Genomic DNA, 72,089 nt, shown 5'->3' with positions numbered 1-72,089 from the left:
TGTCATGAGCAACAGAGGGCGCTCAAAGAAATGGGGACTGTGCTCGGCGGGTCCCGTGCTCATATATTGAACAATTCGATGGAACTGGAATTCTTCCATGGATAGGTGAGAGGCCCATGTGGTTCCAAGACTTAACAAAGGAATTGTGAGAACCGGGAAATTAAAGGCTCATTAGTTTCACTTCAGTTAAATGCATCGTCAGTGAGACACTGAACGGTCACCTTGACAGAGAACAGGTTATTAAAGAATCTTAGCAAGGTTCCAGACAATTGTTTGGTTTCACTAACTTGGTTGAACTTTTGACGAAGTTATTAGGCTGTTGCATGCAGGTTTCTCGGTTACCCTTCTGGATGTTGAGTTCCAAAATGCCCTTAACAAGGTGACACATGGTAGGTTACTGAATGACGTTGAGATCTGTGGATTTAGCAGGTTGATTTTGGTTTTACAAAGGATCGGGTTGCATTGTCGTATAGGGAGTTAACTACTAAGGTACTGGTTGTGCCTGTGGAACTGTAACTGATTGAGTTACGAAAGCAGCAGTGATGGGACGGTGGCTCCTCATCATATTTATCAATGATCTGCAAGAATGCAGCGCGTAACTTCCCACAAACACAGAGATGATATAAGGAATCGTGTGAGTGTTAGGACCTTAGATGAGATAAATTTATTACAGGCAGATCTAGATGCGGCAGGGGGATGGCCCAACATCTGGCAGACATAATAAATATCGATATATGTGGCGTGAATCACGTGAGTAGCGCCAATGCAAGTCACGTGTACACCAGGCATGGTTGTGTCCTGAAGGATAAGGTCCTGTGTATTACAGGGCCAGGGCTATTCACATGTACACTAGATAGGGTTGCGTACTGAAGGATGAGTTCCTGGGTATTATCGAGCCAGGGCTAATCAGATGTGTGCTGAAGGAGAAGGCCCTGGGTATTATACAACCAGGGCTATTCACATGTACACTAGAATGGGTTGTGCACTCGGGGATAAGGCCCTGATATTATAGGGCCACGGCTATTCCCATTTACACTAGAAAGGGTTGTGTACTGAAGATTAAGGCTCTGATTATTACAGGGTCAGGGCTATTCACATGTACACTAGAACGCGTTCTGTGCTGAAGGATAAGGCCCTGGGTATGATAGGGCCAGGGCTATTCACATGTGCTCTAGAAAGTGTCATGTGCTGAATGATAGAGCACTGGGTATTATAGGGCCAGAGCTATTCACATGTACATTAGAAAGTGTTGTGTGCTGAAGGATACAGCCGTGTGTATTTTAGGGCCAGGGCCTTCACATGTGCACTAGAAAGTGTCGTGTGCTGAAGGATAAGGCCCTGGGTATTATAGAGCAAGGGCTATTCACATGTACACTAGAAAGGTTTGTGTGCCGAAGCATAAGTTCCTGGGTATTATAGGGCCCGAGCTATTAATATGTACACTAGAAAGGGTTGTGTATCTGAATGATAAGGCCCTGGGTATTATAGGGCCAGGGCTATTCGCAATTACACTAGTTTGATTGCATACTGATGGATAGGACCCTGGGTATTTTAGAGTCAGTGCTATTCACATGTACACTAGAAAGGGTTGTCTGCTGAATAATAAGGCCCTGGGCATTATAAGGCCCTGGCTATTCCCATGTACACTAGGAAGTTCAGTGTACTGAAGGAGAATGCCCTGGGTATTACAGGGCCAGGGCTATTCACATGTACACTAGGGAGGCTTTGTGCACTGAAGGATAAGGCCCTGGGTATTATATGGCCAGTACTATTCCCATGTACACTAGGAAGTGCAGTGTACTGAAGGGTAAGGACCTTGGAATTATAGGGTCAGGAATATTCGCATGTACTCTAGAAAGAGATGTGTACTGAATGACAAGGGCCTGGGTATTATAGGGCCTGTGCTATTTCAATGTACACTAGAAAGTCTTTTGTTCTGGATGATAAGGCTCTGGGTATTATAGGGTCAGGGCTATTCACATGTACACTAGAAATCGTTGTGCACTGAAGGATAAGATCCTGGGTATTATAGAGCCAGTGCTATTCCCATGTACACTAGGAAGTGTAGTGTACTGAAAGATAAGGCTATGGGTATTATAGGATCAGGGCTTTTCACATTGTCACTCGGAAGGGAAATGTACTGAAGGAGAAGGCCCTGGGTATTACAGGGCCAGGGCTATTCACATGTACACTAGGAAGGCTTTGTGCACTGAAGGATAAGGGCGTGAGTATTACAGGGCCAGGGCTATTCGCATGTATAGCAGGAAGTGCAGTGTACTGAAGGATAAGGACCTTATTATTATAGGGACAGGACTATTCACATGTACACTAGAAAGACATGTGTACTGAATGATAAGGCCTTGGGTATTTTAGGGCCTGGGCTATTTCAATGGACACTAGAAAGTGTTGTGTGCTGAAGGATAAGGCTCTGGTTATTATAGGGTCAGGGCTACTCAAATGCACACTAGAAATCGTTGTGTACTGAAGGATAATTCCTGGGTATTATAGAGCCAGTGCTATTCCCATGTACACTAGGAAGTGTAGTGCACTGAAGGATAAGGCTATCGATATTATAGGATCAGGGCTATTCACATTGTCACTAGGAAGGGTTGTGTACTGAAGGAAAAGGACCTGGGTATTATTGGGCCAGAGCTATTCACATGTACACTAGAAATCGTTGTGTACTGAAGGATAGGCCCTGGGTATTACAGGGCTAGGGCTATTCACATAGGGCTCCAGAGCGGGCCTACAAAGGGCTCCAGAGACCAGGTAAGGTTTACTTTACTGGTGGTATTGAATTAATTTAATTTAAATTGATTAAAGGGGTAGGTCATGCCAGGAGAGCCCAGCCCCGTGATAATCTCCTCTTGCTCTATGTGGGAATTCAGAGACGCTGCCAGTGTCCCTGACCAACACGTGTGCCAGAAATGCATCCAGCTGCAGCTACTAACGGGCCGTCTTGGGGCGCTGGAGCTGAGGGTGGATGGGTTGTGGAGCATTCACGATGCTGAGAGGGTCGCGAATTACTCGTACTGTGAGTTGGTCACACCGCAGGGTAGGGCTGCACAGACAGAAGGGAAATGGGTGACCACCAGGCAGAACAATAGAAGCAGGCAGGTAGTGCAGGGGACCCCTGTGGCCATCCCCTTTTCAACCAGGTATACCACTTTGGATACTGTTGGGGGGGATGACTTATCAGGGGAAGGCAGCAGCAGCCAACTTCCTGGCACTGGGTGTGCTCCTGCTGCCCAGGAAGGGAGGAAAAAGAGTGGGAGAGCAATAGTGGTAGGGGATTCTATAGTAAGGGGAACAGATAGGCATTTCTGTGGCCGTAGACATGAATCCAGGATGGTTTGTTGCCTCCCTGGTGCCAGGGTCAAGAATGTCACTGAGCGGCTGCAGGGCATTCTGGAGGGGGAGGGCGAACAGCCAGAGGTCGTGGTCCACATTGGTACCAACGACATAGGTAAAAAGAGGGATGAGGTCCTGCAGCAAGAATTTAGGAAGCTAGGTAGAAGATTAAAGAGCAGGACCTCAAAGGTTGTAATCTCTGGATTACTCCCGGTGCCACGTGCTAGTGAGTATAGGAATAGGAAGATAGAACAGATGAATGCGTGGCTAAAGGGATGGTGCAGGAGGGAGGGCTTTAGTTTCCTGGATCACTGGGTCTGCTTCTGGGAAAGGTGGGACTTGTACAAGTCGAACGGTTTAAACCTGAACCAGAGGGGGGCCAATATCTTTGCTGGGAGGTTTGCTAGCACTGTTGGGGGGGGGGGGTTTAAACTAATTTGGCAGGGGGATGGGCTACAGAGTGGATCTATAGTAGGGGGTGATTTACAGCCAAATACGGAGGAAAAAGCAAGTCACCTGGGAAGGCAGAGCAAATATGTGAAGGCAAAAGGGAATATGGCAAGGCTGGAAGGAATTTATTTTAATGCAAGGAGTCTTGCAAATAAGGTGGATGAACTGAAGTTGTTGCTGAGCACATGGGAGTACGATATTGTTGCTATCACGAAGACATGGTTGAGGGAGGGTCGGGATAGGCAGCTCAATATTCCGGGGTATAGAATCTTCAGGCGAGACAGATGGGGGTGTAAAAGGGGAGGGGGTGTTGCAATATTAATTAAGGAGTCAATTACTGCTGTAAGGAGGGATGATATATTAGCAGGTTCCTCTAATGAGGCCATATGGGTAGAACTTAAAAACAAAAAGTGGGCAAGCACTTCACTGGGAGTGTACGATAGGCCCCCAAACAGCCAGGGGGAGATAGAGGAACAGATATGTAGGCTAATCTCAGAGAAGTGCGAAAATAATATGGTAATAATAGTGGGGGGTTTCAATTTCCCCAATATTAATTGGAATAGTCAGAGTGTGAAAGGCTTAGAGGGTGCAGAATTCTTAAAGTGCATCCAGGAGAGCTTTTTGAGCCAACATGTAGAAAGTCCTACAAGAGAGGGGGCGGTACTGGACCTAATTCTAGGGAATGTAGCCGGGCAAGTGGTGGAAGTGTCAGTAGGAGAGCATTTTGGCGACAGTGACCATAATTCGGTGAGGGTTAAGGTGGTAATGGAAAAAGACAAAGACGGCCCGGAAATAAGGGTTCTAAATTGGGGGAAGGCCGATTTTAATATGATAAGGCAGGATCAGGCCAAAGGGGACTGGGAGCAGCTACTTATAGGAAAATCCACATCAAAGCAGTGGGAGACGTTCAGAAGGGAAATAGAGGGAGTACAACGCCAACATGTTGCCGTAAAGGTCAAGGGTGGGACCAACAAGCAAAGGGAACCTTGGATGACAAGGGATATACAAAAATGCATTTGGAAATAAAGGGGGGCTTTTGGCAGTTACAAAAGACTAAAGACGGAGGAAGCCCTAGAGGAGTATAAAAAGTGCAGGGGCATACTTAAAAAAAAATTAGGAGAGCGAGGAGGGGCCATGAAATAACACTGGCGAGCAAAATAAAGGAAAATCGTAAGATGTATAATAAGTATATTAAGGGCAAGAGGATAACCAGGGAAAGGGTAGGGTCCATTAGGGACCAAAGTGGCAATCTGTGTGTAGAGCCAGATGATGTAGGCGGGGTATTAAATGAATGTTTTGCATCTGTGTTCACTATGGAGAAAGACGATGTAGACATACAAATCGGGCAAGTGGACTGTGATATACTTGAACATATTAGCATCGAGAGGGAGGAGGTACTAGCGGTTTTAGCAGGCCAAAAAGTGGATAAATCCCCAGGCCCGGACGAGATGTATCCCAGGCTGCTGAGTGAGGCAAAGGAATAGATTGCAGGGGCTCTGACACAAATTTTCAGAACCTCTCTGGCCACAGGGGATGTACCAGAGGACTGGAGAACAGATAACGTAGTACCATTATTCAAGAAGGGTAGCAGGGATAAACCAGGGAATTACAGGCCAGTGAGCCTAACATCTGTGGTAGGGAAATTCTTGGAAAAAATTCTGAGGGACAAAATTTGTCTCCACTTGGAGAGGCAAGGATTAATCGGGGATAGTCAGCATGGCTTTGTCAAGTGTAAATCATGTCTGACCAATCTGATTGAATTTTTCGAGGGGGTGACCAGGGGGGTGGATGAGGGAAATGCTGTGGATGTGGTTTACATGGACGTCAGTAAGGCTTTTGACAAAGTCCCGCATAGGAGACTCATCAAGAAGGTAAGAGCCCATGGGATCCAGGGTGCCTTGGCACGTTGGATCCTAAACTGGCTGAGTGGCAGGAGGCAGAGGGTGAAGGTCGAAGGTTGCTTTTGTGACTGAAAGCCTGTGTCCAGTGGGGTACCTCAGGGATCAGTGCTGGGTCCCTTGCTGTTTGTGATCTACATAAATGATTTGGATGAGAATGTAAAAGGTACGATCAGTAAGTTCGCAGATGACACGAAAATTGGTGGGGTGGTAAATTGGGAGGAGGAAAGCCTCAGGCTACAGGACGATATAAACGGGTTGGTCAGATGGGCGGAAAAGTGGCAAATGGAATTTAACCCTGAAAAGTGCGAGGTGATGCATTTTGGACGGACAAATAAGGCAAGGGAATACACAGTGAGTGGTAGGACCCTAGGAAGTACAGAGGGTCAGAGGGACCTTGGTGTACATGTACATAGATCCCTGAAGGCAGCGGAATATGTAGATAAGGTGGTTAAAAAGGCATATGGGATACTTGCCTTCATTAGCTGAGGCATAGAATATAAGAGCAGGGAGGTTATGATGGAGCTGTACAAAACGCTGGTAAGGCCACAGCTGGAGTTCTGTGTGCAGTTCTGGTCGCCTCACTATAGGAAGGATGTGATTGCTTTGGAGAGGGTGCAGAGAAGATTCACCAGGATGTTACCTGGGATGGAGCGCCTCAGCTATGAAGAAAGACTAAACAGGCTGGTGTTGTTTTCCTTGGAGCAAAGAAGGCTGAGGGGGGACCGGATTGAGGTGTACAAAATGATGAGGGGCCTAGATAGGGTAGATAAATAGGAACTTTTCCCCTTAGTAGGTGGGTCAATAACAAGGGGGCATAGATTCAAGCTAAGTGGCAGGAGGTTTAGAGGGGATTTGAGGAGGAACTTTTTCACCCAGAGAGTGCTTGGAGTCTGGAACTCACTGCCTGAAAGGGTGGTAGAGGCAGGAACCCTCACAACATTCAAGAAGCATTTGGATGAGCACTTGAAATGCCATTGCATACAAGGCTATGGACCAAATGCTGGAAAATGGGATTAGATTGGACATGGCTTGATGGACGGCACAGACACGATGAGCCGAAGGGCCTCTTTCAGTGCTGTAAAACTCTACGACTCTATGAGTCTATGACATGTGCACGAGAAATGGTTGTATACTGAAGGATAAGGCCCTGGGTATTATAGGGCCAGGACTATTCACATGTACACTAGAAACCGTTGTGTACTGCAGAATAAGGCCCTGGGTATTATAGGGCCAGGGCTACTCACATATACACTAGAAAGGCTTGTATGCTGAAGGATAAAGCCCTTTGTATAATAATGCCAGGCTATTCACATGTACACTAGAAAGGGTTGTGTGCTGAAGTAAAAGGCCCTGTGTATTATAGGGCCATGACTATTCACATGTACACTAGAAAAGGTTGTGTACTGAACGATAGGTCCCTTGGTATTATAGGGCCAGGGCTATTCACATGTACAGTAGCAAGTGTTGTGTATTGAAGGATAAGATGCTGGGTATTATAGGGTCAGGGCTATGTACATGTACAGTAGAAAGGGTTGAGTGCTGAAGGATAACGCCCTGGGTATTATAGGGCCATGGCTATTCACATGTACACTAGAAAGGTTTGAAGGCTGAAGGTTAAGGTCCTAGATATTATAGGACCAGAGCTATTCACATGTACACTAGAAAGGGTTGAGTGCTGAAGGATAAGGCCCCTGGTATTACAGGGTCAGGGCTATTCACATGTACACTAGAAAGGGTTGTGTGCAATGGAGAAGGCCCCGGGTATAAGAGTAGTTCTCATCAGGTGTACACCAGGCTGGGTTGGATGTCAAGCTGCTCAACGGGACTTGGTCCTGTGTATTATAGTGCCAGTGCTCTTCACTTGTACACCAGGCTGGGAGTCTGCTCAATGCTGCTTAGTGTGCGGGGGCCCTGGGTAATATAAAGGCAGTTCCAGTCTTGTCTGTTGGATTATTCATTCTTCATCCTTAAATATGTTCCTATACTAGACACAGTGCCTGATTTTAAAATTCACTTAGTTCACTAGCAATAAAGGTTCATCTTAAAGCACTGTAACCAACCAAAGAGAAAAGAGATCGTCAGGCCTGCGTCCAAAACTTACTGTGCGTTAATTTAATAAGACATAGTGAAAACGACTTCTCCAACCTTCCTCAGTCCAAGAGCCCGAATGCCGCTGTCTTTCCTTATTTCCTTCTTTCTAACAAATAAATTCATGGCATATGTCTTATACCCTTTCCTTTTATGGTTCTCTTCCTGCTGTTTCAAACAGATTGCCCAAGAGAGTTGAGAGTGGGCATAAACGGTGTGCATCTTAAACAGAGTGTAAAGTTGGGAATTCGGTAAGATGGAACTCTGGTGAGTCGTGGGTGAGTAGGTCGCAATCTAAAATTTAGTTTAACATTTGGAATTTAACTTAGAACATTTAAAGCTGTAAAAATAAGCTGCAAGTTCGTCACGAGTTAACAGAGACTGCCTGTCAGTGGCGGATAACAGTTGACAGCTTTAAGTGATTACCTGAATAGGGGGTAATTACTGTGAGCAGGAAGCTCAGTGAGCACGTGTAGCCTGGGTGTGGTTCGATAAGTTGTATAAAAGTAAACAGTAATCTGCTGACGCAAAGAATGGTCGTACATAGTTGTCATAAACGGAATGCTACATAAACAGAGTGTAAACATGGGAATATGGTGAGAGTGGGAGTTCGGTGCAGAGACAGAAGGAGGGGCTTCAATACTTGTCGTGGTTCGTGTAACCGGTGACTATTCAATTTAATCTACCTATAAATTAATCCAGATCAAGTAATTAGTTCAAAACTGAAAACTATAAGTTACGTTGATTAAATACATAAATATAAATTAATTAAATAAATAAAACAAGGTTTGATAGGGATGGCAGTGCAGAAGGTGTGCCACAACTGCAGCATGTGGGAGTTTGAGGGAGCATCGCGATCCCGGACAACCACATCTGCAGTAAGTGTCTGCATCTCAAGGAACTTCAGCTCAGAGTTGTTCAGCTGGACTCCGAGGTGCAGGCATTGCGGGGCATCAGGGAGGGGGAGAGTTAGCTGGACACATTGATCCGGGAGGCCGTCACACCTCTTAGATTACGAAGTGGTGAAGGTCTGGTTAGTGGTCATGGACAGGAGGGTGTGACTTCAAGTCAGACAAGTGAGGCGACCTCCAGGTGACGTGATGGTGGAGCCTCGGCCTTTGCCTTTATACAAAAGGTCCGTGGTTCTTGCAAGAGGGGAAATTGGAGTGGGATGGGAAGGATAAAGTTGTCGTGGGCACGAAGGAACAAACGACACAGGTAGAGATATGAATAAGGCTCTGCTGAGAGCGTTTGTGGAGCTGGCGTCCAAATTAATAAGCAGAACCTCAAAGGGAATAACTATTGGATTCCTACCTGAGCCACACGCACATTGGCATATGGTGAAACAGAGCAGAGAGTTAACTGCGTGATTCAAAGGTTGGCATGGGAGACAGTCGTTTCTATTCAGGGGCACTGGCAGCAATACTGGGGAAAGAGGGAGCTGCTCCGTTGTGACAGGCTGCACTTCAACCGGGCTGTGACCAATGTTCTGGTGAATCAATTAACTAAAGCTGTAGATATAAGAACATACGAACATAAGAAATAGGAGCAGGATTAGGCCGTTTGGCGCTTCAAGAATGCTCCACCATTCAATAAGATCGTGGCTGAACTTCTACCACATCTCCACTTGCATGCACTATCGCCATACCCCTTCATTCCATTAATAGGACTTTAACCTGAAAGGGGGAGGAGTCAACTGACGGGCAAAATATAACTCTAAAGAGAAAATTCAAGGCTGTAAATCGATTTGTGTAAAGATACATGGAGTGTGACAGGAAGGAACCGGGAAACTAATGGTGGGGAACATGGAGATTGCAAAGACGCTGAACAAATATTTTGTATCAGTATTTACAGTAGAGGGCACTAAAAATATCCCAACACTGGACAAACAGGGGGCAATGGGGGGGGGGAGGAGCTCAACACGATTAAAATCACTAAGGAGATGGTACTCAGTAAAATAATGGGGCTTAAGGCGAATTAATCCCCCGGAGCTGATGGCCTACATCCAAGGGACTTGAGAGAAGTGGCGGTAGGGATTGTGGATGCATTGGTGATTATTTTCCAGAACACCCTGGACTCAGGAAAGGCCCCGGCAGATTAGAAAACTGCTAATGTAACACCCTTATTTAAGAAGGGAAGTAGACAAAAAGCTGGAAACTATAGACCAGTTAGCCTAACATCTGTGGTTGGCAAAATGTAGGAGTCCATTATTAAGGAAACAGTAACAGAGCATTTCGATCAACATAATTTAATAGGACAGAGTCAGCATGGTTTTATGAAGGGGAAGTCTTGTTTGACAAATTTGCTCGAATTCTTTGAGGAAGTAACATACAGGGTGGATAAAGGGGAACCAGTGGATATAGTGTATTTGGACTTCCAAAAGGCATTTGACAAGGTTCCACACAAAAGATTACTGATCAAGATAAGAAATCACGGGATTGGGGGTAATATACTGGCATGGATAGAAGATTGGCTATCTAACAGAAAACAAAGAGCTGGGATAAATGGTTCATTCTCGGGCTGGCAATCAGTAACTAGTGGTTTTCCGCAGGGGTCAGTGCTGGGACCCCAACACTTTACAATCTATATTACCGATTTGGAGGAAGGGAACGAGTGCAACATATCCAAGTTTGCCGACAATACAAAGATGGGAGGGAAAGCAGTGAGTGAGAGGGACATAAAAAACCTGCAAAAGGACATAGACAGGCTAAGTGAGTGGGCAGAGATTTGGCAGATGCAATATAATGTTGGAAAGTGTGAGGTTATGCACTTTGGCAGAAAAAATCAAAGAGCAAGTTATTATCGACATGGAGAGAAACTGCAAAGTGCGACAGTACAAAGGGATCTGGGGGTCCTGCTGCATGAAACACAAAAAGATAGTATGCAGGTGCAGCAGGTGATCAGGAAGGCCAATGGAATCTTGGCTTTTATTGCAAGGGGGTGGAGTATAAAACCAGGGAAGTCTTGCTGCAGTTATATAGGGTATTGGTGAGGCCACACCTGGAATATTGCGTGCAGTTTTGGGTTCCATATTTAAGAAAAGATATACTTGCTCTCGAGGCGGTTCAGAGAAGGTTCATTCGGTTGATTCCGGAGATGAGGGGGTTGACGTATGAAGAAAGGTTGAGAAGGTTGGGACTCTACTCATTGGAGTTCAGAAGAATGAGAGGCGATCTTATCGAAACATGTAAGGTTGTGAGGGGGCTTGATCGGGTTGATGCAGTGAGGATGTTTCCACTGATGGGTGAGACTAGAACTAGGGGGCATAATCTAAGAATAAGGGGCTGCCTTTCAAAACTGAGATGAGGAGAAACTTCTTCACTCAGAGGGTAGTAAATCTATGGAATTTGCTACCCCAGAGAGCTGCGGAAGCTGCAACATTAAATAAATTTAAAATGGAGATAGACAGTTTCCTAGCAGATAAGGGAATTAGGGGTTACGGGGAGAGGGCAGGGAAGTGGACGTGAGTCTAGATTTGGATCAGCCATGATCCTATTGAATGGCGGAGCAAGCCCGAGGGGCCGTATGGCCTACTCCTGCTCCTACTTATTATGTTATTATGTTCTTATGTTAAGGGACGGGGGGGGAGAAATTCAGTATCACAATGTTTCGGGCGTAATGCTCGAGCAGGCGCGAAATTTAGCGGCCGGCGCAAAATATCACCACCTACTGCTAAATTGACCTGCTTCGCCCCAAGACGTTACTGGAGCACTAAAACGGTCGCTACACGACTCTGTTAAGGCGCTAAGCCGGAGAAGCGATATGCTACCACCGATGGCGGGCGCAGCGCAGGTGCGGCCAGTTAGCGATTGCATGCAGACACGATGGCGCCGGTCAGCTCTTAAAGGAAGGTTCGATCTTGGATTGCAGCCACACCCTGCGCATCAGAGCCCTGATTCTCAGCCTGGATAGACCTGCTGCCACATTCTAATGCCTAGGACCATGGAGAGGGCCAGGGATCGAGCACAGCAGTTCAGTGAGGGGGCCTTGCAGGTTCTGGTTGGTGCGGTGGAGTACAGGCGATATATCCTGTTCTGGGACAGTGGCAGGAGGCCACTACCCAAGGACTATTGCAAAGCTTGGAGGGAGGAGGCTCACAGAGTGACCTCCAGCAGCATGGTGCCTAGGACCCCTGTGCAATGCAGGAAGAAGTTCAACGACCCCACTCGGGTCGTCAGGGTGAGTACCATTTTCAGTATCCTCTTCATCCCTGCATGTCCAGCTCACTTTATGGCCAAAGGCTCCTGAAAGCCCCAATGCCCAGCCCTCATCCAACACCTATGGGCCTTTCATGAAACTCACACGCACATTCAGCACTTTACAAATTGTAAGGGCTATTCCACAATGGGAGGCAGTGCAACCAAAATCAGTGCTTCACACTGTAAGGGCTGTTCGACCATGGGAGGCAGTGCAGCCAAGATCAGGGCTTCACACTGTAAGGGCTATTTATTCGATCGTTGGAGGCATTGCAGCCAACATCAGGGCTTCACACTGTAAGGTCTATTCCACCATGGGAGGCAGTGCAGCCAAGATCAGGGCTTCACACTGTGCTCAGAGCCCATCCTTTCTCTTGCAGGGCAAGCTGGCCCATAACAGCAGGCAGCAGCAATGGACCGGGGGAGGCCGGCCTCACCTTCAAGCTCTCACGGATCTGGAGCAGCAAGCCCAGCGGATTATGGCAAGCCAGATGATTGGCCCCGTCGCCACTGGAGATGCCGTCCCCTCTCTGGACAGCAATGGTAAGGTGATCACCTTTTTGAGCTCTTTCCTTCCACTTGTGCCTCACACCAGCATCCGTTGCCACTATAGAACCAATGCAGTGCATTGCAGCACTCATGCCTCCCTCGCTGCTGCCATGTCCTCATGCTAAAGATACTCTTGTACCTCCATGCTTTCAGATGCTGATTCGCCAGGTGAGCAGGCGGGCCCTCAAGTTGCCACTGTGAGTGAATCTGAAGCCGATGACGAGGAGGAAGCTGGAGCATCAGTGCCACCCTCTGCCAAGGCTGCCCATGGCCATAATCTGGACACGTCTTCCCTGGAGGGGAGAAGGAGGGAATGGCCTGCGGAGAGTGAAGCTCCTGGGCCCAGCGGGCTGCAGCAACGCGGGGGTGTAGAGAAGCTCGGTGGCCTTCTCCCCAGAGAGAGAGCCAGGCCTCGAGTCCTGCTACAGTGAGCGCAGAAGAGTTGTGGCTCCCCGCTGAAATGAGCACCCAGGCGAAGCACAGGCACACTGAGCTTATGGCTGCAATGGCAAAGATGCTCGAATCCATTGAGTCACTGGCAAGGAGTGTCCAGGACTTCAGCGCAGCACTGGCAAGAAGCCTGCAGGACTTTGGCACAGCACAAGCAGCACAGGCGATTTCCACGCAAGTGCTTAGTAGTGTAATGCAGTCAGTGGCTGGTCTGATGCAGATGCAGATTGAGGCCACACGAGCAGTAACTGCTTCCACCCTCGCTGGATCAGGCACGTATTGCCGAGGCCCTTGCCACGCTGCAGCAGGCCAGCAGTCTGTGCTTCAGCAGATTGCTCCCCATGCTGCAGTGCTGCCGCGTGGGAGTGCCAGTGTGTCGTCCGACCAGGGATTTGCTGTCCTCTGTCAGGATGGCAGCATTCCTGCTGCCAACACTATCACTTCACCACTGCAGCTGCCACCACCTGTAGGACAGACTACTGCCACCCATGCAGAGTTGGAGCAGTCAGCAGCCAGGCCCTCCACGCCCAGAGCTGGTCCATGCTGTCCTTCAAGGGCATCTGCCGACTCAGTTTCTGACACTCAGCAGCCTTCCCCCAGCCTACTGCAGCCACTGGGTCCCATTGTGGAGGAGCTGCAGGGTGGGAAGGGGCGAATCTCGCAAGCGAAGCAGATCACCCTCGAAGACCAAAAAGTAGGAGTTGTGGCAAAATGCTGTTAAATGTTTTATTGAAGGCCGTGGATCATGGTCATTTTTTGGTTACTGTTTTGTTCATTGCCTCCAGGTTGTGAGAGCCAGTTATCTGTCTGACTGCTATTTCTGGGGTTTCTCTCTGTTACTTTGTCATGCGGGAAGGGCACACTGTTTGTTAAATGAAGAATTGTCTTTATTCAGCATGTGCATGTTTGCTCTTTGAACTATTTGTTGCCTTGACCAGATTAGGGGTTGCAGAACAGTTCCATTCATGTTATTTCAATGGCAGAAGCCATTCCCTCAGAGGGGGCCTAGAACCGACTTGCAATTAGCCACTGACGGACGGCCGTTGCACTTTGTGCCTCCCTCCCGTCTTGGTGCTCCTCCTCCTCCTCCTCCTCCTCCTCTGCTGGTGCTCCAATGTCTGGTGGCAGTGGCTGTGTCCTGAGGATTGCCAGGATTTGCAGCATGCAGCACACTACAATGAAATGGGAGACTCGCTCAGGTGAGTACTGATTGGATCCCCCAGAATGGTCCAGACAGCAGAAACGTTGCTTGAGCACGCCGATTGTGCGCTCAATGATTTTCCTGTTCGCTTGATGGCTCTCATTGTATCGTTCTTCAGCAGGGGTGCTGGGCGCATGGAGCGAGGTCATCAGCTTGGTGCACAGAGGATAGTCCTTGTCCCCGAGAAGCCAGCCTCCTGGGTGAGCTGGGGCTTCGAAAAGGTCTGCAACAGAAGTTGGTCACAGGATGAAGGCGTCGTGGCTGCTGCCTGGAAAGCGGGTATTTACAGCGAGTATCAGCTGTCTGTGGTCACACACCAACTGGACGTTCAACGAATGGGAACCCTTCTGGTTGCAGTAATCCTCAGCATTCTCTTGTGGCGCAAAGCCATGTGCATGCAGTCAATAGCTCCCTGGACCATGTGGAAGTACACTGTTCTTGCAAATCCCGATCTAATGATGTCTCCTTTTATGAGGGCATTCGTGACTTGACAGATGCCGCAATGCACTGTAAACTGGGAGATATTTGCAATGTCCCCAGTAGCCGATTGGAAGGAGCCAGTTGCACAGAAGTTGAGAGCCACTGTGACCTTCACTGCCACCGACAGGGACGTCCTGCTCCTCAGTTGAGGCTGCAGATCTGGCTGAAGCAGGTGGCAGAGCTCAGTGACCACCCCCCTGCTGAATCACAGCCTCCAAAAACACTGCTCCTCAGATATGATGAGTTATGAGAACAGTTGGCGGAAAACCCTGGGATGGTAAGGTCTCGTGTTTTGACACCTGTTGGCCCTCCTCCATCTGGTCATGACTGGCACTCTCTCTCGGCGTCTCTGAGCCCTCTCATTGTAATGGAGAAGCCCAAAGTTTCCACCCATTGCAGCCCACATAGTATGTGGCCACTCAAGCTTATGCCTCTGAAAAAGCAAACAAACTACAAAGTTCTGGGCCCAAGCCAAAAGTACCTCTGCGAGCACTGACTCAATGCAGAAACCTCTCTCCCTTTTTCTCTCTGCAAATCCCTCTCTCTCTCTCACAGAAGGAGTGGTCCAAATATGGCTACCACAAAGAAGCCAGGAAGAGCCCTCTTTAATTAGAGCCCCCCCCACCCCTCCAGCCCACAGTGACTGGGAACCATTCCAGTCAACCAGTCGCTGGGAGCACCAGGCGGAAAGGAGGGGGGTGCCACTGAATTTCGGGCTCGGGGCGCCCCAAGGGCATTGCACCATGAAATGACATCAGGAGCTGCGTACGCAGCTGAGCGGGCGTTGCGGTTTTGCACTGCCGCCAAAGGTCCGCTCAATTTCACGAGAGGTGCTGGTATCTCTGCACCCGGGCTCTAGCCGCCTCACAGCCCACTTATCGCCCTCTTAATGTGCTAACGGGTGGCACAAACAACTAAATTTCTCCCCCAGTTTAATAGTAATAGTGCATCAGTGAATAAGGCCAAAGCAGGGAAAAATGGAAAAATTTAAAATTAAATACGCTTTATCTGAATGCAGGAAGCATACTAACAAGATCGAGAAATTAATGGCACAAATAATGAAAAATGTGTTTTATCGATAGCCATTACAAAGAAGTGGTTGCATGGTGACCAAGGTAGGGAACTAAATATTCCAGTGTACTTGACGTTTCGAAAAGACAGATGAAATGGAAAAGGAGTGGGTGTAGCCTTGATAATAACGGGCGATATAAGAACAGTAGCATGGAAGGATCTTGGCTGAGAAGAGCAGGAAGTGGAATCATTATGCGTGGAAGTAAGAAATAGCAAATGACAGAAAACACTGGTGGGAGCATTTTGTCAGCCCCTGAACAGTACCTATACTGTTGGACAGAATATTATTCAAGAAATAAAAGGAGGTTGTAACAAAGGTAATGCAATAATCGTGGGGGACTTTAATCTTCACATAGACGGAACAAATCAAATTGGCAAAAGCACTTTCGAGGACGAGTTTATGGAATGCGTTCAGGACACTTTCCTACAACAATACATCGTGGAATCTACCAGGGAAGAGGCAATTTTAGATCTTGTCTTGTGTAATGAGACAGGGTTATTTCATAATCTCATAGTAAGGAATCCTCTGTGGAACAGTGATCATAATATTTAAAAAAATCACGTTGAGTTCAATGGTGATGCAGTTAAGTATGAAACTAGAGTGTTATTTTAAAAAAAAGCCAATTACAAAGGTATGAGGGCGAGTTAACTAGGGTAGATGGGAAAAATTGTTTAAAGTTATGATGGTAGATAATCAATGGCGAGAATTTAAAGAAATATCCATAATTCTCAACGAATGTACATTTCATTGAGAAATAAAATCATCACGGCAAAAGTGATCCATCCGTGGGTAACTAATGAGGTTATGGATATTATTAGATCAAATGAAGATGGTTATAACGTTGCCAAGAAGAGTAGCAAGTCTGAAGTTTTGGGAGAGTTTTAAAAACCAGCAAAGGATGACCAAAAGTTGATAACGAGGGAGAAAATAGAATTAGAATAAACTAGCAAATGATATTAAAACAGATTGTTAGAGCTTCTATCTATATATATAAAAGGATCGGTCTGTCTGTCTGTCTGTCTGTCTGTCTATCTGTCTGTCTGTCTGTCTGTCCTTCGGTGTGTCTGTCCGGCTATACACTCTAAAGTTATAGAGCGTACCTACACGTGCGTTACATCAAAAGAAAGCTTATGATTCCGGAAAGGTCATAAGCATATTTACGTTTCGGCGAGAAAAAAATTGCGCCCACGGTATACAAAAAACGTTCAAAATTCCGCTCATTATCCACTCATTAGCATAGAGTGACAGCATAGAGTGACATTAAGGTCGACCAATCGTACGGTCGAGCGACCCGGCGGTCGACCAATCGCTGCCTGGCGGGGGCGGGTTCGTTGCGTGTGTGGGCGGGCCTAATCGTTTCGAACCGAGGCGAGTGTCAGCCATCTTGATTCGTAAGTTTATTTTTTCCCCCCACTTTCTGTACGTGTACAGGGGATTTTAGGCTGCACAAATTCAGTACTTAGGAGCCCAACTAGCTCATTTTATTATTTGCGTGTAATAAATCAGTCCAGTATGTCAATTTTTTCTCGAGGTCTGATGCCTGCAGGCCTCAGGCCTCAAGCCTTGAAGCCTGGCCATCTGTTTGCCAGCATAACTTCTAAATTTATATCTTCTTTCCTTAAAAATAATTCGCCTCTTGTAGTTAGGAGGATTCTTTCAAAAAAAGATACATATTTCCGATGTACTTTGTAGCTGCTTTTTTAGAAAATAAACAAATTTGGCAGTATTTATTTAAAAAAAAAAATTTTTGCCTGCTTCCAACCGACATGAAAAAATGACATCCGGCTTCTTCACCCGCCCTGAAGTCTGGCCGACAGCTTTTTTTTCTTTACTCCACCCCCCCCCCCACCACCATACCCATTGCTCACGCGTCTACTGACTCAGGCCGGGAGCACGGGGTGTCCTGGGTGGTTGCACCCGCAGCGCAATATCACGAGCAGCGCCGGAGGGAGAGGGGGGAGGGTACCCATTGCCAGGAGCATGGAGTCTCCTGGGCGGTTGCGTCCGCAGCGCGATATCACGAGCGGCGCCGGAAGGAGAGGGAGGGGGAGGGCCGGAAAGACAGAGGGGTGTGTGGGAGAGGGAGGGAGGGAAGGAGTGAGGGGTGGGAGAGGGATGGCGGGAGAAAGAGAAAGGGAGTGAGTGAGAGGAGGGGTGGGAGAGGGAGGGTGGGAGCGGGAGGGTGGGAGTGAGAAGGAGGGAGAAAGTCAAAGGGAGTGAGTGAGAGGAGGGGAGAGGGGGAGGGAAGGAGAGATAATGAAAGGGATGCAGTGAGAGGAGGGAGGAGAGGAGGGGGGAGGAGGGGAGGGGAAGAGAGGAGGGGGAGAGAGAGGAGGGGGGGAGAGAGTGGGAGAGGGGGGAGAGCGAGGAGGGGAGAGAGGGGGGAGAGAGGGGGGAGAGTGGGGGAGGGAGAAGAGAGGAGGAGGGAGAAGAGAGGAGGAGGGAGGACATCAATGCCCGAGCTCAGATATTTAGCTAAGCGCAGAGAGACAGAAACTCACCTCAGATGGTGTCCACCTGGGCTGCGCAGAGTCTCCGTCTCCTCACATAACACACACCCTCTCTCCCCTCCCCCTCCTCTCTCCCCTCCTCCCCTCCCCCTCTCCCCCCTCCTCCCCTCCCCCTCTCCCCCCCTTCCCCCTCTCTCCCCTCTCCCTGCCCCCTCCCCCCTCCCCTCCCACCCTCCCTCACTCCCACCCCCTCCCCCTCCACTCCCCCTCCCCTCCCCCCGCTCCCCCCTCCCCTCCTCCCCCCTCCCCCTCCCCACCCTCTCACCCCCTTCCCCTCCCCCTCCCCCCACTCGCCCCTCCACCCCTCCCCCTCCCCGCTCCCCTCCCCCCTCCCCCTCTGCCCCCTCCCCCTCCCCCTCTCCCCCCTCCCACTCTCCCCCCTCCTCCCCATCCCCCCCTGTCACTCTCTCTCTCCCCCAGTCGTTCACTTTCTTCCCTTCTGTCGCTCTCTCTTCCCCCCAGTCGCTCTCTCTCTTCCCCCCCCAGTCACACTCTCTCTTCCCCCCCAGTCGCTCTCTCTCTTCCCGCCCAGTCGCTCTGTCTCTTCCCCCCCAGTCGCTCTCTCTCTCCCCCCCCCCCTCAGTCGCTCTCTCTCTTCCCCCCCAGTCACTGGACAAACAGGGGGCTCTAGGGGGGGAGGAACTAAATACAATTAAAATCACTAAGGAAGTGGTACTTGGTAAAATAATGGGACTCAAGGCGGATAAATCCCCTGGACCTGATGGCTTGCATCCCAGGGTCTTGAGGAAGTAGCGGTAGGATTGTGGATGCATTGGTAATAATTTTCAAAACTCACTGGACTCAGCAAAGGTCCGGCAGATTGGAAAACTGCTAATGTAACACCATTATTTAAAAAGGGTAGTAGGCAGAAGGCTGGAAACTATAGACCTGTTAGCCTAACATCTGTGGTTGGTAAAATGTTAGAGTCCATTATTAAGGAGACAGTAACGGACATTTGGATAAACACAATTTAATAGGGCAAACTCAGCATGGTTTCATGAAGGGGAAGTCATGTTTAACAAATTTGCTTGAGTTTTTTGAGGAAGTAACATACAGGGTGGATAAAGGGGAACCAGTGGACGTAGTGTATTTAGACTTCCAAAAGGCATTTGATAAGGTGCCACACAAAAGATTATTGCTCAAGATAAAAAATCACGGGATTGGGGGTAATATTCTGGCGTGGGTGGAGGATTGGCTCTCTAACAGAAAGCAGAGAGTTGGGATAAATGGTTCGTTCTCTGATTGGCAACCAGTAACTAGTGGTGTTCCGCAGGGGTCAGTGCTGGGTCCCCAACTCTTTATAATCTATATTAACGATTTGGAGGAAGGGACCGAGTGTAACATATCAAAGTTTGCAGATGATACAAAGATGGGACGGAAAGTAGTGAGTGAGGAGGACATAAAAAACCTGCAAAGGGACATAGACAGGCTAAGTAAGTGGGCAGAGATTTGGCAGATGGAATACAATACTGGAAAGTGTGAAGTTATGCACTTTGGCAGGAAAAATCAGAGAGCAAGTTATTATCTTAATGGCAAGAAACTGGAAAGTACTGTAGTACAAAGGGATCTGGGGGTCCTGGTGCACGAAACTCAAAAAGTTAGTATGCAGGTGCAGCAAGTGATCAAGAAGGCCAATGGAATGTTGGCTTTTATTGCTAGGGGGTTGGAATATAAAAACAGGGAGGTATTGCTGCAGTTGTACAAGGTATTGGTGAGGCCGCACCTGGAATACTGCATACAGTTTTGGTGTCCATACTTAAGAAAAGACATACTTGCTCTCGAGTCAGTACAAAGAAGGTTCACTCGGTTAATCCCGGGGATGAGGGGGTGGTCATATGAGGAGAGGTTGAGTAGATTGGGACTCTACTCATTGGAGTTCAGAAGAATGAGAGGCGATCTTATTGAAACATATAAGATTGTGAAGGGGCTTGATCGGGTGGATGCGGTGAGGATGTTCCCAATGATGGGTGAAACTAGAACTAGGGGGCATAATCTTAAAATAAGGGGCTGCTCATTCAAAACTGAGATGAGGAGAAACTTCTTCACTCAGAGGGTGGTAGGTTTGTGGAATTTGCTGCCCCAGAAAGCTGTGGAAGCTACATCATTAAATAAATTTAAAACAGAAATAGATAGTTTCCTAGAAGTAAAGGGAATAAAGGGTTACGGGGAGCGGGCAGGAAATTGGACATGAGTCTGGGTTTGGAATGGTCATGGCCCTGTGGGTAGTGGAGCGGGCCCAGGGGCCGTGTAGCCTTGTTCTGCTCCTACCGTGTTCTAATTCTGTTAGATTTCAGGAGATGGTTTTATTCCTGTTCCTGGCTGGGGTGGAGATCGTCTTTACAGAAGGTAAGTACTGTAGAAAATATAGGGACAGAGTGATCTCCTGGGAGAATTTCGATCGCCTAGATGGGTCGGAGAGGAATTTCCCAGATTTTTTTCTCCCAAATTGGCCATTGGGTCTTTATCTGGTTTTTCGCCTCTCCCGGGAGATCACATGGGTTCGGGTGGATGCAGAGTGATAGAAGATTTGAGGTTAGGATCAGATCAGCCATGATCTTATTGAATGGTGGAGCAGGCTCGAGGGGCCGATTGGCCTACTCCTGCTCCTATTTCTTATGTTCTTATGTTCTTATGTCACTCTCTTTCTCTCTTGCAACAACAACATGCCCTCGAAAAAGCCTCGGCACCGCCTGGCACTCCAGCTAGTAAGTATATAAAAAGGAAGAGAGTCACGAAAATAAACGTGGGTCCCTTAGAGTCTAAGACAGTAGAAATTATAATGTAGAATCAGGAAATGGCAGAGACGTTAAACAAATATGTTGTAACAGTCTTCACAGATACAGAAACATGCCAGAAATAGTGGGGAGCCTATGGTGTAATCAGAGTGAGAAACTTAAAGTAGTTAATATCAGGAAAGAGAAAGTACTGGATAAATTAATGAAACTAAAATTTGACAAATTCCGTGGACCTGATGTTTAAATCATAGGGTCCTCAAAGACGTCGCTGCAGAGATAGTGGGTGCATTTGTATTGAACTTCCAAAATTCCCTAGATTCTGGAACGGTCCCAGTGGATTGGACAGTAGAAAATGTAACACCGCTACTCATTAAAGGAGGGAGAGAGAAAATAGAGAACTACAGGCCAGTTAGCCTGACATCAGTCATCGGGAAGTTGCTGGAATCCATGATAAAGGAAGTGGTAATAGAGCACTTAGAAAATCATAATAAGATTAGGCAGAGTTAACATGGTTTATGAAAGGGAAATCGTGTTTGACAAAACTAATAGATATTTTGAGGACATAACTAGCAGGGTAGATAAACCCTTCTTCTAAATCATTAATATAGCTTGTACATAGCTGAGGGGCCAGCACTGAAAATTGTGACACTCCAGTAATAATAGGCTGCCAACCTGAAAACAACCCATTTATGCCAACGCTTTCATAGGGTCATAGATTCATTGAGTTTTACAGCACAGAAAGAGGCCCTTTGGCCCATCGTGTCTGCACCGCCCATCCATCCCTGTCCAGTCTAATCCCATTTTCCAGTATTTGGTCCATAGCCTTGTATGCAATTGCATTTCAAGTGCTCATCCAAATGCTTCTTGAATGTTGTGAGGGTTCCTGCCACTACCACCCTTTCAGGCATTGAGTTCCACATTCCAACCACCCTCTGGGTGAAGAAGTTCCTCCTCAAATCCCCTCTAAATCTCCTGCCCCTTACCCTGAATCTATGCCCCCTTGTTATTGAACCCCCTACTAAGGGGAAAAGTTCCTCTTTATCTACCCTATCTATGCCCCTCATCATTTTGTACACCTCAATCAGGTCCCCCCTCAGCCTTCTTTGCTCCAAGGAAAACAACCACAGCCTGTCCAGCCTCTCTTCATAGCTGAGGCACTCCATCCCAGGTAACATCCTGGTGAATCTTCTCTGCACCCTCTCCAAAGCAATCACATCCTTCCTATAGTGAGGCGACCAGAACTGCACACAGCACTCCAGCTGTGGCATCACCAGCGTTTTGTACAGCTCCATCATAACCTCCCTGCTCTTATATTCTATGCCTAGGCTAATGAAGGCAAGTATCCCATATGCCTTTTTAACCACCTTATCTACCTGTTCCGCTGCCTTCAGGGATCTATGTACATGTACACCAAGGTCCCTCTGACCCTCTGTACTTCCTAGGGTCCTACCACTCATTGTGTATTCCCTTGCCTTATTTGTCCGTCCAAAATGCATCACCTCGCACTTTTCAGGGTTAAATTCCATTTGTCACTTTTCCACCCATCTGACCAACCCATTTATATCGTCCTGTAGCCTGAGGCTTTCCTCCTCGCAATTTACCACCCCACCAATTTTCGTGTCATCTGCGAACTTACTGATCATACCTTTTACATTCTCATCCAAATCATTTATGTAGATCACAAACAACAAGGGACCCAGCACCGATCCCTGAGGTACCCCACTGGACACAGGCTTCCAGTCACAAAAGCAACCTTCGACCATCACCCTCTGCCTCCTGCCACTCAGCCAGTTTAGGATCCAACGCGCCAAGGCACCCTGGATCCCATGGGCTCTTACCTTCTTGACCAGTCTCCTATGCGGGACTTTGTCAAAAGCTTTACTGAAGTCCATGTAAACCACATCCACAGCATTTCCCTCATCCACCCCCCTAGTCACCCCCTCGAAAAATTCAATCAGATTTGTCAGACATGATTTACCCTTGACAAAGCCATGCCGACTATCCCCGATTAATCCTTGCCTCTCCAAGTGGAGACTAATTTTGTCCCTCAGAATTTTTTCCAATAATTTCCCTACCACAGATGTTAGGCTCACTGGCCTGTAATTCCCTGGTTTATCCCTGCTACCCTTCTTGAATAATGGTACTATGTTAGCTGTTCTCCAGTCCTCTGGTACAACCCTGTGGCCAGAGAGGTTCTAAAAATTTGTGTCAGAGCCCCTGCAATCTCCTCCTTTGCCTCCCACAGCAGCCTGGGATACATCTCGTCCGGGCCTGGGGATTTATCCACTTTTTGGCCTGCTAAAACCGCTAGCACCTCCTCCCTCTCGATGCTAATATGTTCAAGTATGTCACAGTCCCCTTGCCCGATTTCTATGTCTGCATCGTCTTTCTCCATGGTGAACACAGATGCAAAAAATTCATTTAAAACCCCGCCTACCTCATCTGGCTCTACACATAGATTGCCACTTTGGTCCCTAATGGGCCCTGCCCTTTCCCTGGTTATCCTCTTGCCCTTAATATACTTATAAAACATCTTAGGATTGTCCTTTATTTTGCTCACCAGTGTTATTTCATGGCCCCTCCTCGCCCTCCTAATTTCTTTTTTAAGTACGCTCCTGCACTTTTTATACTCCTCTAGGGCTTCTTCCGTCTTCAGTCTTTTGTAACTGCCAAAACCCCCCTTTTATTCCTAATGCATTTTTGTATATCTCTTGTCATCCAAGGTTTCCTTTGCTTGTTGGTCCCACCCTTGACCTTTACAGGAACATGTTGGCGTTGTACTCTCTCTATTTCCCTTCTGAAAGTCTCCCACTGTTTTGATGTGGATTTTCCTATAAGTAGCTGCTCCCAGTCCACTTTGGCCAGATCCTGCCTCATCATTTGTTTTCTGACCTTTAACCAATCCTCTATCCAGGCTAATATATTACCCACAAAAGTGAAGTTATTCGCTCTAGTAGGAAGAATAGAACCACAGAATATTTTTAAATGGTGACAAATTATTAAATGTTGGTATTCAGAGGTATTTGGCTGTCTTTGTACAAGAAGCAGAGAAAGTTAACTTCCAGGTGCAACAAGCATTTCGGAAGGCACATGGCATGTTGTCCTTTATTGCAAGGGGGATTACAGTTCAACAGTAAGGAAGTCTGCTGCAATTGTACAGGGCCTTGGTGAGACCACACCAGGAGTACTCTGTATAGTTCTGGGCCCCGTATCAAAGGAAGGATATACATGCCTTAAACGGAATGCAACATAACTTCACTAGGTTGATTCTTTGAATGAGAGGATTGTCATATGAGGAGAGATTGAGTGGATCGGGCCTATACTTTCTTGAGTTCAGAAGAATGAGAGGTGATCTCATTGAAACATATAAGATTCTGAAGGGGATTGACAGGGTAGATGCTGAGCGGTGCTTCATCTGGTTGGAGTGTCTCGAACTAGGGGGCATAGTTTCAGGATAAGGGGTCGGCCATTTAAGACTGAGATGAGGAGAAATTTCTTTAATCAGCGGGTTGGCAATCTTTGGAATTATCTAGCCGAGAGGGCTGTGGACGCTCAGTCATTTTGTATATTCAAAGCTGAGACCGAAATACTTTTACACTCAAAGGTAATCCATGGCTTTGTGGTCGAAGATCAGCCATGATCATTATGAACAGTGAAGCAGGCTAGAGGGGCTGTATGGGCTACTCTTACATAGGAACATTGGAATAGGGGTAGACCATTAAGCCCCTCGACCCTGCTCCACCATTCAATGAGATCATGGATAATCTGCGACCTAACTCCATATAACCAAATTTGGTCCATATCCCTTAATATCTTTGGTTAACAGAAAGACATCTATCTCCGATATAAAATTACCAATTGATCTATCATCCATTGCTGTCTGCAGAAGAGAGTTCCAAATTTGTACCACCCTCTGTGCATAGAATTGTTTCCTAATTTCACCCCTGAAAGGTCTGGCTCTAATTTTTAGACTATGCCCCCTAGTCCTAGAAACCCCATCTAGTGGAAAACATTCTCTCTATATACCCTATCTGTTTCCCTTAATATCTTGAAAACTTTTATCAGATCACCCCTTAGACTTCTATGTTCTAGGGGACACAACTCTAATTTGTGTAATCTCTCCTCGTAACTCAACCCTTGAAGTTCGGGTATTATTCTGGTAAACATAGGCTGCCCTTCCTCCAAGGCAATATATCCTTCCTGAGATTTGGTGCACATAACTGCTCACAGTACTCCAGGTGTGGTCTAACCAGGGTTTTGAACTGCAGCAGCATAACTTCTACCCCTTTGTATACCACTCCTTAGCTATAAAGGCCAGCATTCCATTAGCCTTTTTGATTATTTTCTTTACCTGTTCATGACATATTAATGATCTATGTACCTTAACCCCCAAGTCATTTTGTTCCTGCATTTTTTTTAGCTTTTCACCATTTAGAAAGTACCCTGTTCTATCCATTTTACGCCCAAAGTGAATGACCTCACATTTGTCTACATTGAAATCTATTTGCCACAGTTTTGCCCATTCACTTAATATGCATGTCTATATCATTTTGTAATTTTATGCTTTCAGCTACACTGCCTACAATCTGTGCGTCATCAGCAAATTTGGATATATGACTTTCTGTGCCATCATCTAAATCGTTAATAAATACTGTTACTAGTTAAGGCCCCAACACAGATGCCTGCGGGACACCACAAGTCACATCCTGCCAATTTGGGTACCGGCCCATTATCCCTACTGCCTGTCTTCTGCCACTTAGCCTAAACAGGTCAATGATTTGCCTTCAATGCCACCTTAGTTAACAGTCTCTTATATAGGACTTTATCAAATGCCTGCTGGAAGTCCATATTAATAACATCCATAGACATTTCGTTTTCTGTTACATTAGTTACCTCAAAATATTCGCTCAGGTTTGTCAGGCATGACCTACATTTCACAAATCCATGCTGGCTCTCTCCCTGATCAACTGAAAATTTTCGACGTGTTCAATCACCCTATCCTTAATTATAGAATCTAGCAATTTCCCGACAACAGGTGTTAGGCTAACTGGTCTATAATTCACAGGTTTCCCTCTCTCACCATTCTTAAATAGCGCACTGACAAGCGTAATTGCAATCCAAAGGAACGTTTCCTGAATCGACAGCGCTTGGAAGATTAAAGTTAGGTCTTCTGCAATGCGCTCACCGACTGCCTTTAAAATACTGGGATGGAAACCATCTGGTCCTGGGGATTTGTCACTCATTAGTGCTATTATTGTCTTCATTACTGTTATTTAACTTACTTTAATTTTATTGAGTCCCTGTCCTTAACAAAAAAAGGATATCCGTGCCTGAGAGGTTGTGCACGAAGGTTCACTAGACTGATTCCTGGGATGTGGGTATCGTCCTAGGAGGAGAGATTGAGTAGACTAGGCCTACATTTCATAGAGTTTAGAAGAATGAGAGGTGATCTCATTGAAACATAGAAAACAATTCAGTGGATTGACAGGGTAGATGCTGGGAGAGTGCTTTCCCTGTCTGGGAGTCTAGAATTAGGGGTCACAGTCTCAGAATAAGGGGTCGGCCATTTGGGACTGAGATTAGGAGAAGTTTCTTCACTCTAACGATGGTGAATCTGTGCAATTACTGCCCCAGAGACTGTGGTTCTCAGTCGTTGAACTTATTCAGAACTGAGATTAATAGATTTTGGTGTGCTAAGTGAATCAAGGGATATGGGGATAGGGCAGGAAAGTGTAGTTGAAGTAAAGTATCAGCCATGATCTGATTGAATGGCGGGCCGCCTCGATAGGCCGAATGGCCTTACCCTGCTCCGAGTGTTCTTGGCCTAGTAATTCGTCTCGGGTGGTGGCGCAAAATGGTTGGTGCCGGATTGGCCACCCATTCTACGCATCTCCTGAACAGCACTGGAACTGTTGTGATCAAATGGAACTGAATATCAGGCGATATGACGGACGGCCGATTTGATACCACCCTTTTTTGTGACGTGTGGCACTGTGTGAACCCAGCTGCAGGAAGGCAAACTGAGGCAGACGTTAGGTTGCATAAACAAAGGTAGACTTTACTAGAAACAAACAAAATAACAACAGCACAGATACAGGCTAGCAGACCGGCAAGAAGATCACAAGGCAGTGTGAAACTCAAGACTGAGCACCGGACATAAAACTAAGCACCACTTAAATAGCAGGCATATAACCATGCACAGGTGAGTAAGTTTAGGAAGAAAGAAGGAAACAATTAAGATTTCATGGTGCCTTCTGTTGGCGAGGTGAGGTAGAACCTGGGTCATTCCTGACAGGACCCTCCCGCCTAGGAACGGACCCTGAAGTGCCCCCGGAAGCTCCATGGCGACGATGAAGAAAGTCCTGCATCAAGTCGCGATCCAGGATGTTCCAGTCCGGGACCCATGCGCGTTCCTCTGGAACGTATCCCTCCCAGACCACCAGGAACTGGAGGCACCCGCGAACCCGGCGAGAGTCCATCAGGCGATGGACCATGTAGGCAGGCTGGCCGGCGATGATGCGGGGAGCAGGGGGATGCTTCATGGTGGGCGCAAAGGAACTGATGGCCACTGGCCGGAGCCGGGAGACATGGAAGGTGGGATGAATCCGCATGGAGCGAGGCAGCTGGAGATGGTAGGACACCGGGTTGTCCTTCCTCAACACCGTGAAGGGAATGATGAAACGGGGCACCAGCTTGCGGGACTCCACCCACAGTGGGAGATCCTGAGTAGAAAGCCAAACCCTCTGACCAGGACGGAATGAAGGAGCCAGTCTGCACCATTTGTTGGCCTGGATCCGTCGTTGCCAAAAAGCTCGTTGCAAATCCAGCCACGCTCTCCTCCAGGTCCGTCGACAGCGCTGGACAAACTTCTCCATGGAGGGCACCCTCACCTCGAGCTCCTGCTCCTGGAACAGTGGAGGCTGAAACCCAAACTGGCACTCAAATGGCGACATTCCTGTGGAGGAGCAGCGCAAGGTGTTGTGCGCGTACTCAGCCCAGATGATGTGACGGCTCCAGGTCGCAAAGTTAGCGGACACGAGACACCTCAGTGTCATCTCCAGGTCTTGAATGATCCGTTCCATTTGACCATTAGACTGAGGGCGGGAACCCGAGGAAAGGCTGACAATAGCTCCAGTAAACTTGTAGAAAGCTCTCCAAAACCGGGAGGCGAATTGTGGACCACGGTCAGAGACGATGTCAAGAGGCAAACTGAACAACCTGAAAACATGCTGGACTATGAGCTCGGCTGTCTCTTGGGCTGAGGGAAGCTTGGGCAAGGGCAGAAAGTGACAGGCTTTGGAGAACCGATCCACGATGATCAGAATGACAGTGTTGCCTTGAGATAGAGGAAGGCCTGTGATGAAATCCACAGAGAGGTGTGACCAGGGGCGGGTGGGACTGGGGAGAGGATGCAGCAAAACCTTGGGGTGGGATCGAGGGTTCTTGTTTCGTGCACAAGTAGAACAAGCTGCCACGAATGCCTTTACGTCCCTCTCCATGGTGGGCCACCAGTACCTTCTGTGAAGAAACTTCAGCATCCTGGATGTGCCTGGATGACCGGTCAGTCGAGACGAATGCCCCCACTGCAGAACTTGTGAGCGTGCCGTGTTAGGAACAAGAAGGCGACCTGGTGGGCCGTTGCCAGGGTCTGCCTCCCTCTGTTGCGGCTTTCTGTCCAGCGTCTTGATCCCCCAGCGAACCAGTGCTACAACTCGAGAAGTTGGAAGACTATGTTCTGGTTGTCCCTCCCACTCAGGTGGATCAAATTGCCTGGAGAGAGCATTAGGCTTGAGATTCTTGGAACCTGGACGATATGACAGGACAAAGTCGAAACGATTGAAAAACAGTGCCCAGCGAGCTTGACGGGAGTTAAGCCCTTTGGCCTCCTGGACATAGGCCAGATGCTTATGGTCTGTCCAGACAATGAACGGGTGTTTAGATCCCTCCAACCAATGTCTGCACTCCTCCAGTGCCAACTTAACTGCTAGCAGTTCCCTGTTTCCAATATCATAGTTTCGCCCTGCAGGAGTGAGTCGGTGAGAAAAGAAGGCGCAAGGGTGCAGTTTGTTGTCGTTAAATGGCTGGGACAAAATGGCTCCCACTCCTATATCAGAGGCATCCACCTTGACAATGAAGGGGAGTGAGGGATCCAGAATCACGAGGACAGGCGCAGACGTGAAGCGCCGCTTGAGATCCTCCAAAGCCTGTGCAGCCTCAGAGGACCAACTGAACCGGGTGGGATCGGTTTTGGTGATGGCGTTGAGAGGGGCGGCAAAGGTGCCAAAGTTCCTGATGAAGCTCCGATAGAAATTAACAAACCCTAAGAAGCGTTGCACCTGTTTGAGAGAGGTTTTGTGTGTTGGCCAATCACGGACAGCATGGGTCTTCCCAGGGTTCATTTGGATATTGGCACTGGAGCTGATGAAGCCCAGGAATGAGACCGTGGAAATGCGAAAATCATACTTCTCAGCCTTGACAAACAAGAGGTTGTTAAGCAGACGTTGCAGGACTTGCCTTACATGCTGGACATGATCGTGAAGTGTTTTGGAGAAAATGAGAATAACATCCAGGTAGACAAAAACAAAGCGATTCAGCATGTCTCGGAGGACGTCGTTGATGAGTGCCTGGAACACAGCAGGGGCGTTGGTCAATCCAAAGGGCATGACAAGGTTCTCATACTGCACAGTAGCTGTGTTGAATGCCGTCTTCTACTCGTCCCTTTCGCGGACACGGATGAGGTTGTAGGCGTTGCGGAGATCCAATTTTGTGAAGACTGTGGCTCCCTGTAGCAGCTCGAAGGCCGTCGACATGAGCGGAAGAGGATAGCGTTTCTTTATAGTAATCTTGTTAAGGCCACGGTAGACGATGCAGGGGTGGAGACATCCATCTTTCTTACTCACGAAGAAAAAACTGGCACCAGCAGGAGAGGTGGACGGACGGATGAAGTCAACGGCTTCATGGCTGGATGGCCGCCTTCAGCGGCTTTCTGCTCCAGAATCCTCCATGGCGGCGGTCTCTGGAGCAGAAAGAGAGAAGATCCTACCTCTAGGTGGGCATGTCCCAGGTAGGAGGTCAATGGCACAGTCATATGGCTTATGAGGGGGAACTGATTTGGCTCGAACCTTACTAAAAACCTCTCTTAAATCCTCATACACGGGAGGCACTTGGGACAATTCAGAGTGCGATGGGGGCTCCTGGGACTGTGAAGGAGGCTTGGTGCGAAGACAGGTGGTGTGGCAGGCGGAGCCTCGTTTCGTAAGACTGCCCGCGGCCCAATCCATGCGTAGATTATAAGAACATAAGATCATAAGAAATAGGAGCAGGAGTAGGACAATCGGCCCCTCGAGCCTGCTCCACCATTGAAATAAAGAGTAGATTTGCCTTTCTAAATCTAGGCTTTATTAACCTTAAAAACCCAGCAGCACATCTTCAACACCCAGTCCCAACCAAAGCTGTAGAGAACTGAATTTAAGATGGCCACCACAAATCACATGACATCAACTACCAATGAGTTTACAGCATATATCTCAAGGCAGGAAACAGACAACCAATCACAATACTTCTTACAAAACAAGAATAATCACCACATTCACCCCTCCTTTTAAATCATACTCCAACCTAGGTAGCTTTTACAATTTACAATTAATTATTTATAACTAAAACAATACAAAGATAATATTTCAACAATTTTAAAACATTACTATCAAATTATTTTAAAAGTCCATTTTCAATCGGTCGACCGAATATCGTGTTTGTGTTGACCTTCTTAACCTTGGTGAAATTCCTTGCCCTCCCACACCAGGAGACACAGAAGTATCTTCTGCAGGAAGGCTACCAATATCCCGATTATCAACGGTTTCCGGATTAGAAATCCCATCAGGAGGTAAACTGGGACGGTCATGAACATCCATCGAGGGCTGACTAATAGAATTATAATTATCTGCAATAGGATTGGAAATATTCGTAGTATCTGTGATGATATCCACATTATCTGAATCATGACTATTGTTAATATCCTCAGAAGAGGGCTGGCCACCACAAGGAGCCAAGTCTTTAATTGAAACAGCACTTTCTTTCCCATCTTGGAATCGAATATGAGCATATTGGGAATTTGCCTCCAACAGCTCCACCCCCTCCACTAAAGGATCATATTTTGACAATCTAACATGGCGTCGAAGCAGCACAGGTCCCTGCATAGTAAGCCATGAAGGTACCGAATATCCCATAGTAGATCTCCGCGGATAGTTAAAGAGCCTTTCATGGGGGGTCACATTAGTAGCCGTTGAAAGCAATGATCTAATGGAATGCAGGGCATCAGGCAATACCATTTCCCACTGTGTATTCTTAAGGTTCCGGGATGTCAAAGCCAACATAACTGCCTTCCAGATCACGCCATTATATCGTTCGCACTGTCCATTACCCTGGGGATTATACGGGGTAGTTCTACTAGTAGAGATTCCCCGATTCTGGAGGTATTCCTTCAACTGGGAAGACATAAAAGAACTTCCCTGATCCGAATGGATATACGCAGGCATCCCAAAGATGACAAAAAGTTGAGTCAGACATTTGATAACTGTAGCAGCTGATACGTCTGCGCAAGGAAAAGCAAAAGGAAACCTTGAAAACTCATCCACAACAGTAAATATATATCGATTCTGAGTCGTTGACGGGAGAGGCCCCTTAAAATCAATGCTCAAACGTTCAAAAGGAGAATTAGCCTTTATAAGATGAGCTTGTTGAGGCTTAAAGAAATTTGGTTTACACCGAGCACAGATAGAACCTGATGAAGTCATCCACTTGACGTCTTCAACTGAAAAGGGCAAATTCTTACTGCTTACGAAGTGTATCATCCTCGTAACACCAGGATGGCACAAAGCATTATGAAGATTAATAAGCGTATCTCCGTGAATCACAGAACAATAAGCCCTCGACAGCGCATCAGCAGCAACAATATCCCTCCCCGGACGGTAAACTATATCAAAATGGTAGCATGCCAACTCAATCCTCCACCTCATTATTTTATCATTCTTGATCTTTCCAAAATGTTTGACATCAAACATAAAGGACACAGATTTTTTGTCAGTTACCAACGTAAAATGTCGCCCCGATAAATAATGTCTCCATTTACGCAGTGCTTCTACTATTGCATACGCCTCTTTCTCTATTGAGGAGTGTCTTTTCTCACTTTGTTCAAAGTACGTGAGAAAAAGGCCACAGGTCTTCCATTTGGGTTCAGAGTAGCCCCAATTGCAAAATCGGAAGCGTCTGTCTCAATCACAAAGGGAACCTGCTCATCAATAGAATGCACAACTGCTCCAAGGATATCCTTTTTGAAATTATCAAAACACGTCCTGGCCTCCCATGATAGAGGATATGTCATAACCCGAATAAGGGGCCGGATCTTCTGCGAAAAGTTTGCAATCCAATTAGAATAATAAGAAAACAGTCCAACAACTCGTTGCAAAGCCTTAGAATTAGTAGGACAAGGTAAATCAATCAATGGTCGCAGGCATTCTGGATCTGGTTTAACCTTGTTTCCCGAGATAATATACCCCAGTAGATTTACCTCAGTGGTCGAAAAGATACACTTCTCTTTATTGAAAGTTAAACCAACATTTTCCGCAGCTTGAAGGAATCTTTCTAAATTAGAATCATGCTCCACCCTTGATTTGCCACACACCGTGATGTCATCTAAATATGAAAAGGTGTCAGAGAGAGAGTTATCACTTATAAAAGCATCCATTGCCCGTTGAAAACAGGCAACACCATTAGTAACACCAAATGGTACTCGGCAAAACTGATACAGGTTTCCACCAGCCTCAAAGGCCGTATATGGTTGATCCCTCATAACAATAGGAATCTGATGATAAGCACTCTTTAGGTCAATACTGCTAAAAACCTTATACTGAGATACTTTGTTGATATGCTCATCAATCTTAGGCAAAGGGTATGCATCTAATTGAGTATACCTATTAATATTTTGAGAGTACTCTATCACCATTCGTTTCTTATGTCTCTCGTTAGTGGTGACAACTACTTGTGCCCGCCAGGGCGAACAACTAGGTTCAATGATTCCTTCCAATAAAAGACGTTGAACTTCAGAATTAATAAATTCTTAATCCTGACTGCTATACCTTCTTGACTTGGTACCAATTGGCTTACAATCCGGCATCAAATTGGAAAAAAGTAATAATGGAGAAATGGATATAGAAGTTAATCCACAAATAGATAAAGGTGGCTTAGTTCCTCCAAAAGAAAGACTGAGAGACTCGTGTAATTGAAGCACATCATGACCAATCAAAATATCCACACAGAGATTAGGCAAAACAGATAGGCATATATCAGTATACGTATTACCTAGAAGAATTAATTTCACAAGGCAACAACCAGCTACTTGTGAGGTGAGAGTCGTCTGAGCCATACACACCTGATAAGTAACAGGTGAAATTTTCCAACGCTTCTCCTTCACAAACTGAAGACTTAAAAAACTCTCGGTGCTGCCCGTATCTATAAGGGCCTTCACTTCTAACCCATTAACTTGGGCCGTAACTATAGCTTTATTTAGGCCATGAGCAAAGGCAGCAGAAACTGATGCAATAAACGCCCTATCTAAAGGCTGAATAGTCGCAGATGAGGTAATTGATTTACAAACACGTGCATAATGCCATCTCTTGCCGCCTTTACTACACACAGCCTCCCGAGCAGGACACTTCAGACGAGGTTGCCGGCCGTTCCCACAAAAATAACACTTCTGAATCCTAGAGGCAACAGCAGCCGAAGTAGAAACTGATTCAGAATCTGGTAAACCACTCCTATTAAGTCCACATAGTTCCTTTTCATCTGGAACTGCTGAAACCACAGTCGCAGGCCGATTAAAAAGAGCATAAGAATCCGAACTTCTCTGAGCCAAATCAAATGTAGAGGCTTGCTCAAAAGCACTCTTGAGATCCAAAGTCTTATTTTCTAATAGCCGCTGACGAATTGATCTAAACAGTAATCCATTAATAAAAGCATCCCGTACCGATTCTTCCTTATATTCTTCTGCCGACACGGCCTTATAATTACATTTAGCACCAAGGCGCCGAAGTGCCTGTAAATAAGCATCCAAAGAATCTCCCACCTGCTGCCTACGGGCAGATAGAAGATGACGTGCAAATACCTCATTCTTTGGTTTAACAAAAATATTTTCCAATGTAGCAATAGCCAATTCGCAAGTTTCACAGTCCACGATATACTTATACACATCCGGAGCAATGTAGTTGATCAGTATATTCAACTTATTTAGAGACTCTTGATCCAACACACCCAAAAAGTTTTTAAATGTACGATACCAGTGTTTCCATTTATCATCCACTCCTGCAGAATTAGGGTCAGCATTAAATCGTTCCGGTTGAAGATATCGCTTCATTCTAAAAAAAGGTAAATAAATTGAAATAAAGAGTAGATTTGCCTTTCTAAATCTAGGCGTTATTAATCTTAAAAACCCAGCAGCATATCTTCAACACCCAGTCCCAACCAAGGCTGTAGAGAACTGAATTTAAGATGGCCACCACAAATCACATGACAGCAACTACCAATGAGTTAACAGCATATATCTCAAGGCAGGAAACAGACAACCAATCACAATACTTCTTACAAAACAAGAATAATCACCACAGCCATTAAATAAGATCATGGCTGATCTGATCCTAACCGCCAATCTACTATCACAGAACCATCTCCTGAATCTAACAGAATTAGACACACGAAATAGGAACAGGATCAGGCTACACGGCCCCTGGGCCCGCTTCGCTACACATAGGGCCATGTCCGATCCGAACCTAGACTCATGTCCAATTTCCTGCCCGCTCACCGTAACCCTTAATTCCCTTTACTTCTAGGAAACTGTCCATTTCTGTTTTAAATTTATGTAATGATGTAGCTTCTGCAGCTTTTTGGGGCAGCATATTCCATGGACCTACCACCCTCTGAGTGAAGTAGTTCCTCCTCATCTCAGATATGAAAGAGCAGCCCCTTATTCTAAGACTATGCCCCCTAGTTCTACTTTCAACCATCATCGGGAACATCCTCCCCGCACCCACCCGATCCAACCCCTTCACAATCTTATATGTTTCAATAAGATCGCCTCTCATTCTTCTGAACTCCAATGAGTAGAGTCCCACCTCTACTTATATGTCAGTCCCATCATCCCCGGGATTAACCGAGTGAATCTTCTTTGTACTGACTCGAGGGCAAGTATGTTTTTACTTAAGAATGGACACCAGAACTGTATGCAGTATTCCAGATGCGGTCTCAACAATACCTTGTACAACTGAAGCAATACTTCCCTATTTTTATATTCTATCCCTCTAGCAATGAAAGCCAACATTCCATTGGCCTTCTTAATCACTTGCTGCACCTGCATACTAAACTTTTGAGTTTCGTGCACCAGGACACCCAGATCCCTTTGTACTTCAGTACTTTCCAGTTTCTTGCCATTAAGATAATAATTTGCTCTACGATTTTTCCTGCCAAAGTGCATAACCTCACACGTTCCAGTATTGTATTCCATCTGCCAAATCTCTGCCCACTTACTTAGCCTGCCTATGTCGCCTTGCAGGTTTTTTATGTCCTCCTCACTCACTACTTTCCCTCCCATCTTAGTATCATCTGCAAACATTGATATGTTACACTCGGTCCCCTCCTCCAAATCGTTAATATAGATTGTATAGAGTTGGGGACCCAGCACTGACTCCTGCGGAACACCACTAGTTACTGATTGCCAGTCTGAGAATTAACCATTTATCCCAACTCTCTGCCTTTTGTTAGATAGACAATCCTCTATCCATGCCAGAATATTACGCCCAATCCCGTGATTTTTTATCTTAAGCAATAATCTTTTGTGTGGCACCTAGTCAAATGCCTTTTGGGAGTCTAATTACACTACGTCCACTGGTTCACCTTTATCCACCCTATATGTTACTTCCTCAAAGTACTCCAGCAAATTTGTCATGAATGACTTCCCCTTCATAAAACCATGCTGACTTTGTCCTATTAAATTATGATTATCCAAATGTCCTGTTACTGTCTCCTTAATAATGGACTCCAAAATTTTACCTGCCACAGATGTTAGGCTAACCGGACTATAGTTTCCAGCCTTCTGTCTACTGCCCTTTTTAAATAAGGGTGTTACATTAGCAGTTTTCCAGTCTGCCGGGACCTTTGCTGAGTCCAGGGAGTTTTGGAAAATTATTACCAATGCATCCACAATCCCTACCGCCACTTCCCTCAAGACCCTAGGATGTAAGCCATCAGGTCCAGGTGATCTATCCGCCTTGAGTCCCATTATTTTACCGAGTATCACTTCCTTAGTATTTTTGATCGTGTTTAGCTCCTCCCCCCCTATAGCCCCCTGTTTGTCCAGTGTTGTGAAATTCTTAATGTCCTCTACTGTAAAGACTGATACAAAATATTCATTCAGTGTTTTTGCCATCTCCATATTTCCCACCATTATTTTCCCAGTCTCATCCTCTAAGGGACCAACATTTACATTAGCCAGCCTTTTTCTTTTTATATAACTATAAAAATTCTTACTATCTGGTTTTATATTTTTTGCTAATTTACTTTCATAAACTATCTTCCCTTCCTTAATCAATGTTTTTGTTGTTTTTTGCTGTCTTTTAAAGTTTTCCCAATCCTCTACCTTCCACTAGAATTGGCTACCTTATATGCCCTTGTATTTAGTCGAATACTATCCTTAATTTCTTTACTTAGACACGGATGGCTCTCTTTTCTTTTACACCCTTTTCTTCTCAGTGGAATATATATTTTTGGAAGTTGTAAAATAACTCCTTAAATGTACACCACTGATCATGTATCGTCTTACCCTTTAATCTATTTTCCCAAACCACTCCACTCAATTCCGCTCTCATACCTTCATCGTCTCCTTTATTCAAGCTCAGCACGCTTGTTTGAGATCCAACCTTCTCACCCTCTAATTGAATATGGAATCCAACCATGTTATGGTCACTCATTCCAAGGGGATCCTTTACTAGGACATTTTTAATTAATCCTGTCTCGTTACACAGGACCAGATCTAAGGTTGCTTGCCCCCTGGTCGGTTCAGTTACATACTGCTCAAGAAACCCATCCCTAATACACTCAATGAACTCATCCTCAAGGCAGCCCTGCCCAATTTCATTTGTCCAATTAATATGATAGTTAAAATCCCCCATAATTATAGATGTTCCCTTATTACAAGCCTCAACTATTTCCTGATTGATACTCCGTCCAACAGAGTTGCAACTGTTCGGAGGCCTATAGACTACACCCAGTAGTGTTTTTCCCCCTCATTTTGCCTTACCTCCACACAAACTGTTTCATTATCCTGATCTTTTGACCCAATATCATTTCTCTGTATTACAGCGATTCCTTCCTTTATTTACATAGCCACCCTACCTCCCCTTCCTTCCTGCCTGTCCTTCCTGATCGTTAAATAACCTGGTATGTTTAAATACCAGGCATTGTCACCCTGCAGCCATGTTTCTGTAATGGCCACAAGATCATACCCATATGTAGTTATTTATGCCATTAACTCATCTATTTTGTTACGAATGCTACGTGCATTCAGATAGAGAACTTTCAAATATGCTTTGTGACACTTAGTTCCTGCTTTTGCCCTTTTTATTACTTTCCCTTTTACTCCATACCTTCTGCCCCTTCCTGACACGCTCTGGGTTTAAATTTCCCCAATGCTACCTAAGTCTATTACCTTCTCTGTTGTCATTTTTATTATTTGCTCTCTAGGAACCTCCCCCCCACTAATTAGTTTAAAGCTCTCTCTACAGCCCTAGTTATATGATCCGCCAGGACTCTGGTCCCAGCACTGGCCAAGTGAAGCCATCCCAACGGAACAGCTCCCTCCTGCCCCAGTACTGGTGCCAGTGTCCCAGGAAGCAAAACCCATTTCTCCCACAACAGTCTTTGAGCCACGCATTTAACTCTTTAATTATATTTGTCCTAGCCAATTTCGCTCGTGGCTCAGGTAACATTACAGAGATTATTACCCTTGAGGTTCTGTTTTTTAATTTGACCCCTAGCTGCTCATACTCCTTTAAGATTAGCGGCTTCCTAGTCCTATCTACGTCGTTTGTACCAACATGGACCACGACAACTGGAGCCACCCCCTCCCACTGCAAGTTTCTTTCCAGCCCAGAGGAGATGACCTTAAGCCTGGCACCGGGTAGGCAACACAGCTTTCGGGACTCTCGCTCTCGGCTGCAGAGAATTCTATCTGACACCCTAATAATACTATCCCCTACCACTACAACATTTCTATTTACTCCCCCCTCTTGAATGGCCCCCCATTTCACGGTGCTGTGGCCAGGTTGCTCATCCTCCCTGCAGTCCCTGCTCCTGTCCCCACAGGGAGTAAGAACCTCGAACCTGTTGGACAAGAGTAAGGGCTGCGGCTCCTCCAGCTCTACATCCTGGATCCCCGTACCTGCTTCACTCGTAGTCACACCGTCCTGTCCCTGACCATGGGCTACATCTGACTTAATTAACTTCATATGTGTGACCACATCCTGATACACAGAGTCCAGGTACTTCTCCCCCTCCCTGATGTGTCACAGTGTCTGAAGCTCAGACTCCAGCTCATCAACACGGAGCTGGAATTCCTGTAGCAGCAGACACTTGTCACAGACGTAATCACCATGAGCTTCAATGGGGTTCACCGGTTCCCACATCTCGCAACAGTAACACATCACCTGCTCCATTCTATGTAATTAATTAAAATTTTTATTGTTAATTATGGACACCCTCTGCCCGATTTTCGATGCTAGTATCCCCTTTAATTAATTGGATTTAAATTAAATCAACCCCTCTAGTTACATCAGTTAAATGGTTTACCAACAGTCACTCTGCACCAGAAAGGCATTATTAACTACAACCCACAGAGTTAAAGTTTGAAAAGAGCACCTAAAACCCCACTTACCCTAACTCACAGCACTCTTTGATGACTCGCACTCAGTGCTTGCTCGCACTAGGACTGGGACCAAGGGTAACCCAGAACAAATGGAAACTCGGGAGCATGGATAAGGGAGAATTGGATGGTCTCGAAATATTGTCCTTCCATGCCCAAACACAGGAGGGCCGTAAGATGGTGAATAGTTCCGGAGCCCAGGGGTCTTCCATCCAGGGCGATAACAGTGAGGGCGTGAGCTGGATGGGTCAGGGGCATCTTCAGCAGTTTCATTAAACCCAGATCCATGAAGTTACGATCGGCACCAGAATCCACCAGGCACTTAAGATCATGTTGTTGATTACACCAGAAAATTGAAGATGACAGCAGGACCTTAGAAACAGTGGGGCCGGGAGGGATGGTTATGCTCATCTCAGGGCCCTCCGCCCAGGACGAGCCCTGGCTTTTCCCGCCAACACTGGACAAGAAGAGCAAAAGTGGCCAGGTTCCCCACAATAGAGGCAAATACTCTCTCATTCGGCGATCACGTTCAGGCTGCGAGAGACGAGCTACTCCCAACTGCATGGGCTCCTCTGGAGCAGTCAAAGATGGACTCGGGATGGCTCAGAGGCTCTCAGATGGCTTCGAAGCAGGGAACGCACTTTTTTCCGGAATTGGGGTGAAAAAGGAGCGGCATCCTCTTCGCCTCTCACGGAGACGATTATCCACTCAAATGGACATATCAAAGAGAGACTCCCAATCACTCACCGAATCTCTGGAAGCCAGTTCATCCTTGATTTCATCCGTGAGACTGTGGCGAAAAGTGGCGATGAGCACCTCCGAATTCCATTGGCTCTCCGACGCAAGAGTGCGAAACTCAATGGCGAAGTCCGCAATGCTACGAGCCCCCTGGCAAAGCCGAAGCAGTTTGTTAGATGCCTCTTTCCCATTGACAGGATGATCAAAGACCTTTCTCATTTCCTCAGTGAAAAGTTGGTAGTTTGGGCATGGCGGAGTTTGCTGTTCCCAGACGGCCATAGCCCAGGTAAGTGCTTTGCCGGTGAGTAGCGAAAAGATGTAGGCTACTCGGGAATGGTCAGTGGGAAACAATGAACCTTGCAGCTCGAAAGCCAGGGAACACCGGGTTAGACAGCCTCGACATCCTCCCGGGTTACTGTAATAGCGCTCGGGTGCAGGTAATCGGGGTTCTTTCAGAAGCGAAACCGAAGGAGCGGGTAACGGTGCTGGAGTAGCTTTGGTTGCCTGACCCTGTCTCTGATGAAAAGCAATGACGAGGGCCTCCAGCTGGTTCTGGCTTCGGGAGAACGACGTGACGAATCACCGCAGTTCATCCAAGATCAGTTGTGGATTTTCAAAGACACGTCATAGCCATTGGTCCCTCTCTGCTGGGTCCATGTTTGGCTCAGACTTGCTGTGACGAGTGGCACTGGGTGAACCCAACTGCAGGAAGGCAAACTGAGGCAGAGGTTAGGATGCATAAACAAAGGTAGACTTTACCAGAAACAAACAAAATAACAACAGCACAGATACAGGCTAGCAGGCCGGCAAGAGGATCACAAGGCAGTGTGAAACTCAAGATTGAGCTCCGGACATAAAACTAAGCATCACTTAAATAGCAGGCAAATCACCATGCACAGATGAGTACGATTAGGAAGAAAGAAGGAAACAATTAAGAGTTCATGGTGCCCTCTGGTGGCGAGGCGAGGTAGAACCTGGGTCATTCCTGACATTTTTGCACCACAGTTGGAGCCGAATTTCCTCTTATTCATTACCTCCTCCTATATTGGTTTTCCCTCAGTTCCCGCACTTTGACCATGGTTTCTGCTGCATTATCTCCCGAATTTCTAATCACATCATTCACGGTGCTAGCACAAAACAGATCAGACAGATCTTTGGGATACATTCAAAGAAGGGAAGAAGATTTCACCCCATGAGGAAACAAGGGTCCGGATTGTCCGGGACATGTGGTTCAAAAGTGCCCCACAACATCTGTGTATCCACATGTGATGTGTATGCGTGAAAACCCGGAACATGCGATCTGTTAAGTTTCAGCTTGACAGGGGTACGAATCCAAAGAAAATGGACATTCACTGGCAGAGGCTTGGGCTATTTCCACAGCAAATGCCCACGAACCTCTTGTGCCTGGTAAAAGCAGGCATCACGCTTTCCTTTACCAATTTAAACATTCAAAAACCTTTAACATTGGATTAGATTATTATTGGCATCTTTATAAATGTTTAAATTTAATTTACAAAAAATTATTTTTTTGTTTTAAATGTTGAATTAAATTGCATTTTCATTAATTCTGAACATGTGATGATTTACTTTTCTATAATTCCCCGTTTTCTCTCCACCATCTTTTATAAATAGTGGGGTTACATTAGCTACCGTCCAATCCACGGGAACTATTCCAGAGTCAAAAGAATTTTGGAAGATTACCAGCAATGCATCTACTGTTTCTAGTGTCACCTCTTAAGTAGCCTAGGTTGTAGATTAGCAGGCCCTGGGGATTTATCGGCCTTCAACCCTTTTAATTTCCCTAACACCATTTCCCTACAAATACTGACTTAGTTCAGTTCCTTCCCATCATTAGGCCCTATGTTCCCCGACATCTCTGGGAGGTTATTTGTGTCTTCCTTTGTGAAGACAGAACCAATGTAGGTAAGTAATTGGTCAGCCATTTCTTTGTTCCCCATTATAAATTCTACCAATTCTGCAAGGAACCTGCGGTTGACTTCACCAATCTTTTTCTCTTCACATATCTATAGAAGATGATGCAGTCAGTGCTAATGTTCCCTGAAAGCTTCCTCTCACACGCTATATTCCCGCTCTTAATTTATAGCTTTGTCGTCGTTTGCTGAATCCTAAACTGCTCCCAAGCCTCAGGTTTGCTACTTCTACTGGCCAATTTATATGTCCTCTCCTTGGATCTTATGCTATCCCTAATTTGCCTTGTAAGCCACGGTTGAATCACCTTTTTCGTTTTATTTTAATGTGAACAGGAATGAATGAATTCTGTAGTTCATCCATGTGATCTTTAAATATTTGCCATTGCCTATCCACTGTCAACCATTTAAGTAACGTTCCCCAATCCATCCTAGCCTACTTGCGGCTCATAACATTGTAGTTTCCTTTATTAAAATTCAGGACCATAGTCTCTGAGTCAACTACTTCACTCTCCATCTTAATGAAGAATTTTATCATATTATGATCGTTCCTCCCCAAGGGGACATGCACAAGAAGATTGCTAATAAATCCTTTCTCATTACATAATACCCAGTCTTAGATGGCCTGATCTCTAGTTGGTTCCTCGACATATTGGTCCAGGAAATCATCCCGTATAAACTCTAGGAATTACTCCTCCACAGTATTGTTACTAATTTGGTTTGCCCAATTTATATGTAGATTAAAGTCACCAATTATAACTACTGTGCCCTTATTGCACGCATCTCTAATTTACCATTTAATGCCATCCCCAACCTCAGCAGTACTGTTTGGGTGTCTGTATGCAACTCCCACTAACGTTTTCTGCCCCTTGGTATTTCTCAGCTCTACCCATACAGATTCCACATCATCAGAGCTAATATCTTTCCTTACTATTGTGTTAATCTCCTCCTTAACCAGCAGGGCCAGGATGGTGTGACTAGAAGTGAGGCAGGTACGGGGATCCAGGAGGTAGAGTTGGAGGAGCCGCAGCCCTTGCACTTGTCCAACAGGTTCGAGGCTCTTACTCCCTGTGAGGTTGGGAACAGGGACTGCGGGGAGGATGAGCAACCTGGCCACAGCACCGTGGAGCAGGGGGCCATTTAATTGGGGGGAGTAAGAGGAAATGTTGTAGTGGTAGGGGATAGTATCGTTAGGGGGATAGATAGAGTTCTTTGCAGCCGAGAGCGAGAGTCCCGAAGGCTGTGTTGCCTGCCCGGTGCCAGGGTTAAGGACATCGCCTCTGGACTGGAGAGAAACTTGGAGTGGGAGGGGCAGGATCCAGTTGTCGTGGTCCATGTTGGTACCAACGACATAGATAGGACAAGGAAGGAGGTCCTGGTGAGGGAGTTTGAGCAGCGAGGGGCCACATTAAAAAGCAGAACCACAAGGGTAATAATCTCTGGATTATTACCTGAGCCACGAGCGAATTTGGCTAGGACAAATAAAATTAGAGTGTTAAATGCGTGGCTCAAAGACTGGTGTGGGAGAAATGGGTTTTGCTTCCTGGGACACTGGCACCAGTACTGGGGCAGGAGGGAGCTGTTCCGTTGGCACGGGCTTCACTTGGCCAGTGCTGGGACTAGAGTCCTGGCGGTTCATATAACTACGGCTGTAGAGAAGGCATTAAACTAACTAGTGGGGGGGAGGTTCCTAGAGAGCAAATAATAAAAATGATAACAGAGAAGGTCATAGACAAAGGTAGCAGTGGGGAAATTGAAAACCAGAGCGTGGCAGGAAGGGGTAGAAGGTGTGGAGTAAAAGGTAAAGTAATAAAAAGTGCAAAAGCAGGAACTAAATGTCACAAAGCATCTTTGAAAGTTCTCTATCTGAATGCACGCAGCATTCGTAACAAAATAGACGAGTTAACGGCACAAATAACTACATATGGGTATGATCTTGTGGCCATTACAGAAACATGGCTGCAGGTTGACAATGCCTGGGTATTAAACATACCAGGTTATTTAACGATCAGGAAGGACAGGCAGGAAGGACGGGGAGGTGGGGTGGCTATGTTACTAAAGGAAGGAATCACTGTAATACAGATAAATGTTATTGGGTCAAAAGATCAGGATAATGAAACAGTTTGGGTGGAGGTACGGTAAAATAAGGGGAAAATAACAGTAGTGGGTGTAGTCTATAGGCCTCCGAACAGTGGCAACTCTGTTGGACGGAGTATCAATCAGGAAATAGTTGAGGCTTGTAATAAGGGAACATCTATAATTATGGGGGATTTTAACTAACATATTAATTGGACAAATCAAATTGGGCAGGGCTGCCTTGAGGATGAGTTCATTGAGTGTATTAGGGATGGGTTTCTTGAGCAGTATGTAACTGAACCGACCAGGGGGCAAGCAACCTTAGATCTGGTCCTGTGTAACGAAACAAGATTAATTAAAAATGTCCTAGTAAACGATCCCCTTGGAATGAGTGACCATAACATGGTTAAATTCCATATTCAATTATAGGGTGAGAAGGTTGGATCTCAAACAAGCGTGCTAAGCTTGAATGAAGGAAACTATGCAGGTATGAGAGCGGAATTGAGTAGAGTAGATTGGGAAAATAGATTAAAGGGTAAGACGATACATGATCAGTGGTGTACAGTTAAGGAGTTATTTTACAACTTCCAAAAAATATATGTTCCACTGAGAAGAAAATGGTGTAAAAGAAAAGACAGCCATCCGTGGCAAAGTAAAGAAATTAAGGATAGTATTCGACTTAAAACAATGGCATATAAGGTAGTCAAATCTAGTGGGAGGATAGAGGATTGGGAAAACGTTAAAAGACAGCAAAAAATAACAAAAATATTGATTAAGAAAGGGAAGTTGATTATGAAAGTAAATTAGCAAAAATTTAAATACAGATAGTAAGAGTTTTTATAGATATATAAAAATAAAAAGCGTGGCTAAAGTAAATTTTGGTCCCTTAGAGGATGAGACTGGGAAATTAATAGTGGGAAATATGGAGATGGCAAAAACACTGAATGAATATTTTGTATCAGTCTTTACAGTAGAAGACACTAAGAATACCCCAACACTGGACAAACAGGGGGCTATAGGGGGGGAAGATCTAAACACGATCAAAATCACTAAGGAAGTGGTACTCGGAAAAATAATGGGACTCAAGGCGGATAAATCACCTGGACCTGATGGCTTACATCCTATGGCCTTGAGGGAAGTGGCGGTAGGAATTGTGGCTGCATTGGTAATAATTTTGCAAAACTCCCTGGACTCAGCAAAGGTCCCGGCAGACTGGAAAACTGCTAATATAAAGCCCTTATTTAAAAAGGGCAGTAGACAGAAGGCTGGAAACTATAGACCGGTTAGCCTAACATCTGTGGTAGGTGAAATATTGGAGTCCATTATTAAGGAGACAGTAACAGGACATTTGGATATTCATTATATAATAAGACAAAGTCAGCATGGTTTTATGAAGGGGAAATCTTGTTTGACAAATTTGCTGGAGCTCTTTGAGGAAGTAACATATAGGGTGGATAAAGGTGAACCAGTGGACGTACTGTATTTAGACTTCCCAAAGGCATTTGACAAGGTGCCACACAGAAGATTATTGCTTAAGATAAAAAATCACGGGATTGGGGGTAATATTCTGGCATGGATAGAGGATTGGCTATCTAACAGAAGGCAGAGAGTTGGGATAAATGGTTCATTCTCAGACTGGTAATCAGTAACTAGTGGTGTTCCGCAGGGGTCAGTGCTGGGTCCCCAAATCTTTACAATCTATATTAACGATTTGGAGGAGGGGACCGAGTGTAACATATCAAAGTTTGCAGATGATACTAAGATGGGAGGGAAAGTAGTGAGTGAGGAGGACATAGAAAACCTGCAAGGCGACATAGACAGGCTAAGTAAGTGGGCAGAGATTTGGCAGATGGAATAAAATACTGGAAAGTGTGAGGTTATGCACTTTGGCAAGAAAAATCGTAGAGCAAGTTATTATCTTAATGGCAAGAAACTTGAAAGTACTGAAGCACAAAGGGATCTGGGGGTCCTGGTGAACGAAACTCAAAAGTTTAGTGTGCAGGTGCAGCAATTGATTAAGAAGGCCAATGGAATATTGGCTTTCATTGCTAGGGGGATAGAATAAACAAATAGGGAGGTATTGCTTCAGTTGTACAAAGTATTGGTGAGACCGCACCTCGAATATTGCATACAGTTTTGGTGTCCATACTTAAGAAAGGACATACTTGCTCTCGAGTCAGTACAAAGAAGGTTCACTCGGTTAATCCCGGGGATGAGGGGATGGACATATGAGGAGAGGTTGAGTAGATTGGGACTCTACTCATTGGAATTCAGAAGAATGAGAGGCGATCTTATTGAAGCATATAAGATTGTGAAGGGGCTGCATCAGGTGGGTGCATGGAAGATGTTCCCGATGATGGGTGAAACTAGAACTAGGGGGTGTAGTCTTAGAATATGGGGCTGCTCTTTCAAGACTGAGATGAGGAGGAACTACTTCACTCAGAGGGTGGTAGGTCCATGGAATATGCTGACCCAAAAAGCTGTAGAAGCTGCATCATTACATAAATTTAAAACAGAAATAGACAGTTTCCTAGAAGTAAAGGGAATTAAGGGTTATGGGGAGCGGGCATGAATTTGGACATCAGTCTAGGTTCAGATCGGTCATGGCCCTGTGGGTAGCGGAGCGGGCCCAGAGGCCGTGTAGGCTGATCCTGCTGCTATTTCGTCTGTCTAATTCTGTTAGATTCAGGAGATGGTTCTGTGATAGTGGATTGGCGGTTAGGATCAGATCAGCCATGATCTTACTGAATGGCGGAGCAGGCTCGAGGGGCCGATTGGCCTACTCCTGCCCTTATTTCTTATGTTCTTATGTTCTTATGTTCAATGCTACCCTACCTACTTTTCCTTTTTTCCAGTCCTTCCTCAATATTGAATATCTCCTGAATATCACTGGAACTGAAGTGACTGAATAGAACTGAATAACAGGCGATGCGTTTAATGGATGACTGATTTGATACCGCCTGTTAAGCGCCACGGTTCGAGGCGAAATTCCTCTTTTACATTACCTCCTCCTATCTTGGTTTTCCCTCAGTTCTCGCACTTTGACCATGGTTTCTGCTGCATCATCTCCCCAATTTCCAATCACATCATTCCCGGCATTAGCAAATAACAGATCAGACAAATCTTTGGCAAACATTCAAAGAGGTGACGAATATTTCAACCCCAGGAGGAAACAAGGGCCCGGATTGTCCGGGAGCTGTGGCTCACAAGTGCCCCGCAACCTCTGGGCTTCCACATGCGATGCGCATGCGCGAAAACACCGAACTTACAATCTGTTAAGTTTCAGCTTGACAGGCCGTACGAATCCAAAGGAAATGGACATTCGCTGGCACAGGGGTTGGCTATTTGCCCAGCGAATGCCAACGAACATCTTGCACCTGGTAAAAGCAGGCTTAAGGCCTTCCTTTGCCAATTTAAGTGTTAAAATAAATGTGAAAATAATATTTTTTAAATGATTAAAAATTCTAAAACATTCAAAATTAATTTGGGTTCTTATTGGCATCCTTCAAAATGTTTTAATTTATTTTCAAAAAATTAAATTTTTGTTTTAAATGTTTATTTAAATGTTATTTTAATTAATTTTGAATATGTAATTAGTTATTTTTATTTAAGTGGGGTGAAAATGTATTTTTTAAGGGATTCCGATTATGCTTATGGGGATTCCGGATATAAATGAAATCCCAAGAAGCATAATGGGAATCCTCCTTTCTCATTGGTTGGGCCGGGCCACGTGTTCCCAAGGACGCTTACATTCTGCATGCACCTCTGGGACATGTGGGCCTTTAAGCTGACATACACTGCAGGCCCAGGAGCGCAAGAGTCTGAAAATACCGATGCACTGGGTAGGTGCGTGCATTCTTGCGATTTGGAGGCATTCACCCGTGGGAAGCCTCCGACCGCAATTTCCAGCCCAGGAGTTAATACACGGTGAATAAAATGGGTCAACATATCGTGGGATGCGAATTATTTCACCTGCTTGTTTTATGAACTGAAACAGGAGATGTTGTGGATATAATCTGTGGGAATAAGTTCAGAATCAGTGTATTCGAGTTTGAACTGTTGGTGAGCTTAAACCGGCTTCATACACATTAAAATGTTGGCAAGGCTACAATCTCCCATCAGTCCATCTTTACCCGGCAGTCAGTGTTAGCGCTTAGTGTTGGAGTTCCCAATAAGACCATCAGTTTTTCCCTCTTCTCACAGGATACAATGTGGTGAATGGAGGAGAAAATCGGGCGTTTTCCACTCCCGCCCAGGACCAATTTCATCGGATGCTCTTTGTATCAGATTACTCCCGGTGTCTGGGTCCAATGATATACATTGGGCTAGAAATTCAGTAGGCTTTGCGCCCAGTTTTCACCCAAAGAGAGCTTTTGCGCCACTTGCTGAGCTTTCGCCGATATTCAGCGCTGCGGTAATGGCGGCGTTAGCCAGTAGCGCTGCGCCGCCACCGATGACGTCGTCGGTGTGAGCAGTGCCCCGCTACCGCACCGCTACCGGCCCGACCGCCATATTTAGTTGCGGCCGCCTCTTCCGCAGTGGCCGCAAACAGCGATCAAAAAACGGGGCCGTCCTGTAGCGTTAGTGGGGTGAGTTAAGGCGGAGGTGCAGTCGGCCGCTTCTTCGGCGGCCGCCTGCCCGCACCTCCTTCCCCGGCCTCCTCCACCCCCCCCCCCCCCCGCGGCATTGCCGGCTGTTTTCCGGGAGCCCGGCCCTTCTCCGTGGTGCCGGGCTCATTTGGCGGCACTAGCGAGCGGCGATCTCGCTGTTGCCGGCACCTCCCCCTTAAGAGAGGGAGGAAGGCCTGCAGTACCGCAGCCTGCCGCTCTGCAGTGGGTGGCGCTGCGGCACCTAGCGCGCTGATATTCAGTTTCAGTGCCTCAAGCGAGGGCGCCGAAAACCTTGAATAGCGGTCGCCTTCGAGTTGGGGCGCTGAAACTGAATTTCCAGCAGGCGCAAGTGGCTCCCCGCGCAGCGGTAATTTCTGGGCGTGAGCGAGCTGGCCACCCCAAACTGAATTTCTAGGCCATTGCCTTTTCCATAATCATCCCTGTAAGATTGTGTTGGAGAAAATAATTTCCAAAATGACCAATAACACGTTGCAGCCACTGACAAGTGGAGGTGGAATTCTGATTAATGCGTGAAATTCCGCTGCTTCAATTCCGGCCTGATCCAGGATCCAGAACTCACAGAATTACAGGGAGATCACAGCAGGGAAACAGGCCATTCGGATTCATTAGTGCCGTGTTTGTGTTTATCCTAATCCCATGTACCCACCCTGTTCCCTGATCCCTTCATTCACTTTTGTTCCACCACCTCTCTAATTAATTACTCAATATTAACACGGTCTCTGCTTCAGTTATTACCTTTGTGCATTGAGTGGTGCTGGAGTTTTGCTAAGTGGGAGAAAAATCATTTCAGTGTATTCTGTGAATTTTAGTATGTTAAGAAGTCAATTATTTGAAGTAAGTTTAATTTTTTAAGGGTTTTTTAAACTCTTGGGCAGTTTAAACCGGAAGTAGAATCCGGGTATAAAAGGGGAGGGGCTAGTGCAGTGCGCGGAGTGCTTTGTGCATTGAGTGGTGCTGGAGTTTTGCTAAGTGGGAGAAAAATCATTTAAGTGTATTTTGTGAATTTTAGTTTGTTAAGAAGTCAATTATTTGAAGTAAGATAAATTTTTTAAGGGTTTTTTAAACTCTTGGGCAGTTAAAAGCGGAAGTAGAATCTGGGTATAAAAGGGGAGGGGCTAGTGCAGTGCACGGAGTGTTTGTGCATTGAGTGGTGCTGGAGTTTTGCTAAGTGGGAGAAAAATCATTTAAGTGTATTTTGTGAATTTTAGTGTGTTAAGAAGTCAATTATTTGAAGTAAGTTTAATTTTTTAAGAGTTTTTTAAACTTTTGGGCAGTTTAAACCGGAAGTAGAATCCAGGTATAAAAGTGGAGGGGCTAGTGCAGTGCACGGAGTGTTTGTGCATTGAGTGGTGCTGGAATTTTGCTAAGTGGGAGAAAAATCATTTAAGTGTATTTTGTGAATTTTAGTGTGTTAAGAAGTCAATTATTTGAAGTAAGTTTAATTTTTTAAGAGTTTTTTAAACTCTTGGGCAGTTTAAACCGGAAGTAGAATCCAGGTATAAAAGTGGAGGGGCTAGTGCAGTGCACGGAGTGCTTTGTGCATTGAGTGGTGCTGGAGTTTGGCTAAGTGGGAGAAAAGTCATTTAAGTGTATTTTGTGAATTTTCATATGTTAAGAAGTCAATTATTTGAAGTTAGTTTAATTTTTTAAGGGTTTTTTAAACTCTTGGGCAGTTTAAACCGGAAGTAGAATCCGGGTATTAAAGGGGAGGGGCTAGTGCAGTGCACGGAGTGCTTTGTGCATTGAGTGGTGCTGGAGTTTTGCTAAGTGGGAGAGTTCGGATAAGTGGGAGGTGAGGGTGTGTTTTTTGCTCTGTTTTGTTCCCCACTCCCAGGCTTAGCCAGCACTGCAGAGGCGGAGCAGCGAGATGAGTCAACCAAACAGGCCCCACAGACAGTATTCAAGGAGCAGGTTGGTGATCAGCTGGTTGGTTGGTTATCTTCCTTCTCTTCTCTTTTATACCTTTAAGTTGGTAAGTCCTTTAAATAGTGGTGTGACATTATCATTTATATCCGGGCAGGGTCTTCATAACTAATAATAAGAAATTTAATTAATTACTTAGAATGGAGCAGGTGATGTGTTACTGTTGCGAGATGTGGGAGCTGGTGGTCCCCATTGAGGCTCACGGTGATTACATCTGCGACAAGTGTTTACTGCTAGAGGAACTCAAGTTCCATGTTATGGAGCTTGAGACCGAGCTTCAGACACTGCGACACATCAGGGAGGGGGAGAAGTTCCTGGACTCTATGGGCTAGATTTTAAGTATAGACAGTTTTGGGGCGCTAACCTTACCGCCCGCCCGAAGTTAGCGCCCACCCCAAAGTAGCGCCCCGTTGCCGGAAATTCAGTGGCTTCGCCCTAAGAGGTTGGTGGAGCGCTAAAAGAGGCGTTCCACTACTATCTTTAGGCGCTAAGCCGGCGGTGCAGAGCGCAGCGCCCGAGCTCGGGCGCAGCGCACGGCAGACACTCTGGTGCCAGTGAGCTCTTAAAGGGGAAGGGTGCATGTGTTTTTTTAGGAGGAGGAGGAGGAGGAGGAGGAGGAGGAGGAGGAGGAGGAGGTGGTGGTGGTGGTGGTGGTGGCCGGAAACATAAATACACACCGTTCACAACAACACACTGGATCCTTCCACACAACACATGCAGACTGCCGTTTATAGTGCAGGAGGAGTGCCCTTTAATTTGCGCTCCCCAGGGTGTGTTGCGTTCCATTTTACAAACGCTCTGGACGCCAGCCGCAGAATGAGGCGGTCCGACTGAAGTTTGGATTCGGGGCGGCCAAAGGGCGTTGCACGAGGATGTGACTTCATTTTCTGCGCGCGCATCCGGGCGGCCGCTAAACTTTGCGCCGGCGCTAACGGGCAACTTAATTTGGGGCGGGGCGCAAATTGCGCTGCGCCCGGGCGCTACACGAATAGCGCCCGAAAATCACTTCTCTTAATGCGCTAACTGCTGGCGCAAGCAACTGAAAATCTAGCCCTATGTTTCAGGAGATGGTCAGACCTATGAAGTTAATTACTGCAAATGTACTCCGTGGTCAGGGACAGGACAGTGTGACTACGAGTGAGGAAGGTACAGGGATCCAGGATGTAGTGTTGAAGGAGACGCAGCCCCTGTTCTTGTCCAGCAGGATCGAGGTTCTTACTCCCAGTGAGGGAGGGAGCGGGGAATGCAGGGAGGATGAGCAACCAGGCCACAGCACCGTGGTACAGGGGACCATTCAAGTGGAGGGAGTAAAAAGAAATGTTGTAATGATAGGGGAAAGTATCATTACGGGGATAGATAGGGTTCTCTGCAGTCAAGAGCGGGAGTCCCGAAGGCTGTGCTGCCTGCCCGGTGCCAATGTTAAGGATATCTCTTCTGGGCTGGAAAGAAACTTGGAGTGGGAGGGGGAGGATCCAGTTGTCGTGGTCCATGTTGGTACAAACGACGTAGATAGGACAAGGAAGACGGTTCTGTTAAAGGAGTATGAGCAGCTTGGTGTCAAATTAAAAAACAGAACCTCAAGGGTAATAATCTCTGGGTTATTACCTGAGCCACGAGCGAATATGGCTAGGATAAATAAAATTAGATGCGTGGCTCAAAGACTGGTGTGGGAGAAATGGGTTTTGCTTCTTGGGACACTGGCACCAATACTGGGACAGGAGGGAGCTGTTCCATTGGGACGGACTCCACTTGGCCAGTGCTGGGACTAGAGTCCTGGCAAATCATATAACTAGGGCTGTAGAGAGGGCTTTAAACTAATTAGTGGGGGGGAGCTTTCTAGAGAGCAAATAATAGAAATGACAACAGAGAAGGTCATAGACTTAGGTAGCTGTGGGGGAATTAAAAAACAGGATGTGTCAGGAAGGGACAGAAGGTATGGAGTAAAAAGTAAAGTACTAAAAAGGGAAAGAACAGGAACTAAGTGCTACAAAACATATTTGAAAGTTCTTTATCTGAATGCACGTAGCATTCTTAACAAAATGAATAAGTTAACGGCACAAATAATGACATATGGGTATGATCTTGTGGCCATTACAGAAACATGGCTGCAGGGTGACCATGACTGGGAATTAAACATACCAGGTTATTTAACAATCAGGAAGGACAGGCAGGAAGAGAGAGGAGGTGGGGTGGCTATGTTAATAAAGGAAGGAATCACTATAATACAGAGAAATTATATTGGGTGAAAGGAGTAGGATAGTGAAACAGTTTGGGTGGAGATAAGGAATAATTAGGGGAAATAAACACTAGTGGGTGTAGTCTAAAGGCCTCCGAACAGTTGCAACTCTGTTGGACGGTGTATTAATCAGGAAAGAGTTGAGGCTTGTAATTAGGGAACAGCTATAATTATGGGGGATTTTAATTATCATATTAACTGGACAAATCTAATTGGGCAGAGCAGCCTTGAGGTTGAGTTCATTGAGTGTATTAGGGATGGGTTTCTTGAGCAATATATAACTGAACCGACCAGGGGGCAAGCAACCTTAGATTTGGTCCTGTGTAATGAGACAGGATTAATTAAAAATGTCCTAATAAAGGATCCCCTAGGAATGAGTGACAATAACATGGTTGAGTTCCATATTCAATTAGAGGGTGAGAAGGTTGGATCTCAAACAAGCGTGCTGAGCTTGAATAAAGAAGACTATGAAGGTATGAGAGCGGAATTGATTAGAGTGGACTGGGAAAATAGATTAAAGGGTAAGACGGTACATGATCAGTGGTGTACATTTATGGAGTTATTTTACAACTTCCATGAAAATATATATTCCACTGAGGAAAAAAGGATGTAAAAGAAAAGATAGCCATCCGTGGCTAAGTAAAGTAATTAAGGATAGTATCCGACTAAAAACAAGGGCATATAAGGTAGCCAAATCTAGTGGGAGGATGGAAGATTGGGAAGTCTTTAAAAGACAGCAAAACATGACTAAAAGATTGATTAAGAAAGGGAAGATAGATTATGAAAGTAAATTAGCAAAAAATATAAAAACAGACAGTAAAAGTTTCTATAGTTATATAAAAAGAAAAAGGGTGGCTAAAGTAAATGTTGGTCCCTTAGCGGATGAGAACGGGAAATTAATGGTGGGAAACATGGAGATGGCAAAAACACTGAACAATTATTTTGTATCCTTCTTTAAAGTAGAGGACACTAAGAATATCCCAACACTGGACAAACAGGGGGCTCTAGGGGGGGAGGAACTAAATACGATTAAAATCACTAAGGAAGTGGTACTTGGTAAAATAATGGGACACAAGGCGGATAAATCCCCTGGACCTGATGGGTTGCATCCTTGGGTCTTTAGGGAAGTAGCAGTAGGGATTGTGGATGCATTGGTAATAATTTTCCAAAACCCACTGGACTCAGCAAAGGTCCCGGCAGATTGGAAAACTGCTAATGTAACGCCCTTATTTAAAAAGGGTAGTAGGCAGAAGGCTGGAAACTATAGACCTGTTAGCCTAACATCTGTGGATGGTAAAATGTTAGAGTCCATTATTAAGGAGACATTAACGGGACATTTGGATAAACATAATTTAATAGGACAAACTCAGCATGGTTTCATGAAGGGGAAGTCATATTTGACAAATTTGCTGGAGTTTTTTGAGGATAAAGGGGAGCCAGTGGACGTAGTGTATTTAGACTTACAAAAGGCATTTGACAAGGTGCCACACAAAAGAATATTGCTCAAGATAAAAAATCACGGGATGGGTAGTAATATTCTGGCATGGGTGGAGGATTGGCTCTCCAACAGAAAGCAGAGAGTTGGGATAAATGGTTCAATCTCGGATTGGCAACTAGTAACTAGTGGTGTTCTGCAGGGGTCAGTGCTGGGTCCCCAACTCTTTACAATCTATATTAACGATTTGCAGGAGGGGACCGAGTATAACATATCAAAGTTTGCAGATGATACAAAGATGGGACGGAAAGTAGTGAGTGAAGAGGACATAAAAAACCTGCAAAGGGACATAGACAGGCTAAGTAAGTGGGCAGGTATTTGGCAGATGGAATACAATACTGGAAAGTGTGAGTTTATGCACTTTGGCAGGAAAAGTCATAGAGCAAGTTATTATCTTAATGGCAAGAAACTGGAAAGTACTGTAGTACAAAGGGATCTGGGTGTCCTGGTGCGTGAAACTCAAAACGTTAGTATACAGGTGCAGCAAGTGATCAAGAAGGCCAATGGAATGTTGGCTTTTATTGCTAGGGGGATGGAATATAAAAACATGGAGGTATTGCTGCAGTTGTACAAGGTATTGGTGAGACCGAACCTTGAATACTGCATACAGTTTTGGTGTCCATACTTAAGAAAAGACATACCTGCCCTCGAGTCAGTACAAAGAAGGTTCACTCGGTTAATCCCGGGGAAGAGTGGGTGGTCATATGAGGAGAGGTTGAGCAGATTGGGACTCTACTCATTGGAGTTCAGAAGAATGAGCGGCGATCTTATTGAAACATATAAGATTGTGAAGGTGCTTGATCAGGTGGATGCAGTGAGGATGTTCCCAATGATGGGTGAAACTAGAACTCGGGGGCATAATCTTAAAATAAGGGGCTGCTCTTTCAAAACTGAGATGAGGAGAAACTTCTTCACTCAGAGGGTTATAGGATTGTGGAATTTGCTGCCTCAGAAAGCTGTGGAAGCTACATCATTAAATAAATTTAAAACAGAAATAGATAGTTTTCTAGAAGTAAAGGGAATTAAGGGTTACGGGGAGCGGGCAGGAAATTGGACATGAGTCTAGGTTTGGAATGGTCATGGCCCTGTGGGTAGTGGAGTGGGCCCAGGCGCTGTGTAGCCTGGTTCTGCTCCTACTGTGTTCTAATTCTGTGTTAGGTTTCAGGAGATGGTTTTATTCCTGTTCCTGGCTGGGGTGGAGATCGCCTTTACAGAAAATAAGTACTGTAGAAAATATAGGGACAGAGTGATCTCCTGGAAGAATTTCGATCGCCTAGATGGGTCGGAGAGGAATTTCCCAGATTTTTTTCTCCCAAATTGGCCATTGGGTCTTAATCTTGTTTTTCGCCTCTCCCAGGAGATCACATGGGTTCAGGTGGATGCAGAGTGATAGAAGATTTGAGGGAAGGATCAGATCAGCCATGATCTTATTGAATGGTGGAGCAGGCTCGAGGGGCCGATTGGCCTACCCCTGCTCCTATTTCTTATGTTCTTGTGTTCTTATGTTCTTACCTCTGATAGTGAATCACACAGCCTCATAATCCTTTGTGTAAAAAGTGTTCTCCAACCTATCTATCCTAAACTAATTAATCTTATATCTGTGCCTTATTCTCTAACTTTTTACTCTAACTATATAAAATGTTGTCTCTGCATTGCCACTGACACGTAGACAGTCTGCGGGACGTCCCGCTATATAAGTGCGAGTTTATGCTTTCTTTATATAATAGCCGGTACAGATATCGATGGGCTCAATGGCATGTGTAGAATTAGAATCATTCTTGTGTTTGGTGTTTCCTTTATGTATCTGTGCTGTATCATTGTTAATATTAATCTGATGTTGGGACTAGAGTAATATAAACAGAGACATGGTCTAGTGTAATGTAAACAGAGACAGGGTCTAGTGTAATATAAACTGAGAGATAGGGTCTTGTGTAATATAAACCGAGACAGAGACTAGTGTAATATAAACAGAGACAGGAACTAGTGTAATATAAACAGAGACAGAGTCTAATTTAATACAAAGAGAGACAGTGTCTAATTTGATACAGACAGAGACAGGGTCTCATGTAATATAAGCAGAGACAGGATAATGTGTAATATTAACAGCGGCAGGGTCTAGTGCAGTAATGAATGAGACAGAGCATAGTCTAATATAAGCAGAGAGAGGATGTAGAGTTATACAAACAGAGACAGGGTCGTAATATCTGAGAAAGGGACTAGTGCACTATGCAGATAATAAAGGTCTGGTGGAATATTAATTGGGACAGGGACTTCTGCCATATTATGTGAGACTGGAGACGCGGACAAATGCAATATTCACAGCGACATGGTCCAGTACAATAATAACTGGGATGAGTCCAGGAGTGATATGATCAGAGGCATGGTGCAAATCAATGCTAGAGACATGGCGTAGTAGAATTACAACAGGCACAAAATCGACTGCGGTGATAACTAAGACAGAGCCTAGTGAAATTAGCACAGAGATATGGACCAGTGCAATATTAAATGAGACATGGTCCAGTGTAATATAAACAGAGATAGTATCTAGAGCAGTAATAAATGGGACCTTGTATAAGATAATGTAAATAGAGTCGGGGTCTAGCGTAATATAAACAGAGGCACGGACTTCTGCCATAATCTGTGAGACAGGACCTAATGTAACAGAAACAGTGACAGGGAACAATGTATTAATAACTGAGATAGGGGTTAGTGTAATTGAAACAGAAACAATGCGTTGTACCCTAATAACTGAGACAGGATCTAGAGTAATATAAACAGAGACAGGGTCTTGTGTAATATAGAAAGATACAAGTTCTCGTGTAATATTAACAGATACAGGGTCTAGAGTAATATAAACATAGAATGGTTCGATGCAATATAAAGTGAGAAAGGGTCTAGAGTAATATGAACAGACAGATGGTCAAGTGTAACATAAAAAGAGACAGGGTCTAGTGTAATATAAAGAGAGACAGTGTCTAGTGTAATATAAAGAGAGACAGGGTCTAGTGTAATATAATCCGAGACAGTGCCTAGTGTAATATAAACAGAGACATGGTCTAGTATAATATAAACATAGACAGGGTCTAGTATAACATAAACAGAGACAGGGTCTTGTGTAATATAAAGAGAGACATTGGCCTAGAAATTCAGTGGGCCTTGCGCCCACTTAGCACCTAAAGAGGTCTTTTGCGCCGGCGGGGTGGTAGCGCGGAAATTGAGTGCAGCGGTATTGGCGGCGGTAGCCGTTAGCGCTGCGCCGGGACCGATGACATCATCGGTGTGCGCGGTGGACCGTAACGCCCTGAAACCGCGCCGATCCACATATGTATTTGCGCCCGCCTCCTCCGAAGCGGGCGCGAACAGCGAACAGAAAACGGGGCCGTCCTGCTGCCATAGTGGGGCGCTTTAAAGCTGAATGTGCGGCCGACCGCTTTTTCGATGGCCGCCTGCCCGCACCTCCTTCCCCGGCCTCCTCCAACCCCCCCGCGGCATTGCCGGCTGGTTTCCGTGGAGCCCGGCACTTCTCCGTTGTGCCGGGCTCTTTTGCCGGCACTCGCAATCGGGGCTCCGGCCGTTGCAGGCACCTCCCCCTTAAGAGAAGGAGGAGGCCTGCAGTACCGCAGCCTGCCGCACCACATCGGGTGGCGCTGCGGCAACTAGCGTGCCGATATTCACTTGCAGCGCCCCAAACGGAGGTGGGCACACCCTGGTATAGCGCCCGCTTCCGAATTGAGGCGCAGAAGACGAATATACGGCGTGCGCTAATGCCTCCCCGCCAACGCTAACTTTTGGGCACGAGCGAGCTGCCCGCGCCCAGGTGAATTTCTAGGCCAGGGTCTATTGTAATACAAACAGAGACAGGGTCGAGTGCAATATACACAGAGGCATGGCCTTGTGTAATATAATCAAAGACATAGTTTCGTGTACTATAAGCAGAGACAGGGCTCAGTGTAATATAATCAGAATCAGGGTCTAGTGTAATATAAACAGAGAAATGGGCTAGTGCAGTGATAACTGAGATGGCGCCTGGAGCAATATAAACAGAGGCAAGGTCAATACCAGAAATAAGCGACAGGGCCTCGTTGAAGTTAAACTGACACATGATCTAGTGCTACGATAAATGGCATAGGGGCTAGTGAAATTTGCACAGAGATATGGGCAAGCGCAATATTAAATGAGACAGGGCCGAATGTAATATGAACAGACACAGGATCTAGTGTAATATAAACAGAGACAAGGTCTTGTGTAATATAGAGAGAGACAGGGTTTACTGTAATATAAAAAGCAACAGGGTTTAGTGTAATATAAGCAGAGACAATGTCTGCTGCAGCAATAAATGAGACACGGTCTCGTGTAATACAAACAAAGACGTAGTCTTGTGCAGTAATAACTGAGATGGGGCCGAGTGTAATATAAACAGAGGCATGGTCAAGAGTTAAAAGAAGAGGCAGGGCATGGTAGAATTTAAACTGACACACGATCTAATGCGGCGGTATCTGTGACAGGGCCTAGAGAAATATGCACAGAGACATGGAAAAATGCAATATTAAATGAAAAAGGGCCGAGTGCAAATTAAACAGAGACATGGTCTAGTGCAGTAATAACTGAGACAGGGCCTCGTGTAATATAAAAAGAGATAGGGTCTACTGTAATACAGACAGAGACAGGGTCTAATGTAATATAAACAGAGACAGGTTCTCGTGTAATATAAACAGAGACAGGGTCTAGTGTAATTTAAACAGGGACAGGGTCTAGTATAATAGAAACAGAGACAGGGCCTTGTGTAATATAAATAGGTACAAGATCTAGTAAGAACATAAGAACATAAGAAATAGGAGCAGGAGTAGGCCAATTGGCCCCTCGAGCCTGCTCCGCCATTCAATAAGATCATGGCTGATCTGATCCTAACCGCCAATCCACTATGACAGGACTATCTCCTGAATCTAACAGCATTAGACACACGAAAACAGGAGCAGGATCAGGCTACACGGCCCCTGGGCCCGCTCCGCTACCCACAGGGCCATGACCTATCCGAACCTAGATTCATGTCCAAATTCCTGCCCGCTCCCCGTAACCCTTAATTCCCTTTTCTACTAGGAAACTGTCTATTTCTGTTTTAAATTTATGTAATGATGTAGCTTCGACAGCTTTTTGGGGCAGCATATTCCATGGACCTACCACCCTCTGAGTGAAGTAGTTCCTCCTCATCTCAGTTTTGAAAGAGCAGCCCCTTATTCAAAGTCTATGCCCCCTAGTTCTAGTTTCACCCATCATCTGGAACATCCTCCCTGCATCCACCCGATCCAACCCCTTCATAATCTTATATGTTTCAATAAGATCGCCTCTCATTCTTCTGAACTCCAATGAGTAGAGTCCCAATCTACTCAACCTCTCCTCATATGTCCATCCCCTCATCCCCGGGATTAATCGAGTGAACCTTCTTTGTACTGACTCGAGAGCAAGTATGTCCTTTCTTAAGTATGGACACCAAAACTGTATGCAGTATTCCAGGTGCGGTCTCACCAATACCTTGTACAACTGAAGCAATACCTCCCTATTTTTATATTCTATCCCCCTAGCAATGAAAGCCAACATTCCATTGGCCTTCTTAATCACTTGCTGCACCTGCATACTAACCTTTTGAGTTTCGTGCACCAGGACCCCCAGATCCCTTTGTACTTCAGTACTTTCAAGTTTCTTGCCATTAAGATAATAACTTGCTCTACGATTTTTCCTGCCAAAGTGCATAACCTCACACTAGTGTAATATAAACAGAGACAGGGCCCGATGTAATATAAAAAGAAACAGGGTCTAGTGTAATATAGCGAGAGACAGGGTCTACTGTAACATAAAAAGCAACAGGGTCTAGTGTAATATAAGCAGAGGCCATGTCTTCTGCAGCAATAAATGAGACATGGTCTAGTGTAGTACAAACAGAGACGTGGTCTAATGCAATAATAACTGAGACGGGGCCTGGTGCAATATAAACAGAGGCATGGTCAGGACCTCAAGTAAGAGGCAGGACATGGTAGAATTTAAACTGACACATGATCTACTGCGGCGATAACTGAGACAGGGCCTAGAAAAATATGCAAAGCGATATGGAAAAATGCAATATTAAATGAGAAAGGGCTGAGTGCAACTAAACAGAGACATGGTCTAGTGCAGTGATAACTGAGACAGGGCCTCGTGTAATATAAACAGAGGCAGGCTCTAGTGTAATATAAATAGAGATAGGGTCAAGTGTAATATAAACAGAGGCAGGATCTAGTGTAATATAAACAGAGACAGGTTCTCGTGTAATATAAACAGAGGCAGGATCTAGTGTAATATAAAAAGAGACAGGATCTAGTGTAATAAAAAAAGAGACAGGGTCTAGTGTAATATAAACAGAGACAGGGTCTAGTGTAATATAAACAGAGACAGTGTCTTTGTAATATAAACAGAGACAGGGAGTAGTGTATTATAAACAGAGACAGGGTCTAGTGTAATATAAAGAGAGGCATGGCCTAGTGTAATATAATCAAAGACACGGTCTCGTGTTCTATAAACAGAGACAGGGGCTCGTGTAATATAATCAGAAACAAGGTCTAGTGTAGCATAAACAGAGACATGGGCTGGTGCAATAATAACTGAGGCGGGGCCTGGAGTAATATAAACAGAGGCATGGCCAAGACCAAATATACGTGACAAGGCCTCGTTGAATTTAAACTGACACATGATCTACTGCTATGATAAATAACACAGGTCCTAGTGAAATTTGCACAGAGATATGGGCAAGTGCAATATTAAATGAGAAAGGGCCGAGTGTAATATAAACAGAGACAGGGCCTAGTGTAATATAAACAGAGACAGGGTCCAGTGTAATACAAACAGAGACAGGGTCTAGTATAATATAAACAGAGACAGGGTCCAGTATAATATAAGCAGAGACAGGGTCTAGTGTAATATAAACAGAGACAGGGTCTAGTGTAATATAAACAGAGACAGGGTCTAGTGTAATATAAACAGAGACAGGGTCTAGTGTGATGTAAACAGAGACAGGGTCTAGTGTAATATAAACAGAGACAGGGTGAGTGTAATATAAACAGAGACAGTGTCTAGTGTAATATAAACAGAGAAAAGGTCTTGTGTAATATAACTATTGGCAAGATCTACTGTAATATAAACCGAGACAGAGCCTCGTGTAATATAAACAGATACTTAATCTGAACCTTGCCAATGAATCCGTTCTCACTTCATGTCCCTGCTCTCAGACTGCGGGTTCTGGGTTTAATTTCTAACTAACATTCTCAAATCATTGCGTTCGTTTAAGGGTGTCAATTTCCATTTGTGCAATGCTGCTTAATTGTATGTTGTAATGTTAGAATTGTTGGACTGAAATTGTTAAATTGGTCTGCTGTTTAACGAGTGTAATTAATGTCAGTTCCCAGGGAAGCTGCTCGTCTCTCTGGGGTTTTTACTCTAATATAAATAAGATGCTCCTTTCAAATCTCTGCTCCATTGATTCAGTGGGAGCAGTGCCCCGAGCACTGATTACTTCATCCTTTCTCGCCAATAGTAGGATCATGTTTGGGGATTTCCCACTAACTCTCTGGGTATCATGGGCAATCTGGGACGTACAATGGATTTACTACCCCATCATTGCTGCCCCTGGTGTTCCCAGTAAGTCCAACTATTAACTTTGTGAAGCATGTTTAACTGTATAACTGTTGTTCTGTGTTTCATATTATCTTCTGCAGTCTCGGATCATTGATGTTCCTGAGAAGTCCATCTATTAACTCCGTGCACAATTTTAAACTGTGTTACTGTTCCTCTGTTCCACATCCTCAAGTTCCTGCCCAACATTCTTTTAAAACTGTTGCTGGAATAACTTCCACCTGCTGTTCAGTTAAAGCGTTCCTGATCCTGACATGTTCCTGGGAAGTAACTGTTGTTTCAGTGTTGTTGTTTATGATGAAGGGAAATGAAAGCTTAGCGTGCCTGAAAGTGCTGCCGCTGTTACACATTTTAACCAAGGTTACCACCCACTGATCTGAAATCAGTTAACTCCTCTGTTTAAAAAGTGAGCTAGGAAATGCTACATGGAAGCGTTAAGGGTTTTCTACTTCATCGGCAACAGTAATGTCGACTCCTCTCTACAGGTAGTAATTCTCTGGACCGTGTCTGTTTCATTGTTACTGTGGTTGTGATTTAGATAATTTCCCCGCTGTTGGTTTGTCCCGTGTATCCCTCTTGGTGAGTGGTATTGGAAGGTGTCTGTCTTGATGTATTCGTTACACAGTCGCCTATTCACTGTCTGAATTTAATGGACACTGCGGTCTCACTCCTGCCATCTGTTTAACAATGTTTGATAGTTTACTGTACTTTGATCCTTTAACACCAGGAATGTTACTCTCTGTCGCTGCCTGATGCCGGAACTGTGCATTTCCATTTGATCAGAAATTAGTTTCCAGGAAGAGTTAATATTCCGTTTTCTGCATACAGTTCAATTGGTAGGGCAGTAGCGAACTGACAGAGTCCAGAAATACACAGAAACGTTTGAGAAAACCCAGCAGCTACCTTCACTGTTTGACTTTCCACCATCGCCCACTCCACATTCCTGCCATTGGTTGAGGATGTTTAAGACACGATTACAAGTGTAATGATTGTTCCAGTAATATAGTCAATTAATCGTATTTCCACAAACATAATATTAATCATTACTCTGACATATCAATATAAAGCCAAGCGTGCATTGCACAGTTCAGGGAGTCATTCAGTGAGGTGCAACCTGAGTTTGGATAATCGCCTATGTCCTTGCTATCATCAATTGAAAACCCGGACAATTGACATTAATAAGCGATTAATTGTTTGGTTGTAATTCACTCTAAGAAAGCATTTTGTGAAATTCGCTGTAAAATTAATTGCAATATATAATGGAACTGAAAGTACTCATTTTAAATAAAATAAAGCAATAGATTTACACAGCGTTTTATCTTATCTGTGCGAATTGTTACACGTGTTTCACATTTACACACATGAAGTAGAGAGAACTTGGTCCAATCAGCCGATATTTTTCACACAGCAGCTGGTAAATAGTTTGGTTGATGCTGTCTGGCGCGGGAATGTTGGCAATGACACCGAGAGCTCCATGTTCTTCTTGAAATAGCCCCAACTTTAACATCCCATGAATAGGAAGAGCGGGTCGAGGCGCTCTCTGATCACACTCTCCCCAGAAGGATGGCTCCTCTGAACAGTATTTAACTGGAGTGTTAACCCGCTCAAGGCCAGGAGTGGGGCTTGAACCCGTGAGCTTCTCGCTCAACACAAGCCGAACTGACTCTGAATGAATCCAATGACTGAGTATTTAATACAATTATTTTTAATGAAGATTAATATTTAATATATTATCTTTCTTCTCCCTCCACTTCCTCCATTCCAAGCGCAGGTCTAACATCGTCACCTGAGACCTACACATCCTCCCTCTGCTTAATTCTGCTGCTGGTCACCCGCAGTCCCGCTGGAGGAGACTGTCTCATTCATCTGGCTCTTTGTTCATCTCCACCTCCTCGTGTCCCTGGAACTTCCTGTTAGTTTAATGTCTTCCCATCTACTGCATGTGTGTTTTTTTCATTTTTCCTTCCTCTTTTCTCTCCCCTTTTCTGAAAGCGGTGAATTTTTGGACCCAGGCCTACAAGGTTACAAATGCCTTCACAGAGAGAACCTAGACAGGGTCCATAGTAGGTATCAGAAACCCGCGAAAGATGCTTTCATCTCACTGCCACACCTATGCACCTTCAGGAGGCGGTTGCCAGTGATCAGAAGGAACATCCTTGCTCCATGTCCACCCCGCCCCCCCATCCTACTGCACTGTGACATATGTAGCAGCGAACGACCAATTCTGCACAGGCTTTCGTCCGAACCTGGGACTGTGGGTAATATTTGTCTCCAAATACAACACGTTGTTGTTATCGACTAGATTTTTCAGTAATCTCTCATCACAGGAATGTTTTTTCTTATAGATTTCTGCAGATCCTTTTATTTATGGTCTTTAATTTTATACTGTTCAGTTATTTATTTAACATCTTGTTTCTGCTTTTATTGTAAACCCTGTGAGTATGCTTGCAAAACATTTTTTGGGACTTTATGTACACAAGTGAATGTTGACTGTTTAACATTCCTTGGTTTTGCAATGTATTAGACAGTTATATGCTTTCACGGGTATGGGCAGCAATAGAATCTCTTCATTTCATTTTAACCCCATTTGTCCCTTTTGTTCTGATTCTGCTACTCAATGCTTTAACCGTCAGACACGTTTTATTTTCGAGCAGAGTCCGCAGGAGTCTCCGGGCCCACAGCAGTGGGGAGATTCCCAGTGACCCAGATGTGGAGAAGCGAAGGAAATCCATCATTTTACTGTTTGTTATATCTGGGAAATTTATCCTGTTATGGATGATGTTTTGGTGAATTCCATATACATTCGACTGGTTATAATGCATAATAATATGATCATTAGCACTTCGGATATCCTACAAGAAATTGGATTCATGTTTCAACTGTTGAGTTCTTGCACAGACACTTGTATTTATGCCGTGACTCAGGCTAAATTCAGAGGGCAGTTGAAGACTGTGGTGAAAACTCCCATCACTCTAGTTGCTAAATTAATGTAAAACTACGAGAAGCAATGAAAACTGTCCACCTGGCGCCAGAAGTACTAAAAATAATTAATAAAGAATCCCTGACACACTTATTAATTCTGTTATTTTAAAGCTATTTGCAATATTTTTTACTTTGTGCAGCAACTTGATATAAATGAGCAGCAGCACAGGTATTGCACTAAACAGTTTACCAACATTTTAAAATGTTAATAAAACAAGACAAATATAAAACCTTCCCATTGATACTTTATACAATCTGCCTGTGCTTTATTCGTTCTTATGTTGTTGGCGCTCCATTTTCATGAACTGTGCCCATAAAATGCCGCAGAGAAAGATCCTGCGATCTCGTTTAAAGGAAGCCAATATTTGACCATTTACCATCTGCTGGGATCCGGGGTCGTTGCCCTGAGTGATTGCCATTAGTTCAATTGGTGGAGCAATGCGTGCCGCTAACCATAGGTTGGGATCCATGGCCGTTGCTCTGTGTGGATTCCATTAGTTCAATAGGTGGATCAATGTGGGCTGCTAACAATAGGCTGGGATCCGTGGTCGTTGCCCTCTGTGGATGTCATTGGTTCAACAGGTGGAGCAATGAGGGCCGCTAACAATATGCTGGGATCTGTGGCCGTTGCCCTGTGTGGATTCCGTAAGTTCAATAGGTGGAGCAATGTGGGCCGGTAACAATAGGCTGGGATCCATGGTCGTTGCCCTGTGTGGATGTCAATAGTTCAATATGTGGAGCAATGCGGGCCGCCAACAATAGGCCGAGATCTGTGGTCGTTGCTCTGTGTGGATGTAATTAGTTCAATAGTTGGAGCATTGTGGGCCGCTAACAACAGGTGCAAACAATGCTGTGCAATGGATTCATTTGTAAATCAATGTTGGCTTCATGTCATTGGAGATGGGCGGATAACATTTGTAGAAACCCAAACACATCCTATCAATCAAACGTTACTTTGGGCTGTTAGGTTTTATGTCAGGCTTTTCTATCAACTTGTAAGTGTTATAAATGCCAAGGTACAGATTTTAATTAATTAGAATTGATTTCCAGATTTAATATAAGCAAAATTTGGTCATGGAGAAAATAAGGAGGCTAAAGATAAACAAATCTTCAGTTGCTGATGTTTTCCACCAAAGGGTATTAACAGACGTAGATGAGGAAATTGTAGATGTTCCAGCCATGTTCTTCCAAAACTCACTTGACTCAGGAAGTGCCCCATTAATTGGGAAATTGCCATTGTCACTCCATTATTGAAGAAGGATAGCGGAGACAACATCGGAAATTATAGGCCTATTAGTCTAAGGTCTGTTGTAGAGAAGTTATTAGAATCTCTTATTAGGGACAGAGTGATTGAGCATTTAGACAACTTAAAACTGGTCAGAGAGAGCGATCGTGGATTTGTACCGGATAAGGCATTTCGAACGAACAAAGTTGATTTTTCTTAAGGTGGAACTAACATGGTAGATAATGGAATGTCTAAGGAAGTTATTCATATGGACTTCCAGAAGGCATTGGATCAGATTCCACATAAGTGACTGTTAGCAAAAATGAGAGTGCATGGAATTGCAGGCAACCTGTTGACATGGGCAGGGAATTGGTTCAGAGGAAGGAGGCAGAGAGTATGCTTAATGCATATGTTGACCGATTGGCAGGATTTGGCTACTGGTGGCCCAAGGGATCAGTACTGGGGCTTTTCAGTCCACCCATAAATGACTTAGGTGAAAGAATAGGGAGCCGTATATCTAAGGTTGTTGACGACACCAAGATGGGTGGCACAGTAAATAGTGTAGGTGGGAGCAGCCAGTTTCAAAGGGACATTGAGAGATAAGATGAATGGGCAAAACGGTGTCAGCTGGAGTTCAACGTGTGGAAGTGTGAGGTCATTCACTTTGGCCCTCAGGAAGATAGACCAGAGTATTTTATAAAATGTGTGAAGCTAATAACTGTGGATGAACGGAGATATTTAGGCGCCGAAGTACAGAAAGCACTAAAACTTCGCAGTCAGGTACAAAAAATAATTAAAATGTTAATGGAATGGCCGCCTTTATATCAAAGGGACTGTAATTCAAAGGGTGGAAGTTCTGTTCCAGCTGTACAGAGCCTTGGTCAACCACATCTGCAGCACTGCAGTCAGCTATGGGCACCGAAACTTAGGTTGGAAAAATTGGCCTTGGAAGGGGCGCAGCACAGATTCAACAGTATGATACCTGGGCTAAACATAAGAACATAAGAACATAAGAAATAGGAGCAGGAGTAGGCCAATCGGCCCCTAGAGCCTGCTCCACCATTCAATATGATCATGGCTGATCTGATCCTAACCTCAAATCTTCTATCACTCTCCATCCCACCCGAAGCCATATGATCTCCCGGGAGAGGCGAAAAACCAGTTAAAAAACCCAATGGCCAATTTAGGAGAAAAAATCTCAGAAATTCCTCTCCGACCCATCTAGGCGATCGAAATTCTTCCAGGAGATCACTCTGTCCCTATATTTTCGACAGTACTTACCTTCTGTAAAGGCGATCTCCACCCCAGCCAGGAACAGGAATAAAACCATCTCCTGAAATCTAACACAGAATTAGAACACAAGAAGTAGGTGCAGAATCAGGCTACACGGCCCCTGGGCCCGCTCCACTACCCACAGGGCCATGACCATTCCGAACCGAGCCTCATGTCCAATTTCCTGCCCGCTCCCTGTAACCCTTAATTCCCTTTACTTCTAGGAAACTATCTATTTCTGTTTTAAATTTATTTAATTGTGTAGCTGCCACAGCTTTCTGGCGCAACAAATTCCACAAACCTACCACGCTCTGAGTGAAGAAGTTTCTCCTCATCTCAGTTTTGAAAGAGCAGCCCCTTATTCTAAGATTATGCCCCCTAGTTCTAGTTTCACCCATCATTGGGAACATCCTCACCGCATCTAACCGATCAAGCCCCTTCACAATCTTAAATGTTTCAATAAGATCGCCGCTCATTCTTCTGAACTCCAATGAGTAGAGTCCCAATCTATTCAATCTCTACTCATATGAACACCCCTCATCCCTGGGATTAACCGAGTGAACCTTGTTTGTACTGACTCGAGAGCAAGAATGTCTTTTCTTAAGTATGGACACCAAAACTGTATGCAGTATTCCAGGTGCGGTCTCACCAATACCTTGTACTACTGCAGCAATACCTCCCTGTTATTATATTCTATCCACCTAGCAATAAAAGCCAACATTCCATTGGCCTTCTTGATCAACTGCTGCACCTGAATACTAACTTTTTGAGTTTGTTGCACCTGGAACCCCAGATCCCTTTGTACTACAGTACTTTCCAGTTTCTTGTCATTAAGATAATAACTTGCTCTGTGATTTTTCCTGCCAAAGTGCATAACCTCACACTTTCCAGTATTGTATTTCATCTGCCAAATCTCTGCCCACTTACTTAGCCTGTCCATATCCCTTTGCAGGGGTATTATGTCCTCCTCACTCAATACTTTCCCTCCTATCTTTGTATCATCTGCAAATGTTGATATGTTACACTCGGTCCCCTCCTCCAAATCGTTAATATAGATTGTAAAGAGTTGGGGACCCAGCAGTGACCCCTGCGGAACACCACTAGTTACTAATTGCCAGTCTGAGAATGAACCATTTATCCCAAATCTCTGCTTTCTGTTGGAGAGCCAATCCTCCACCCATGCCAGAATAATACCTCCAATCCCGTGATTTTTTATCTTGAGCAATAATCTTTGGTTTGGCACCTTGTCAAATGCCTTTTGGAAGTCTAAATACACTACGCCCACTGGTTTCCCATTTATCCACCCTGTATGTTACTTCCTCAAAGAACTCAAGCAAATTTGTCAAACATGACTTCCCCTTCATGAAACCATGCTGAGTTTGTCCTATTAAATTATGCTGATGCAAATGTCCCGTTACTGTCTCCTTAATAATGGACTCTAACATTTACCAACCACAAATGTTCGGCTAACAGGTCTATAACTTCCAGCCTTCTGCCTACTACCCTTTTTAAATAAGGGTGTTACAGTAGCAGTTTTCCAATCTGCCGGAACCTTTGCTGAGTCCAGGGAGTTTTGGAAAATTATTACCAAAGCATCCATATTCCCTACCATCACTTCCCTCAAGACCCTAGGATGTAAGCCATCAGGTCCAGGGGATTTATCCGCCTTGAATCCCATTATTTTACCAAGTACCACTTCCTCAGTGATTTTAATCGTATTTAGCTCCACCCCCCTAAAACCCCCTGTTTGTCCAATGTTGGGATATTCTTAGTGTCCTCTACCGTAAAGACTGATAAAAAATATTTGTTCAGCGTTTTTGCCATCTCCATGTTTCCCACCATTAATTTCCCAGTCTCATCCCCTAAGGGACCAACATTTACTTTAGCCACCCTGTTTCTTTTTATATAACTATAGAAGCTTTTGCTATCTGTTTTTATATTTTTTGCTAATTTACTTTCATAATCTATCTTCCCTTTCGTAATCAATCTTTTAGTTATTTTTTGCTGTCTTTTAAAGACTTCCCAATCTTCTATACTCCCACTAGATTTGGCTACCTTATATGCCCTTGTTTTTAGTCGGATACTATCCTTAATTACTTTACTTAGCCACGGATGGCTCTATTTCCTTTTACACCCTTTTATCCTCAGTGGAATATATATTTTTTGGAAGTTGAAAAGAACTCCTTAAATGTACACCACTGATCATGTACCGCCTTATCCTTTAATCTATTTTCCCAGTCCATTCTAATCAATTCCACTCTCATACCTTCATAGTCTCCTTTATTCAAGCTCAGCACGCTTGTTTGAGATCCAACCTGCTCAACCTCTAATTGAATATGGAATTCAACCATGTCATGGTCACTCATTCCAAGGGGATCCTTCACTAGGACATTTTTAATTGATCCTGTCTCATTACACAGGACCAAATCTAAGGTTGCTTGCCCCCTGGTCGGTTCAGTTTTTCTGCTCAAGAAACCCATCCCTAATACACTCAATGAACTCATCCTCAAGGCTGCTCTGCCCAATTTGATTTGTCCAGTTATTATGAAATTTAAAATCCCCCATAATTATAGCTGTTCCCTTATTACAAGCCCCAACTATTTCCTGATTAATACTCCGTCCAACAGAGTTGCAACTGTTCGGAGGCCTATAGACTACGCCCACTAGTGTGTTTTTCCCCTTATTATTCCTTATCTCCACCCAAACTGTTTCACTATCCTGCTCCTTTGACCCAATATAATTTCTCTGTATTACAGTGATTCCTTCCTTTATTAGCATAGCCACCCCACCTCCCCTTTCTTCCTGCCTGTCCTTCCTGTTTGTTAAATACCCTGGTATGTTTAATTCCCAATCATGGTCACCCTGCAGCCATGTTTCTGTAATGGCCGCAAGATCATATCCATATGTAGTTATGTGTGCCGTTAACTCATTCATTTTGTTGCGAATGCTACGTGCATTCAGATAAAGAACTTTCAAATATGTTTTGTGACACTTAGTTCCTGTTTTTTCCCCTTTTACTACTTTACCTTTTACTCCATATCTTCTGTCCCTTCCTGACGCGTACTGTTTTTTAATTCCCCCACTGCTACCTAAGTCTATGACCTTCTCCGTTGTCATTTCTATTATTTGCTCTCTAGAAACCTCCCCCCCACTAATTAGTTTAAAGCCCTCTCCACAGCCCTAGTTATATGATTCGCCAGGACTCTAGTCTCAGCACTGCCCAAGTGGAGTCCATCCCAACGGAACATCTCCCTCCTGTCCCAGTACTGGTGCCAGTGTTCCAAGAAGCAAAACCCATTTCTCACACACCAGTCTTTGAGCCGCGCATTTAACTCTTTAATTTGATTTATCCTAGCCAAATTCGTTCGTGGCTCAGGTTATAACCCAGAGATTATTACCCTTGAGGTTCTGTTTTTTAATTTGATCCCTCGCTGCTCAAACTCCTTTAACAGAACCTTCTTCCTTGTCCTATCTACGTCGTTTGTACCAACATGGTCCACGATAACTGGATCCTCCCCCTCCCACTCCAAGTTTCTTGCCAGCCCAGAAGAGATGTCCTTAACCCTGGCACCGGGCAGGCAACACAGCCTTCGGGACTCCCGCTCTTGACTGCAGAGAACCCTATCTATCCCCCTAATGTTACTATCCCCTACCACTACAACATTTCTTTTTACTCCCTCCACTGGATTGGCCCCCTGTACCACGGTGCTGTGGCCAGGTTGCTCATCCTCCCTGCAGTCCCCGCTCCCGCCCTCACAGGGAGTAAGAATCTCGAATCTGCTTGACAAGAGCAAGGGCTGCGGCTCCCTCAACACTACCTTCTGGATCCCTGTACCTGCCTCACTCGTAGTCACACCATCCTCTCCCTGACACGGACTACATCTGCATTATTTTGTTTCATAGGCGTGACCACCTCCTGAAATATAGAGTCCAGGAACTTCTCCCCCTCCCTGATGTGTCGCAGTGTCTGAAGCTCGGTCAAATTAAGGAGACTGGTTGCATAAATTAGGTTATATTCACATTAGTGTAGAAGATTAAAGGTCATCTAATTGAGATATTCAAGGTGATTAATGGAATTGATCGGGTGGATGTCCTCTGGTGTGCGATTCTAGGGGCATAACCTCAAAATTCGAGTTAGGCTATTCATGGGTGCTGTCAGGAAGCGCTTTTTCACACAAAGAATAGTGTAACTTTGATACTCTCTCCCCAAAAAGCTGTTGAGGCCAACTTAACTGAAAATTTCAAACTGAATTGGTTGATTTTTGATAGGCTGTGATATTAAGGCTTCTGGAATCAAGGCAGGTAGAGTCAGAGCAGCCATGGTTCAATTGAATGGCAGAACAGGCTCGAAGTGCTGAATTGCCGACTCCTGTTCCTTTAGGGGTTATTTTGACGCAATGGTGAAGACAGGCGCTAAATGGATGCTGTGCTAATAAGACCCGCCTGTTTGAACATCAGATTTTAGTGTGCAGTTTTGGGCCTAGTTGCTGATTACCATAATTTGAACTTCCTGCAGAAGCTAAATCCGACACCGACAGGCACAGGAGATCCGAGTGAAGGAGATCTGGAGGAAGAGGGATGTTTTGTTCCAGCAGGGGGAAAGGTGCCACCTCGCTCTCCTGTCCCTTCTGTCCCGCTCTTCTGCAGCAACTGATGCTGCTCTGCCTGGCCTCATGTCCTCCCCCAACTCCTGCTGCAACCCAAGGGGGTACCCAGCCAAGCACAACTTATCTCCTGGTGACTCCTGTCACGTGTCCAATAAGGTAGAGTAGCAAAGTTAGAGTTCTTACTATTTTAGATGAAGTCCTCAGAGAATTTCCAGAATAAATGCTGATAGTGTGGGTGAAATCTTAACGAAGTGTCACAGAAAGTCTCCCGATGTGTTTCAAAAATCCTCTTCAAAGCTTCAGCAGCAAGTGGACAGGAAAAGGTGATGTCCCTTTAAACAGCGCTCCAAATAGTCCGAAACTACTTATTTA

The sequence above is a fragment of the Somniosus microcephalus genome, chromosome 4, assembly GCF_052327205.1.
Source record: "Somniosus microcephalus isolate GS21.2 chromosome 4, FLI_Smic_1.0, whole genome shotgun sequence".
NCBI lineage: Eukaryota > Metazoa > Chordata > Chondrichthyes > Squaliformes > Somniosidae > Somniosus > Somniosus microcephalus.
This window is presented reverse-complemented; position numbering follows the sequence as displayed.